The sequence below is a fragment of the Tinamus guttatus genome, unplaced genomic scaffold, assembly GCF_059628265.1.
Source record: "Tinamus guttatus ecotype Peru unplaced genomic scaffold, ASM5962826v1 Tinamus_guttatus_pri_ptg000060l, whole genome shotgun sequence".
Lineage (NCBI taxonomy): Eukaryota > Metazoa > Chordata > Aves > Tinamiformes > Tinamidae > Tinamus > Tinamus guttatus.
Window position 1 is genome coordinate 2,548,601 of NW_028288594.1, and position 72,089 is coordinate 2,620,689.

At 38.2% G+C, this 72,089-nt stretch overlaps 1 protein-coding gene across 1 annotated transcript; it reads left to right on the forward strand.

The window, feature by feature from the left end:
- Nucleotides 1-8,729: 8,729 nt before the first annotated feature.
- On the forward strand, nt 8,730-53,295 carry GRB14 (growth factor receptor bound protein 14). The gene is made up of 13 exons (XM_088519496.1): nt 8,730-8,807; nt 26,264-26,420; nt 31,408-31,529; nt 33,240-33,314; nt 39,053-39,190; nt 40,280-40,390; nt 40,584-40,679; nt 40,830-40,910; nt 46,290-46,406; nt 46,521-46,578; nt 46,670-46,757; nt 50,406-50,499; nt 53,115-53,295. Exons 1-13 carry the CDS (start codon nt 8,745-8,747, stop codon nt 53,259-53,261), a joined length of 1,347 nt encoding a protein of 448 aa, XP_088375622.1. The 5' UTR covers nt 8,730-8,744; the 3' UTR covers nt 53,262-53,295.
- Nucleotides 53,296-72,089: the final 18,794 nt, after the last annotated feature.

A 72,089-nucleotide genomic window follows, 5' to 3' on the forward strand; every position in this document is an offset into this window, starting at 1 on the left:
CCCTTTTTTTTTTGTGTTTTATCTTCTTTTTAGTTCGTTCTTTAGTGTCCTTACAGAGAAGACAAATTGCTTTCTGTCACACTCCACATCAGCCCTGAAAGTTATTACAAATTAACCTTGTACTTTGTTATTGTCCAAAACCAAGCCAAGCAAACAGTCCAAACACTCTAACTTTACAAAAATAGCATGTCATTATTTTTCTTTCTAATGTACAAACAAAAAAGGTGACTCAAACTTTTCTGGTTACTGAGGTATTGCCTCTATAAACTCTTATTACAGTTTACCTACATCAAGCTTATTTTTTTTCCTCTTGGTAGCTTTATAAAACTAAAAAATTACCAACAGTGTCAAAGACTCTAGTAATCCTTTTGCCCCTGTTGGTCAAATAAGAATGCTTTTGGTCATTCTTTTGGATTGAATTATTCCTTTGGGCTTCATCAGTCCTATGGTGAAAAGCATAATGTCCTATATTTTGGCTTTGTGTCAGGATTTTTTTTCCAGCATTGCCTTTTCTGTCACATTTGAGAACTTCCATCTGAAAGAAGGAACTGCTGATACGTTGCAATAGATGAGGTCTTCGTGTAGAAAGCCCACTCTGTAAGTTTGGAAATCTAGTCTTCCAAAGACTAGTGCCTTAGTAATTATCTCTTGAATTCCAAGTTGACTATCTGTTATTTTTTTCCCTGGGTATTTCTTTGGTACTGTTTAGTTACAAAGTAGCTAAAGCAGTGATTAAAAAAAGAAATTTATTGCTTTGGAATATGCAGGAGACTCGATAGTTAAAGCTGAGTGAAAGTGAAGGAAACTTCTGCTCTAAAATAGCTGAGACAGTTCTGATGACTTGGTTTTGTTGACTTTGGCTTAAAAGCATTAACCTCTGACCAGAGGAGCTTGAATCTTTATAATTTTCAGGAGGAAAGAAGATGTGATGAATGTTTGTTTTGTTCTTGCTTATAGTTGTTGTGTTTCTGTAAGTTAGTTTGAAAACTGCAATGTTTAGACCGTTTTGTAACAGCTCCATGACTGCATAGACAGATACCTGATTAGGTACATCCCTAAGATATATTTTTCCAGGTTTCTTCAAATAGTGTTCTGGAAGTGTTGCTGATAATCGATACCATTGGGTGGGATGCCAGATGTGCTGTAACAACAGAACACTAACGACATTTCCCTCTATGGAGCACTGTCTGAACACTGTCAACGTCCCCATCTGATTTTGAGGTGCACACAGACTCATCAGCAGTGTTTGGTAACATTGGTAATTTTGGGTAGTATCTTGGGTTATTTATTCTAGATTAACATTATTATGCCATTTAAAAGAAAAAAGAGGAGGTTGTTTAGAATAAAAACCTAATCAGCTCATATTTTGGCCCAATAGTATTCATGATATTTAATATTTAAGCCTCATGAGAGAAGTGTATGTCAGTTATCTTAGGATCTGCCTGTGTTTCTAATTATTGTATGGATGGATCATTCCTGCCTATTTCTGGCGTGTAAGCATGTGCTGTATGTCTATCTGTCTGCTTCTTAACTTGGCATAATATCCGGCTGCAATAGAAGATATAGTAGATTGCCTTATGATCAGAAACGAATTTTTCAGCAAGTGCATTCTTAGTCTATAAATAGCCTCTTAATATTAGTTCTGTTATGATAACTCCTATTGCTGATTGCATTAAGACCTTGAGTTTGTGAACAGCTGCAAGCACTTGATAATGACACAGAATGGTATCAAATGTTGAGGAAACAGGCTGGAGGTTTGCAAGATTTTCTCATAATCACTAATATTTACTGCTGTAGTGAGGGGGAAGCCCATAAAATAAGAGGGCTTTCTTATGACCCAATTGACAAAACTGTGTTATCAGTGTTCTTTCCAATCTGCCTTAACCCTATTTTGTGAAAATAGGCAGTTAACAAAGTTTTGCAAAAAGTGTTTGTTACACAAGATTCTGCAAGTTTGTGCAGAGAAATGGTAGGGATGGAAAGCTGCATTGTGCTATCAGATGCTGGCAAATTTAGAGTTGCACTGAAGAACAGTACTCAGCTTTTTTTCTTTGTCTAAGTTCAGATGTCACTGCAGTGCTAACACTTCCATAATCATTTGAGAGAAGATAAATAATCTGGTAAGAGGAGAAGAGAATATTTTTGCCACAGTGGTGTGATTTTTATTATTTGGCTTTTCTCTAACATAAGCAAACGCCTCTGTGATTAGTGAGCTCTAGGAATATGCAGCAGTATTCTCTGCCATTTTGAGAAGCAGGCAAGATCTGAAACACTTGCAGAGTCTGGCACCCAGTATGTACTAGACACAAAGTCTGTCTAGTACAGTAATTACTCATTAAGGCTAAAGCAAAAGTGTCCACAGCCTGATTTTCGTACTTCAGTGTTCTTCCCATAACTGTAAATTTTTACTGGTAGCACTTAGTAATACACCTGACTGTTCTCATTAAGCTATATTTTTGAAGTCATTTTTATCTGATATTTTCTAACAGGCTCTTTTTATGGGTATATGACCTGTTCAGGAGGTAACAGCTGTCCAGTTTTAGATTGTCTTGGCAAACTTTTGTGCTTCTGCTTTAGATTGTCTTTGTTGTCACAGAATTATGATAGGATGTTCATTTTCTGATTAAAACCTGATTTGCTCTGTTAAGATAGACGTAGGAGAGAAAAGTCTTTTGGACTTCTCAAACAGGGAAGGAGTTGAAGATTACTGCCCTGGCTTGTGATGTTGAAGATGAAGGATTGAATCCTTTCCTCCATTTGAAATGATCTGGATTGAAAATCCTTGTTTTAAGTTGAGCAAGGCTGGCTCTCTTCAGTGTTTCAGCAACACTGGAAGAAAAAGGAATGTTTCAGAACTGAAAGCATGATTTTGTAGTATACTGATAGCAGCATTGGCTATCAGGATTAATAATCTTCATAATGGTAAAATTCTTTGCGTTTACTGTTTTCAGGTAACTTAAGAGCATGCAGCTTTCCAAAGAAGTCTGTGTGTGCTCCCTTCTCTGGGCAATCTATTTTCACTCAGGTGTCCACAAAACTATTTATTAACATGATCCTAGGATAATATTCTTCTCATTAATGGAAATGAGGAAGAATGAAGAAAGGGATGTGCTGGTGTTTTTGGTTGTTTGTTTTCCTCCTTAAAATGTGCTCACAAGTGAGTTGTAAGGATCTTGGAAAAGTGCTTCTTTTCAGTTACTTAGAAAGTTTTGGACTTTATCCTTTGTACTTCTACTTATGAGACAGTGACCTTATTAAATAATGTTTAAGATTAAACATTAATATATTCTTCAAATAAGTCAAGTACCCAGTAGAAATTTTGTAACTTTGTTCTTTTTTTAAGTAGAAGGTGACCAAAAAGGTAAAAGATTTATAGGTATGAAAGGTAATGACAAATCCTCTAATGTTGTTGTTATACTTTGGCACTAGGTAGCAAAAGTAATGTAAGGAATGTAAACCTCAGGGAAAATGGGTTTACGTAGCTGCAGACCCTAAGGAATTGGGTCTAGTGAATAGTAAACCTGTATTAGTTGGGATTTCACTAATCTGTGATGGAGAAACCCCAAAACCTGAATGAGTTTATGAACAGAAACTACTCAGATTTTCAGGCCTATCCTATTTGTAGGATAACTTAAAATAAAGAAGATGTCGAACCATCATTGGGAAGGAAAAGAATGAGTAGCTCTATGCTTCTTTTAGAGAGATATTGTGGAAAAGGCACTTTCAACTGGGCTTTCAGCGGGGCTTTATGGCCCCAGAGCTTTTTGGCTCTTGGCTGTCCACTTCCAAAGTCTTTGAGCAGTGTTACTGTTTTGAAGTAGGTGTTGTGTTTGCCCAAGTACCAAAATCATGGCCTGGGAAATTATGCAGACTCCTCTGAATGAGATTAAAGAGGATATCTACTGTTGTGACTCCGAGACAAGGGAAAACACATTTCTAATTCAGTTCAAGCAAAAGTGTTTCCTGAATGAACAAACAGCAAGAAAAATAGCTTGTTCACAGAGCTCTCTTCCTTGTTTGATTCTCTGTCGTTGGTTGATTTCTGTGTACTAGTGACATGAGAGGACCCACAGTTTCTCAGATGAAACTTGCTCCTTTGGAAGAGTGACCTATGAGGTTATTAAAATTCAAGCCAGTGATTCAATCGTGGATCTAAGGAAGCTTTATGTACCCTTATCCACTCACTCTCTTCCTGCAACCTGTATTTCTCTTTGCTTTGGCTACATGTATGTTATTGAACATGTTTTCCTCTGGTAAATTAAGACATGGCAAAAAATTGTCTTCAAATACAACCAGGTTGCGAACTTCCTGTCAGAAACTGCAGATTCTGAGAACTGCTGTCTGAGAATCTTTTTTTTTATGCATGCATAAGGGTCAGTTTGACCTAGTCATATCAGAGCTATAAATGAGTGAGAGGTAGGAGGAAGCTGACACTTGAGCTAGTTCCTGTAGCACATGTTCCTTTGGTAGCAAGAGGATGGCAATCCACTGAGAACTAAGAAATCACAAATTTGGCGGTGTTTCCTCGGTGCAGGGTTTGGAATCCAAGGTTAGGTTGCTCTTAAACTGTTCTGACATGATCTGTTCTTTGTAATGTGTAGCTCATACATGAAACGGCTAGACGAGGAAGAACTGAAGTTGTGAAATGCGCTGTTTCTTTTTTGTGCCGTGGGTCTCTTACAATAGAAAAAAACATTGTAGATGGTTATTTAGAGATATAGGATAAAAAGATGACCATGGTTTAAACTTCACTATGAAGTTTCTGGATCCATATGTTACTTCACAAGTAATTCTGTTTTAATACAACTGTGTCTGCAAAGGAAATAGTTCTTATCAGCCCTGAAAGAGGTTGTATAGTAGATCTGTTGGAGGAATAGGTCATCTTTCTCAGTAGCAGGGCGTATTGGGGTAGAGAAACAAGGAGTACCTACCAAACTTTCATTTTTTTTTTCTTTTCTGTGGAAAAGTTCTGTTTCAGTTAAATAAATATTTGGCAGCTGCACATATGTGAAAAATAACTGTATAAATTGCAGTCATCTGGATAGCATAACTGATTCTTCTTCTAATAGAGACAGAGGTGCCTGGCAGAAAGTGCAGATGGGGGAGCAGATTCTGTGCAGAGAGTGGGGATAGCATAACTTACCTGTCTTTACGATGCTCTTGTGTAATAATGTCCTACCCTAGCTTAATACAAAAACAAGCATAGGTATCAAAAAGAACTCTACAGCCAAGAGCATCAAAGTGCTTAACAAAATTATCTTTTCTATTTTTTTTTTCTATCTACAGAGACAGAAGCAGTCTGATTTGCCCTTGTTGCCCATAATGCTCGCATTCCTGTTGTATCTGGCATAGCCAGGAATAAAAGCAGCTGTTGTGACTCCTTATCCAATGCCTTAAGTACAACACTGACCTTCCTCTAATAGTGAGATATCTCTATTTCCTACATTGTTATAAAATCCATAGTTGGAGCTACTAACTCTTAGTGAGAGCTTTTAAATTCTTGTGCACATAAGTTAGTCGCACTTTAGTGGCATGTAGTATGAAAGGTTTATATTTTAAACTATTTGGAAAGTATCTACACAGTGTTCCCAGAACCGTAGCCAGTGACCTAGTGATAAAAATAGGAGTGAAAAGCTGCATGAATATACTCATTTTACGGAGCTCTCAAGCAAGTGGCTGGATCTGTTTTTCTTCCTGTCCACAACCAAGAGAACTGTTTGCAAACCTACTGTGGACAAGCCAGTATGTGTAGAAAGTAAAGCTTGCAAAGCCTTTGGTTCTTACCTTTATTATTAGAACCCATGTTGACCTTCAGGTGGTGAAACAGCTCTTTTGCATTTGGAAGTTGAGAGCTGTCTTTTTATTTTAATTAGATCAGTATTTATGAAATTTAAGGTATGAAAGTGTTGCTTAGTGTCTGCTTGAGCATTCCTTAGTGCAGCTGATGGGTACTGTTATTAATATACCTAAATGACTGTCATCTTCTGTTTAGAATCAAATCTGAATAATGGCTGTTTTTTTTTACCAAATCAGATATATACATAGGTATTTGTTTATTTTTCAGATAGGTCTGGCTTGTGTCTATGCCTGGAGGAGATAAAATACAGATAGTTTCACTTTAGAAAATAATCCTTTGCTTCACCTTGCAGGCAAATAGGTCAATATTATTCATAGAACAAAAAGCTGCATGTGCTCTGCAGGAGACAAGGACCTTCAATACCCATAGGAAAGGTAAAATGGTTTGGGTTACACTTGCTTCTATCTGAATGTAGTCACTAAGATAAACGAAGATTCACAGTTCTTTTCTAAATACTTTTCTATAAGATCAAAAGAAAAAGATTGTTGAGAAAGCTTTTTGCTCTAGTGCTGCAGACACATGCATGTGTAACATTATTCCTAGGAGTAAAATGCCTACAGAATCAGGCTGTGGTGCCACGATTTTTCTGAGTCTTTCTGAGCAAAATTTCAAAGTCACATCATAGAATTTTGAGAACATGTTCCCATGGGAAATAAAAACTGTGTGCCTGAAAGGCAAAACCCTAATTGCAACCACTTGACATTTATCATAGCTATGTGTAGTAGAATAGGACGTTCACTCCAAGTGTTACAGAATTAACAGTTTAAACTTGATCTCCAGAATATTTTCTTCTGAGTTCTTGAAACAGTTAAAAGGATTTTGGGCTTGAGCTTTAGAGAAAAATAAAATAAAAAAAAAATCTAGTATGTAAAAGATGACAAAGTTACTAAGGATTTGTTGCTGCTGTAGGCTCAGTGTAAAATGAACCAAGGTTAAACTTGTTCATTTATTATAGATCCAGAAAAATGGCTCATATGCCATATTTTAGCTGTTTTATGACTTTATTGAAAGCTTCTTTTTTAAAGCTAGCTGAACAAGGAACAAATTCCTGTCACCAAACAAAATCGCTTTATGACTTAGCATCATCAGTGTCTCAGCTTTTTTTTTTTTTTTTTTCCACCTTATATGTCATGATCAAGGACAAAAGGTTTTGAAACTGCAGAAAAATATTTGTCTTTATTTCCTATTCCTGGAAGATATTTTGTTACTCTTTGACAGCTGCAGGTAAACTGCCAACCTGTCACAGGTGGTAGTGTTTGTAAGAGAATGTGTTTTTTGTTTTTGTTTTGTTTTTTCATTTACCTTGTTTGTTCATTTTGTTCAGCAACAGAATATATTTAAAAGTCCTCCTGAGTTTTGGGATTTCAGGAAGATAATTTAGGACAAGAATAGATACTTTGAATTCATGGACTCTGAAGCATCTTATTGGTACCAGTGACTTGTTTTGCCACTTAAAATCTTAAAACTGTAAATGGCATTAGATCACATTATTTTTTTTTTTCCCCTCAATTTTCTTGTATAATTCCTGGGGGTCTGGATTTGAGATCTCTGTTTTCTAGACATTCTGGGATTGCTGAAGTGTGTGCTCATCTTCCAGTTATTAATTGGAGGGAAAAACACTTTCAATAATGTGATAGGGTATATTTTGGCATGGATTATTACAGTGTTTTCCAAGTCAGTTGTGAATGCCTTCAGAGCATGTGCCTGAGATGCGTGCTGAATAATTTACTTGCAATAACTTTTTTTTTTTTTTTTTTTTTTTTTTGGTGAGACGGCTGTAGTCTGCATCTCTAATATGTTAGTGTTTGAGGTATTTGTATCTAGTATTCATAGTAAGTTTGGCAGACCATTTATCACCGTCATGAACAGTGAACAGTGTTTCTGATGCTAACTGCTTTATCAAGTGTTATAAAATATATGTTCTAACATTTGTTTAGTAATCTGGTTTACAAGAGTATTCTCAGTACTAATGCTCCTTAAAAACAGGAGAAGACTGTTTTGCCTGCTGTTAAGCATGTTAGGAGACGTACAGCAATGTTACAGCTTCCCTTATCATCTGCAAAAATACGCCTTTTTTGAGAAAGGAGAAAAAAGCATTTTTTTTTTCATAGCACCACATTAATGAAACTAGATTTTTAATGCAAATACTTGATGCATGAAGTAAATATGTGAGTGGGGGTCAGTGACAACTGTGTCTCATGAGGTGTTTTTCTGAAGTTCCATTTGACTGTAACATTTTACATGCCTGTTTTTCAGGCCTTCGTTGTGTTGCAAAGATAGAAATCACATTAAGTAAGTAGGAAAGGGATCTTTGCTTCTGCTTTCATAACAGCAGTAAAGAATTATATAAATTCCATGGATTAATTGCGTCTACCCGTATGTTCAGTTGTTGACCTGAAACATCAGAAACAAGGATATTCTGTTTGCTGGAAAATACTTAAGTTTTGCAAAGAGGAAACCAAAACAAACAAACAGCAACAAAAACCCAAAATGTAACCTGTAAAGGGATAAAGGTCTTTATCAGTTTGGGAGGGGTGTTGATATTGAAGATAGGATTCTGAGCAACTGATATAAATGAATGTTGTTTTGCTTATTATTATATACAGAAATAACAGTGTGTGCCTTTCCAAGGACAGAAGACAAGTTTTCAAGAGCTTTGGTTGGTTGATTTGTAGTTGGTCCCAAACGAATGTCTTCTGTAATTGGTTTTGTGTGGGACTGGATTCATATAAACAGCGACATCTACTTCATTCTTACCTTTTCTTTGCACGGACTCTTGGATACTTGCATTAGGAGAAGTTAGGCTTCAAGGAATACTGCCAAGTGTTTTGTTCCATTTCATGGTAGCACCTGGGAGAAGTTTGTTGAGCTCTGTGGAAAACCAGACATGAGTTTGAGCTCAAGAAGAGTAACATTACCTACAGTTACACCAATAGCTCTGCAGAAACGGGTAGGTCACTTGTATTAATTTTTTAACTCTCACTCTAGTACAGGGCAATAATGAACTTGTGCAGTGTAAACAAACTGTTTAAATAAAAGTGGTTATATTTGTATATTTTTATATATTTTCTTATGTCTGTCGTGCTATAGGAGTCTTTGTATTCTGATAAATGTACATTTGTTTCAATTAATTAACTGAAATATATATATACGTAATATAATAAATATATATACACAATTGAATAAGTTACTGCATTTTTTCCTCTCTGTTGTCATTATAATGTACCTTATGGAAAAAAAAATTCTTACAGATTAATGCAGTTTCTAAATTAAAAGTGCCATAATTGCATTTCAAAATATTGAAATATGCCTCCTTAGAAAGCTATGTGTCTGACCCTAATGAAACAGTATTGGGGTCCACTATCACGGGTTTTGGATTGGCCTCGTAATATGTTGCATACTTCTTTCTTCACCCTCTCTGGCTCACATCGTACCTGTGAACAGCTCATCAGACACTTAGGGGATGAAGCTAGCACTGACCCGCTGCTGCAGTTTGCCTTTTTTTTTTTTTTTTTTTTTTTTTGCTTATCTGGCAAAAACGTGTAATTTGGCAGAATCATTTTGCCTGTGTACACTAGGTTTGCCCAGTGTAACTCTGAACAGTGGCAGTATCCATAAACTTAGAAATATACATGGAAATGAGGTATGGAAATACTGCTTTCCGCTAAAACAGATATATTGATTTCTAAGAAGTTCAAATCGACTATGACTAATTCATTAGTTTGATTTATTTGGTAAGTGTGCAGATATTTTTCAAAAACTAATTGCTGTATAATGTGTCTGAATCACTGTTAACAGACTCCTTTGTTACTCAGAGGCTTTTAATATACCAGCCAGTGTGAAAAATGAAATTTCACTGAAATACTGCCATGATATTAAATGGTTCTCCTGAGCAATTTACACAGGACACAGCATATATGTCTTATGGCATCAATCCACTGGGTCTAAAGTAGTATATGAATGCATGATTTTACTGAATTAGAGATTTGTGGTATTCTTTCAGATTACTTCCTTATTTTAGTTGGAGAGAAAGCCTATCGACATATAATTGTAGTGTGATTTTTTTTTTTTTTTTTTTTTGCGGGGGTGGAAATCACCTTAAATTTTACTATTTTGATTACAACTTTCCTTTCCCACTTAGATATGAACAAGATGATATTTCACATGTTCTTACATAACTTGTCTCCTGATGATTTGGTATCTCTCTTGTTACACTCAACAAAAGATGGTGTTTTAATTATCTAGTTTGAAGTTTATTTTTCTCAGCCCTCATCATCTCATCCTGTGGTTTCTTTCCTCCCCTCAAATCTTCAGTTACCAAAGTTTTTGTTTTCAGCTGTTCTTTCATTATCTGTATATTAGGAGGTGAAGCTCTTTGTTAGAGTCTGTATTTGTACTGGACTCTTTCTGGTAAGCACAGAGTAATACATGGTGCTAAGTGGGAGGGGAGAAGTGTGTAACTGCTCAGTGTAGTATTAAAAAGGTTGGGGAACTTAGTTTTAACTGAAATATGTATTTTCATGGTGAAAAATAATTCCATTGCAATGGATTGCTTTTTTTTTCTCTCTTTTTTCTTCTCTCCTTTGAGAGATGAGCATCCTTCTCTGTGGAAACCAGGGTTTTTCTTTTCTTGAAAAACATATGCTGAGAAAGGTAGTTTTCTTATGAATTCTTTCCTATTTTAAAACATCGATGTTTTCATTCTATTACCGAATTGTCCATACTTACTGGATTTAGTTCACTTTATAATTATGCCTGAAGATAAAAATAGTGGGAGTGTGAGGAAGCAGCAGCAGAGATATGTTGCATTAGATAGGTATGGGATTGACACAGTTGCAGAAATACTCAGTTGCATGTATATTCAATGAGAGTTCACTGTATGCCAAATGCAAGCGTGCTGTTTTTGGTAGTGATGTTTTTATCTGTGCATGCAGAATTCCTCCTGAAACTCTCTCTCCTCTCCATTCAGAAGGTGCTTCTCTTGCTTCTGTAACACCTGAATTTTGTCCTGATACTGGAATGCTGCAGGGCAGAGAGGCAGCAAGCAAGAAACATGCCTGGTTGTAAGGAGTGAGGGGTGTGTGCACACACGTGTAAACTTTGGCCTTGCTTCTCATGGACATCAGAAACTGAGAGGCAATTCAGTTACAAACTCTTTATTTTGACAAAGCCTTCAAGTCAAGTGCTATTGATCTGGATACTCTTTATGAACAGTTTCTTTTAGACACTGAAGGCAAAAATTACCTTTTACTTTAGTACTGTAACTTCTGTGTTTTGTAATGAATAAGAACTTGGAAATTGCATAGTCAAGCGAACTTCACATTTGCACATGAAGTATTATTTCAGGCTGTCATTCCCAATCATTATGTAATTACTTCTGGCATCACTACTTGTGCTTAAATAGTTTTATTAATTATGGTACTGTAAAAACTGCAGGTCGTTTAGTTCTCTCACCCTCACAGAAGAGGGCATTATTGCATTATTGATGTGATAATCTGTCTGTTCTGCTAGTCTTTTTTGAATGGATTTTTTTTTCTCATTTTAATTCCAAATACCCAATATGCTTTGTCCAAAACTTTTTCATACTCTATTTTAAAATCTGATATGAAATACTTACCATAGTTGACATATTTTATTCCTAAGTAATATATTTGTAACTAAAGCTGCAGGGTCTGATTTAGATTCCAAGGGGTCTTTTAGCACAGGCAGAAGAACCAATTGCCTAATAGGTATGTGGCATTATGTATATTGAATACAATTAAAAACAGTGTTATATAGTATAGAGATAATAATTAGTCTACCACAGTTAGAAGAAATATCTTACCTTTTGTATGGGTTACTTCAGACTCTTAAAAATGTTTTTGGGAAAATTCATAATGCATTCAAAACACTGTCATACTCTTAGTTTGAAAAGTCCTTTATTTAAGATGAATACCCCCAAATCTACTAGACTAGTAATATGATAAACAGAAGAGTACTTATTATGTTTATATTGGAGACAAGGTGTAGAAAAAAACAGATTTATAGCTTTCTTAAGAGCAACTGAAAACTTTATATAAATAATAGATTATAAAATGAGGATGTGGTTTAGATTGTTCAAGTATAGGACTGATACAAGCATGCAATTTACAAGATTCCCTTGCATCTGCATCTTTAATTCACCTATTTTTCTGGCCTGAAATCACACACTGGTTTAATCATTCCCCTCACTACAGAAATGGTCACCTAGCACAGTTGTATTGAGAACTAGCAATGACCGTTCAGAAGGCTAAAAGCATGAAAGTAATTTTTCAGTTTTAAATTTGGGTTCCCTAAGATGAAGAGTCAGACAAAGCATTCCAGTCTGAAACATCTCTTCATGAGGACAGCTTGAAGAGTGGAGTCATTTAAGATGCATAAACATCACCTATGCCCTCTTTGCCTTTTTTACAATACCATGAAGAAAGTAATGACATGGAAAGATGTGAAGACAGGTGAAGGACTTGAGTGCGAAGTAGGTCTCAGTGTGTTTGAAAGACTTCAGGAACCATGTCTTATTTTTAATGGAATATTTTGTTCAGTGACTTGTCAGGGAGCCTTAGAGAAAATAATGGTAATAAGCATAAGCTTAAAGTGGGCCTGATTAGAATTTGAAGATGGAATTAGATCCTCAAGATAAGTTGCAAGTTAAAAAAAAAAAAAAAAAAAAAAAAAAAAAGGGCATCAGGATGTACTGATATTAGATATGTGCTGTTTGATAAAAATACTAAAGGTTTTGATTCTGAGTAAGAATTGAGGAAGGCTGAGGCACAAAGTATGTATGGGAATGGGCAAGGAAGTGAAGTGAGCAAGCTCACGAGCCTGACAGGGTATTCCTGGAAGAAGTTTATGTTTACAGTTGCCAGAGAGGGGACTAGCTCAGGTGTGGAAAGGCCTTCCACCTTTGTGTTTATACTAAGATATCTGCATTTTGTTTGGAGAGGCCTTTGATTAGTAGATAAAAACTTTGTGAAGCTATTTTTACAAGTATCCGTTCTGCCTTAATTACTTGTTTCTGCCTCAGTTACTTGGGGTATACAAGTTACATGTTAGCCGTGAAAGAATCTGAACTGCTGAGAATTCAGTTATTTTTCATACCTCACTGGTAGATAACTATGTTATCTACTCATGGCAGAGGCTGATGTGATGCTAGAGATTCAATTTGCAGATGGTAGGAAAGTGTCAGACTAGTATTTTCTGACTTTGTGAAGAGGTCTGTTTAGCTACTGGCTATCTCACTGATGAAGCTGTTGGCCAAATACATCTAGACCTAAAATCATGCTTTAGAAGGGTTCTGGGACCGGTTTTTACTTGGAAAGTGTACCCTTGATATTCAAGTAGGCTCCTAAAGAACGATTCTGATACAGTGATCATATATTATTTGACCAGTCGTAGTTACTGCTTTTAGAAATGTGAAATCCAGCTTCCTGATACCAGAACTAATAAATAAAACCAAAACCTTACTCACTTTATGAATGTGCTATTGTGTATGAGGGACTTCTGTTTCGTGACACTCCAGTTTCTACCATCAGTTGAACTTTACTGAATATTTTGTATATAAAACTGTAAATGAATTTGGCATATATGTTGCACAGAGTTATGTTACATAGCTGCTATGAGATATAGGTGGGTATATGTATGTGTGTGTGCGCGTGTGTGTGTGAGAGAGATAGGAAGGGAGAGAGTAATAAGTGCAAAGAGCTTTTTTAAAAGTCTTAAAATCTTGATGGTTTAATATACTTGGTCATTACCTGAGCCTTGTATGGTTTGAGAAGGTTTAATGGCACAATTAATGTTGTGCTCTCTTGTCTCTCTTCAGTTCTTGAACAAATCTTTGATATGTTTTTCAGTTTCTTTTTGCCTTCTTTGAACATCTAATATTCTTCATACAGTAACCAAGGAAATTGGCAGTACTTAGTGCTCTGCTCGTAATCCTTTTCTGTTGGCAGAAATCCTTTGGAAAAAACAGCTTTTTCATCAATTGAGGAGAGTGCTTGACCGTTTTCTAGATCTAGTACTTTAGTTTCCTCTTGAATGAATTAGGCCTCAAGAAGTCGGAACTTGACCTTCAGACTATGAAGTATAGCCTTGAAGCCTATGAAGCATTGAAGTATATCAGGAGCCTTTGCTGAATAATTATTTCTACTGCTAGTAAATCTTTTATTATGCTGTGTAGCTGTGTAGGAAGGGAGAGACTTAAACTGTACACAGGGTGTTGGGTGTTGTTGACAGTCCTGTGCTAAAAATCAAACGTATTTCCCATACTTGTATTATACTGCTTCTGTGTGTTACTTTCATCATGCTAGGATACATAAGTAGATGAAAAAAAATGAAGATTCTTTTTTCTTTTGTTAAATTGAAGATATACTGATGTGTACAAAGAAAATTCATCACTTTGCACCAAGGAAATATTCAGAGCTAAGCTTTCTTCCTTATTTTTATCCTGTAGATAGTGGCTCTTTATGCTCTCCCCTTGTTTTTCTGCCTTGTAGGTCAGAAGCACAGGCAGGACCTATCCCAACAAACCTCCTACTGCCATAAGGAAGAAAAAAAGGTCATGACTACGGGATCAAAACTTTTGAACCAATATAAATCTATTCTAACACTGGAAATTTTATCCCGGCCCTCATCCATCTTAGTCTCTTTCACTTAGTTGTGTCTTTTTAAGGTTTGTTTTTCAAAGGTGCCATTATTCAGTTGCTTTCAACTGTTTATCTCTGATTACTTATTTCAGGACAAGTTGGTTTGCATAAGTGGTTACATAAGAAGAGATTTAGTCTGGCATAGTACAGCACTTGGTGGCTGCATAGGGATCAGTATAAAGCAAGGTCAAACTTCCCAAGACTATGCATTCAGTTTACTAAGCCAGAGTTTGTGTGTTTTATTTTGTTAATTTAAGAAGCAGGTTTACTGCAGCTGGGGCTCTGAAGCCAACAGACAAGTTGTCTTTTACTGATTTGCATTCAGTCCAGTAACATAATTCATCTCTCCTCTCTGTCTAGCAGACCCTATTTGGTATCTTGAACTGCTGACTAATAACTCTTCCAATATGCATACCTGGACATCAATAATATTAACTTGACAGGTCATCTTTGATTCCTACTACTTTTGGTTTCTTCACTAATACCTTTCCATTTGGCCTTTCTTATGAAGGACTGAGCAGCGGGAGGAAGTTCTCACTGTGTTCAGCTAACAGCCTTAGTGCTTTCCCTTCGTTTTTTTTTTTTTTGCTAGACTCTTCTTTCTTTCTGGATTCTTCAGTGTACTGTGCTTTCTTTGAAGTCTTTATTTTTTTTTCATTTTTGCTGTTGTGTAATTTCCACCTCCTGTCTTTCCCTAACATAGCATCCTGTGCTTTCTCCTTAGATTGCTTAGACCGCTTTTCTGAACCAGATAATTCCCTCTTCAGGAGATGGGCAGTTAAATCTATCTAAACTGAATGGCAATTGGAGGCCTCTGCATGTGTTGTATTAGCTTAAGAACCAGAAATAACTAGCTCATCAAATTATCCGCTGGCTGCCCATGCAAGCCCTCATTTTTCGGTCCTACTGATTGTAGCTGTTATTGGACCAGTGTCTGTGCATCCGGTTTGACAAGACTTTTAGGATAATTGTAACAGAAATAAAAAATGTAAATTTACGGTGATGTGGTTATGAGCTATCTATGGTGAGACAGACAAGCCAGAGAAATTCTGAATGCAGGTTATCACAGCTTGTGAAGAGATGAGAAATTTATTAGCGACTTCTTTGTTTTACATATGACTAAAGACTGTTCAGTCTACATGTTCTTTTCTATGATTTTTCTCAAGAAATGACTAGAGGTAAATATTCAAATGTAGCAATTTTTTTTGGAATTATACATCTCTATTTCTACTCATTCACTTACAAGTTGAACAAGAAGGTAATCTTATTAAATGACTTGAACATTTTTGCTTGTAATTATGGAGCCTAATTCCATACCTAGCTGGTCTCTAATGACAAATCTACACCACTAGAGGAACACAAAATAGTTAAAGTTTGTCAAACAGTCTGCAGTAACACCACAGTGTCTAGCTGAAGGTATTTGGTGGTTTGAGAAGACTTACTAGTTTTATTGCTGGACTTACTCTTTATTGCGATTTTATGCCTTCGCTGTAGGGAGCTCTGCTATGTGAATAAAATGAAAGACAAGTTGAAAGATGCTGCAGGATAACGCTATTCTACAGCAGTTATGCTTTGTTGCCACAAACCACCAGTGACTAGGAGAAGGCACCTGGAGATGGTACAGGGCTGAGAGGATACTGTAGTCTGATCCAGTAAAATATTTTGGGGCAGTTTATACCAAATGGCTAAGTACTTCTGCATGCTAAAGCAACTATTTATTATGCTGGGTTAACCTACACAGCCTTTGTCGTATCTGTTCTGAATGTTTCTGCTTCCACTCTAGAAATTCTGTGAAAATTATTAAGCTGTATCTTTTTTCGCTTAAATCTAAAACTTGCTTAATCTTTACGAGTCTGTGCTCTTTTTCCTCCTTTGACCTCCTTGAGAATGCATAGACAATAAGGGCATTTTTGCTATATGTCTATAGGCATTTTGCTATAGTTCAAGCCAGAATTTCTGTATAACATAGTTGATGGGAAAGAATGTGTTAAGAAAACAAACTTTTTTTCTTCCTTTTTTTTTTTTTTTTTAATATGTATTTTAGGATTGCTGCAAAGGAAATGGGAAACTAATTGGTGTCTTAACGATGTTATTCAGATACTCGGTTTTAGCTTCAGCAAGAGATCTGTTCTACTGAGAAACCAGCAACATGGTGTGAAAAACCTGGTGGAAACAATAGGTACTTCTTTTTATAGCTGATATCTTTTCAGAAACATAGAGTGCAGCCAGAATGTGGCAGTAACAGATTTGCTTTCTCTTGTGCTGGAACACAGCATTCTATTTATCTCTGACAAGCGAAGGGTATGTTGGACAAACTGCACTATTAAATACAGAAAGCCTCATTTAAATGTTAACACTTGGACGCAAATTGGGACAAGCTATTCAAACATAAGACTGATAACATTCTGCCCTTAGCTTCTTTGTACACAGAAAACAAAAATTTGTAGTGTCTTTTAGTGGCTTTACATTGAAATTCCTTTCTAGTCAGGCTTCATACATGACTTCCTTGGGAAATGCACTAGTACATGGCTAACTTCTACTATATTGCTAGTTTAGGGGCTAAAGAATACACTAAGTGCACTAAGAACATTTGATATTCTCCTGTTCCTTTTTCTTTTCAAAACATTTTTTAATAATGAAATATTGAAGTTCCTCTTGCAAGTCAGATTTGTTGAACCCTATAATTAAAGATTTTTCATCTCCTCCCCTTTTTGAGGTCCTCTTTGTCTGACCAGGTATATTTCCACGATTATTATATATATAGTTAGTGGATTTTAAGTGTTGCTATCATATGCTGTAGAGCACAAAATTGTGTATTATTATGCAGTACATAAAATAGAAAAACTATATGAAATTAAGACTTGGTAGTGTGGAAGCAGAGGGTGAGTTTAATAGTCAGGCTAATAAGCTGCTCATCTCCACCTATCTAGCTGATTTCCTGAGCACTAAATGATTTTTGATGAAGTACTGTTGAAAGGACCCTCATATTCACCCTAACAAAAATCAAGTCAGGTCGGAGTATTTATCTCTTTAAATTGAAAGATCCAGCTGTTAAACTTCAAAAGCACTAGGGCTGGGAGAAAATACAGAATGCAGCCACCTTGCTAGTTATTTTAACAGATATCTGTAGATTTTTGTGAGGAATACTAAGTTAGCTCCCAGTGAGGATAATGGGTCATAGAGCATGTATATTTAGTCTAAATAGCTTTGCTATTCTGGATTGTGTTGGTTGGACACACTGAACTGTATGAAAGAGCAGGGGGATTTGGACACGAAGAGTTGGTGGTGCATAGCTAGAGGGGAGAGGAGTCTACAGAGAAATGTATTTGTTCTAAAGTTGGGTCATGTAACATTTTCAGCTGAGTTTTACAGATAGTTTTCCTTGTTTAAGGATTTTACCAAAGTTTCACTGGATTTCATTTGTGTAATTATTTTTAGTGGCTAGGAAGGTGAATCTCTTCCTAGCTGACATGTATATTTCTGTGTACTGTATTAGATTAATAGGGGAGCAATGTGCATTGTAGAGTGAGAAGTGCCCTCTGGTTGATTAGCTGGCCATAAGTAAGTGGTACTTAGGAGACAGGAATAGGGAGGCTTTTACCTTCTGTAGAGCCAAGAGGATTTTCAAATACGTTTGTGTTAGGTGTTAACCTGCACATTTAGCATTATTGAATAACATAGCAAAACAACCCTGAGACTCACTTTTACCATGGCCTGTGAGAAGTAAGTTCTCCACTCTAATTTAAAGGTTAGTGTGAGTGACAAGCTGAATTTATTCAGGTGTAGCCAGCTGTTCTAAAAATAAATTATTCATTCTAAGTTTATTTTTATTTTGGAGTCTTTCTGTCCATTATTATTTATTCTCTGTAATAGTTCTTCCCTTGAAGGACTTTGATTGTATCAACAGCTTTTCCAATGTGACTTGTATTACCCTGCTGTGATTTTTCGGAAGTATAATGTTTACTGTAAACCATCCCAGTGACTGCTTTGAACAAGATGAAGAAACTTTCACTTTTTATAAATACATTTTTTTTTGTTAGGATGAAAAAGATTAAAGTATGTAAGTTAGATTCTTACCCATCTGCCTGGGAGTGGTGACTCACAAATTGACAATGCACCACCCCAAAATGAATCTGCCACAATAGCCCTGGGAAGCAGATGGGCTTTTCCTCTTTCCCAGGCCTCAACAGAAGCCTATGCTTTATGCGCATAAGATCAGGGGATAGACTGAACCTCTTTCCTCCATCTCCATGAAAATATATATATATATATAGATATCGATATAGATATAGATATATGTTTTTTAACTGTTGGCTGGTTTTGCTCTTCATTCTCAATCTCTCCGCTTTTTAAGATAGCACTTCTATCTCACCTGTAAAAAATAGATCTCGGAACATATTCTTCCATATCCTGTATGAATAATTAATGCAAATAAATCATGTAGCTACTCTGCAGTGTGTTTATCTTGCATAAGTGATCCTTTGACTGCTTAATCATCTAGCAAACCTGCTAATTTTCTTTCATTTCTGCTATTCAATAGAATTCTATTATTTGAAATTTTTCTTAATGCTGTTTTGTCTATGTTCTTTAAATTTCCTCACAGCTTTCTTAGCTTCTCATACACATCCAAGCAGTTGTATGCTTGAAAGTTGAAGTTGAAATGCCTCTTTACTTGCTTTTGTTTTGAATTTCCATTGTCTGAAAAAATTGCTGTCAAGACAGAATAATTTGAGACTTTCGATTTAAATAAATTGTTCCTTTTCCTCCCTTTGCTTTCCTTACAAAATTCTTTTGAAAGGCCTGATTGTGATTTCTGCTTTTATAGATCCCTTTGTATTTCTTACACCTGGTTTGGTCCTTTGTTGTGCTGATGGCTGTTGATGATGATAAATCTTGCTTTTCCTAGGTTTAGTGCGCATTTCATTTATTACTGCAATTCTTACTTAAATTATGTTGAGCTTCACAATGTCACTGTTGTTATTCAATTGTACAATTACAGTACCTTTCTGAACAAAGTATTATTTATCATATAGTTAGGAATAACTTCACTTTTTGCTCAAAAAAAGCTATACTATAAGCTAATTGTCCAAGGTATAGAATTTGCTTTCTCTAGATCTTGCCTTTTGTTCAGGTTTATACAGAAAACTGAAAACATTTCTAACCATTTTACTAGTCTTTTTTAGCTTCTACTGACCAGTATTGAAAAAAAAAATCTATCAACTTTAGGATTAATACTGACATTTATATTTTAGCTCTCCTATTGCCTTTCAAGCCTCGTTTCTCTTCAGGCATTGTCTTTGAGGTGATTACATGTCAGCATTGTCCTCGTTCTGCCATTTTTAACATCATAATGTGATAACCTTCATAACCTTCATAACCTTCATTTGAAAGAACTTTGCTAGTATAGTTTTGTACGTAGCTTAGTATATATTTGGAGATCTGCATAATTTAATCACCCTTTTTATAATACAACATATTTACACATCTAAAGCAGTAGTCATATGAGGAAGTCCAAGTGCTTTACAAATGAGTTCAATCTATTATCCTGCTGTACGGAAACAAATTTCAATTCTCCTGCCCCATCCTTGGCTGGTCTTGATCAATTTTCTGTTTTGCACCATGAGAAGAAATCAAAGCATTCTGATCAGATCTTGTGTAGAAATCTAAGCTAGAGAATCTTGCTGGGAATAGGTTCTTAAAATCTCCCCACTCTGAGATGGATAGGGACGTACACAGTCCATGCATGATAGACAGAGTCACCGTTTGGTACTGGGTGCCTAAAATCTGGATAGGTCTTGGTGAATCCTGTTATTTTGTGTTATTTTGTGTCTGTGCTTTAGTTATCTGTTTTCATTCCTCACAGAGATGTACAAGACAAATTTCTGAAAGGTCCTATGTGTTTAGCGGTTGCAGTGATGGAGAGAATAGTTGCTTTCAAATGACTAGCTAGATTTTGTCATTGTGCACTACTTTTTTGACAAATAGTTTTCTGCAAACTGAGAGTCCTTTTCACCTGGCAACCTTTGAAGGGAATATTGGAAGCTGGCATTTTACCTGTAGACTGGGTTATCCAAAGGGAAACTTCGGCATTTGATAGTGAAAGCAGTGGACTTCTGCCCACCACTTTTTTCTTTTTTTCTTTTTTTTTTCCTTTCTTTTTTTAAACTCTTCTTAAGTAAATATGTCCTTAAATATTTTTGTGATTGTAGGATTTCACTCTTTCTCACAAAATGATCCTTAGAAACAATGCAGGTGACTGCTAGAAGTTACAAAACAGTTCAAAACACTAGACATTTCCGAGTGTTTCCACTGTAGTTCAAATACACTCCAAATTCCATTTCTGTCTGCCAGTATCAATAAGTAGAAAAACTTTGTCAGGCAGGGGACAAGGCTGGAAGTTGGAGAACAAATGCTCCAGGCAAAGAGCCTGTTAGTTAACACTAAAGACGGAGGTTAGCACTGTATCAAGCAGGATCTCAGGGGAAGCAAAGCACCCTGGAGTGTAAGACTTTTTAAGCCCCAGTTTTGCATACAATAACTGTGCACTTAACATAAATGTGACTGAAATTGTAATATAAGTATAAAATGTGCAATGTTTTATTCATGGGGGAAAATAATTATAGAAACAATAAGCTAAAGTTAGATACCTATATCCTTATAAATAAAAGTGGCCTCATTTTCAGAGGTGCAGATCATCACTGTCTTCATGGGTGTGCAGTTGCAGGAAGAGTCATCTAAACGTCAAGTCATTTTTGATGGATACAAGCACCTAAATATGGATTCAGTGTGTTGAGTTTAGGCAAAGCAATTTTTTTTTTCTTTTGGTTCTACCTGGCTTTTTCACACTTCAGGACTTAGTTTGAAATTTGGAACTCTTGAGGGCAGGGTATGGTCTTTCCATATGTTTATATAGTCTCTGCAGATTGGAGCTTCCAAAACAGATGGCTTGAAAATTGAAGAATCAGATTTGGACACTCTCTTTTAAAAGTCTACAAAACACATTATTGAATTATTGTAGTGGAGATGATGTTGAGTAAGGCAAGCTGGAAGTAGTGTCGTCCAACCTGCTCTTGCACTTCCCTTTTCCCACACGGATACCTTGTGCTTTCATCTAGTTTTCTTCTTTTACAGAATTTGATTTTTTTTTCCCCTAATCATTTTATAGTATCATAGCTAGTGTTTGCTTTTGTGTTTTGTCTTAAATTCTAGATTATATTTGTCCATATTGATTTCATGTTCTGAGTTAAGGTGGTCAGTGAAATACAAACAATATACAAACACATTTATTTTGAAGTAAGGGTAGCAAATTAATTTCTGCAAGGATAAGGATGAATTGCGCATACTGATTTTTAATATGTTGAAAAATGGAAAGAGGATGCATAGGAAATGTATGCCTCTATCCCTGGCCCCTTTGGCAGAGAAAATGCTTAGTGCCTGTCATGGCCAGCTGGGTGCTTTCCTCTTAGAAGAAGATCCCAGAGTTGCTGATTTCTTATTTCCATTGGCTTAAAATGAAAATTATTGAGGTGTTTTTTTTTTTTTTTTCTGGCCTTGAAAAGATCTAAAGTCTCCATATTTATAAACAAAGGCCAAAAATAAGAAGATTCAAGCGCTACTGAGGAAGCTTTTTTAGCAGTCTACCAGGTATAGTCAAGGCAAATTATGTAGTTAGCTTTAGGACAAAGCTTGAGAGGGTATGCTGATGGAAACAGTAATGACAGCTTGTTCTCAGCTAGCAGCTCTTTTCTTGTGTGCTATTTCTGAGACCGTTTTTCAAGGCGAAAAAAAATGAAAGTGGGTGGGAATGACCGGCCAGCATAAGGAATAGTGATGGCTGTTTAAAAAAAGTGAGAGCGAGCCCGGGGAAGAAAGTGGTCTGGTCACTCAGACATTCTCATCCTTTTAAAAGGCCAGTACAACTGCATCTTTAACATAATCCTGCCACCTTTTAATTCCTACAGCATCTTCTGCCTTGGGGATAAGGAGTACTTATTTGCACACATTTCCAGGGAAAAATGAGACTTTGCATTATTTTCTTGCATGCTGTCCACTCTCTTTGGAACAAATATGTTGCCAACAAATCCTGCCTGAGACTCTGCTTCAAACACAGACTGGAAAATGCAGACTGAACATCTTTTTCTAATTAAAAAAAAATCTCAAAGGTCACTCTAACCTGATGAGATTTACACTATCACACTTAATTCATTAAACTCAAACTCTAATAGAAGTTCAGAAAGGTCTATTAGGTGACTGCTTGCCTACTGTCTTTTGCTGTGTCTGAATCACTTGTAAGGAACAGAAAAATGGCACTGCCTTTCTGTGTTTTATAAGGTGGCACATGTCATAGGTGTGAGCTGGGGTAGTCAGTTGCCCTAGCTTGTGAAGGATTTATTTCTCTATCCTGAGAAAGCCACGTGGGGAAACTCACAGAGAATACAAACTCTGCTTTTTTTGTTGTTGTTGCTTTTATTTATTTATTTATTTATTTTTGTTTTAGCTGTAGTCCAAGGCCACCTCCAAGGTTTTCCTCTCCCCAAGTCAAATGGCCGCAGGCAGCTCATTATCATGACTTGTGTTGCTGTCTTCAGCATTTTTAAAAGTCTATTTCTGTTTCGTCGGCAATGAGAGCCTAGTCATCTGTGCTGCAGCTCCTAACCCTTTTAAAAAGAATTGCTGTAAAAGTCTCCGTCAGGGTCCTCAACACAGCTGTACGTGTTCGTGCTGTAAAACGAGCACAACACCTAACCTAGTGACTACCCGGAGAAAACTGTAGCTGCTAGAACATGCTGTTGAGGTCCTTAGCCAGGGCCCTGCTGTGGGAAAGCTGAACTGTCATCCTGGCTCTGTTGCAAGAATGTTGAGAAATATGAGGCAAATCACTGTACTTCTCTCTGCTTCTTTCCCCTTCTATAATTTCCTTCTTTCCCAGCACTTACTGGAGAGTCTGCTGAGGCTGTCTCTGCCCCGAGTAGGACATACTTTAATGTCGGTGGTGCCATTTTGTCTGTGCATCTGCGTAAGCCGTTCCCGAGGCTCCAGGACAGCCACCTCTTCTGATGTGATTTTTGAATCCTTGTAATGCTGTAGAAAAATTAATACCATTTATTCTAAACTTCAGAACATAAGTTTCGTGCGACTGGGGCAGGGCGTTGGTAAGAAAGGTGCGCATGGAAAAGACCATACAGCAAGCAGCCTGCTTTGCTACCAGTCTAACTTGTTTAACAGTGGGAATGCTGCCAAGGAGGCTGAATCTTATAAAATCAGATGTAGCAGTCATCTGTTGTTGTTTCACCAGTATTGATTGTTTAATTCACTATTGATGTGGTCTCCTTCCATGCGAGCACTTAGCTGTAGCACAGCATAGGCTTGTGGAGACTTAGGACCGCCTTTCTGCCACGCCTGCATGCCTTGCATAGAAGGCTCTACTTGGAAGGTGCTCGTTCGTGAACACAGGGAGGTTTTAAGCAGTCAGGAGTCTGGTGTGGCTGTTTGCTGGATCCCGGGGATTGGTGCTGCTGGGGCAAGGCTGGTTGAATGCTGATTTAGAATGCTTGGCTAAATATTGAAACAGAACTGCTGTCTGTGTTGTTCCCTAGAGAAATGCAAATCCTCGGAAAGGAGTGAGGGCGTCAGTGCTTTAATCTGTATGTGTTTACAAATGGAGTCCACTTGCCTGGTTCTGGTGTTAAGACAGCATAGGAGAGTGGGCCTGAGCTTTGGGGTTTTTTTGCCTTCTCATGGGAGGCAAGCAGGCTGCAGGAGATGCTGTCGCAAATCCTCGCTGACCTTTCCACTTGCTCCTGGCACAGAGCAGCTGCTCTGGCCCCTTGAGACAGAACCACAGTGTTGACCACTCACTGGATGCTCAAAACTAGCGTTAGTTTAGTACAACAGCGAGTGAGGGCAGACTTAAAATACCATGCCTGCTTGTCTTTAAAATAGGAACTTGTGTCTTGATGTTTAATGAAGGGTTTACAGTGGCATGGAGGCTTGGTAAGTGAATTTCAAGTGAGGTGTACACTGGTGGATGTGCTTTCCGGCATAACCTGAATAAACTGAGAGGAGAGTTTCTGGAATGAATTAAGAATATCCTATATGGAGGCCCTTTGTCATTAGTATGTTTGTGCTTTGCTGGCAGGATAATTTAACCTGTGCTGAGTTACCTGCTACTGTGGCTGGACTTACAGCAAGTGAACTGCTTAGCATTGCCCCTGGACACGGCACACTGCAGGCACAGCATTAAGGCTGTGAGGGTTCTGGCAGAGAAGCAATATGCTGAGCTGCTCAGTCTAGTGCTACTTCAAACTACTAGAAAATGTAAATATTGAAAAGTCTTGTTCTTATTAACTCATTAATGAATGCATTCACTTCCCTAACTCAAAGACTTTTAACTGGCTTTTAGGTGGAAATACTTGTTTGGAAATAGAAAATGAGAGTAAAAATGATGCTGTGTTTCTGAGTACATGGAAGATCTTTACGACATGTTAATGTTGCATCACATCCTCTGCACCTACTTCATATGTTTACCTGACTGTTTTTGATCACAACCAAGTTTCAAACATCTGTTTTCTTTTAGGAACTACTTCAATATTTCAACACACAGTACAACATAAAAGAGTTGGTCCTAGTTCCAGGAGCCCCTGTATTTTTCACTGTTTCTTTTTTGGCCATTTTTTAAAAAAAAGCATAACAGAGAACTGTTTCTTGACTATTGTGAGGAATACAAAGTTATTTTCTACTGTTATACCAAAAAGGCTTTTTTTTGACTTTAATGAGATTAATCACTGTGCTGAACCTAATGCAGATAGGGCAATAACAAATTTCATCAATAGTTTCCAAGTCACTGAGTGTCTTTGATCCTCCAAAAACAAAAACAAAGTAAGTGCACATGCCTTCTTTCCAACAGTCCATATACAATACAACTTCTTCAGCTATTGGATAAATCTAATCATAAACAGATTTAGCCCAAGGTTCACTTCAAGAACTTAATGCTCAGGACTGTGCAATATGTACCAATATTGAAAAATATGTTTTTTTTAGTGAAATCTGAAAGTTAAAATGTAAGTCATGAAAGTTTGTATTGCTTCCTTTCCCCTGACCACTCCCAACATCCTATATGGAAAAAAAGAAACTGAGGTAAAACATGACAAAAACTGTATATTTTGTACCAAGTGTTTGCATGTACATTTTCTGCAACATAGTATTTACTTTCCTGATCCTATGTATTATGGTAGCTGTTTTCCATGTATGCTATTATTTTTCTGTATATTTGTGTATGTGCATATGTATTATATATATACCTTTTACTCATACACCTTGTCAAAATATAAAGTAGCTTTGTAGAATTTGTTTATGAAATTATCAGTATGTTGAATTTGGTGTTTTCTGAACTATATCAATTTTTTTGCATTAATAAAGTTCTTCAATTTTGCTGTTTATGCTCTGTGGTTTTAATCTTTAACTTATATAAGAATATGAGTTTCACTATATTTACCTATCTCTCTTTTCTAACTTATTTTTGAAGTGGCTGCACTAAATGTCCTGTGACAAAAGATGCCTGGTAACCAAATTTAGACTGAGTCTGCTTTGCTCAGCTGTTTTGTTCTCAATTACGTCATTGCTCACAGGGGAAATAGCTGTCTTTAGCATTACATCTTATGCATGTAGATTTTTGTCTTGGTCATGAAACTGGGAGAGGAACTAAAAATTAACATTATGGATGTTTCAGCTTTTCTGTTTATTGCAGGTAATTAAAGTGTATAGTGAAGATGATACTAGCAGAGCTTTGGAAGTACCCAGTGATATAACAGCCAGGGATCTATGTCAGCTGTTAATATTGAAGAACCACTATATTGATGACCACAGCTGGACTCTGTTTGAACAACTTACTCACACAGGTTTAGGTAAGACTAAAGCCATAATATGTCATGGCAGTAAATAAGGGTGTTTTGTTTTTATGTAGAAGTAAAATTCTGATAGAAAGACTTGGAAGCAAAGCCTAATCAAATTTTGTCCACAGTAGAGAAAGTGGTGGGCGTTTGTGTGAAGGTTTTAATGTTTTGGGGGGATTGTTGGTTTTGGTGTGAAAGCTCAGCTGTACAGTATGTTGTGTCAGTGCTCACACACTGCTTGATCGGCATCTGCAAAAGTGATTTGGAAGACACTTGCCATATCACTAAAAATTCTTCCTGGCTCTTTCTTGCTCTTTCTTTGGTATTTCTTTCCTCTTTTGTCTGTGTCTTCTACTTATCTCTAGCGAGAGCTGGAATATTTTCACTGCAAATAAAATCTTTGTTATTCCCAACAAATCTGACATGAAGGACAGAAAGCGGTCACATAGCACTATGCTATCTGTACAACAGGGCTTTGTTTTCAGAAACAACACTGGAGTAGGTTGTCAGTATTCTCCTTCAGTCCCATCAGTTTGACTAGATTTATTGTGCAGTCTGGAACATGGACACTTAAAGCAAAACAAAACTTTTTTTTTTTTTTTTAATAATCTTCACCAATACAATGTGTTCTAGAGATTTAATGCTTAGTGTGTCAAATTGCTAAAAATGAAACTCTGAGCTCCTTCTGTAATATCAATGTTTTCATAATGTAGAAAAATTCTCAATTTCTATTATACAGTATAAAAGTTCTAATTTGTGGCTTCAGGTTACAACTATAATTTTGAATTTTGGTCTCTCTTTTTGTAATGTACATATATAAGTTTGCAGCACACTAAGGCAAACAACTCAAGTGTGTTAAACACAGGAGAAAAGGCGATATTTTTGCAGAGACATAAAAAATGCATAGTTAGGTGCCTACTTCAGAAAGTAGTAGTAGTAAACTATTACTCTAATGGGACAATCTTGCTTCCTTTTACAACACTGCTTTTCAGTATTCTATTTTATTTGTTTTTGATTGGAGATTGTATTAGAAAAGTCTTCCAGAAGACATAGAAAAGTATCTGTTTTTAATTTCTAATTTCCATATTATTCTTAAAATTTGGCACTGTGCTAGAGGAGTTACCAAAGCTGATGCTTCTCCTTCTGCAGCATTCTTAGCTGCCAATGCAAAGGTGTGTGGCTTGAGAAGGAGGAAGTTTTGCATTCTAAAGTAGATAGAAAGCCTTAGTTCTCAGAAGAGGCATGACTGCTACATGGTTACTGTAATAATTGTGGATTTGAAAACTATTTTCATTCTACCTCTGCGTGCATTTCATCTAGGGAATCTGGACTCACGTATTTATATAAAATAAACTTGACTGTGCAGCTCAGACTGCATTAGGTTTAACAGCAGTATTTTAAGGATGAACTACAAAAGCTAAAATGGTTTGCTGCCCTTTTCTACTCCTTTATCCTATGAAGGCAGCCACAAATATTTTTCAAAAAAAATTTCTTGCTTTGTAACATTTCAAAGATATTTATAACCTTTTGCACTGAATGTATCAGTTGTAAGATGCTTCCAGCTCAGAGTAAGGTCAGAGTTAAATCTGGGTCGAGACTGTAAATGACTGACTGCTACAGAAGAGAAGGTATAAAAATGGCTTCAGAAAACAGTACTCTGTAAAGAGTAGAAGTGTTTTCTGTATTTTGTAATATGGCTAATGCTTAAATAGTGAAGTAATTACTGAAGAAAACAGTTTTGTCAAACTGTGCCTGAACAATTGCAGTATCGTTTCTTTGGGTTTATTTATTTGCACAATATACATGCTGTCAAATAGTTTACATCCATCTAAAAGATTTCTTGGATGCTTTCATTATCAAACCATTAATGAAGATCCTTTTTCATAAAATTTTGGAATTCTTGAAATCGGTTGTGTATTCTTAGTGTCATACTATTTTTGAAGAGCTTCTTCAGTATATCTTATGAACTGTAATGTTAAATATATTTAAGAAGCACTCTTTAGTAACAAATTACAAATGATGTGTTACAGTAAACAAATTGTTTCCTGCAGGCCTACTGTTCGGCTTTGTCAATAGGGATGTCTGAATGTGCTATATATCCTAGCTGGATTTGAACTAGCACTCCCAAGACCTGAGCTCTCCACACAGTCTTCTAATCAGTCCAGCTCCCTTTTGGATGTAATTTTAGAGAAAGACAAAATGTTCATTTTAAAAACAAATGATGTCTTAGATGACAAAGATTGGAAATCAGCATTACTACCCAAGGAAAGAAGGAAGTTGAGATAGCTTCTATTTTCTTTTCATAATACTTCAAAATAATGGATTTATTGTTATGGTAGTCAGATTTGTGTGTGTGTGTGTGTGTGTGTGTAAGGTTTAACATACTGAGCTTGACTTCATTAAGTATACTCTTAAACACTGGGTGCATAGCCTGGAGAAAAAAAAAAAACACTTTTCAAATGATGATTTAGTTGTGTGGTTTATCCTTGGAAATTGGGATGCTTTTTCTGTCCCCTAGTAAAATTAATGAATAGTGAAGGAAGAAATACCCCGAGTGACTCAATTAATGAGCATTTTCTTTAATATCTAACAGCTGTTGGAATTCTCCTGGATGCAACAGGATTGCGCGAGCCTTAGTGCCCCGAGTGCAGAGTTCTGCTAGCCGGACGCTCATTACCTCACTGGTGTGCGCCCGTGTGGCTGCACAGGTTCCCGCCTGCGAAACCGGCAGCAGAGCTAGACGCGTGTAGTTGGTGCCAGGAGCTGCCCCGAGCCCAGCCGCCTCTCCAGGGCGAGCGGCCGGGGGCCGGTCAGAGCGCGGCCGGGGGCAGGCGGAGCGGGTGGCCGTTGCGCGGTCGTTGGGACCGTTGCTCGGGGTGGTGGAGCCCCGCGCAGGCGCCCTGCGGGCGGGCGGCTCCGCGCTGCGCCACCGGGGGCCGCTGTTGCTCCTCGCAGGCGGCGGTAGCGGCTGTTGCGGCGCGTTGACCAAGAGCGGCCGTTGTTAGTCGCGCTGCTCCGGGGCTGCGAAGCTGCAGCTTCTAGGGGTTATGGATGGATCCTTGGATGTTTCCCGGTGCTGGGTGCCTCCATTAGTGCGCGCTAACCGGAGGCAGCTGAGTGATGTGTCCGCTACCAGCCCTGCTCCCTGGGTCCCTGCCAGGGCTGTGCCTGAATGAGCATCCCCAGCGCTCTCCCTTTTCCTGGATGGGACTTTCTTTCTCTTCAAAATTGCCCTTTCCCATGGAGCAATTTTCAGATGTTGGTTGCACCTCCTTTTCCATACGTGGCTCCAGCTCATGAGCTGTTTTGCCATGCACTTTGCTGCTGAGTCTTTCATGGGCTGCAGGTTTCTTTCCACAGTTACAGAAATATTACTTTGGACTGTGGCAGTTGGTCGTCTGTGTAAAATGCTATTAATACTGAATGTATAGAGGAGGAGGTGAGGACTTGCAGGTCTAGCCAAAACTAAGGTGAAGCTTTCTCATGGCAGCACTTGGTAATTTGACTACAGGACCATGTTTTGGAGCATGCTAACTCAGTGTCGCAGTTCCCATGAGAAGCTGAATCAATTGTAAAATGTTATATAATGTGACACCTTAAAATATATATACCATCATCCTTCCCCATCCACTGGGGTGATGCAGCATGTCTTATTTTTGGACCAAGAATTCTTGAAGAAATGGTATTTCCTTAAATGTCACGATGCCAACCATTCAGGAGTTTTAAATGTCATCCCGGTGGAGAGCTTTCTGTCTGTAAAACTGGATGGGGAAAGAAAGAAAAAGAAAAAAAAAAAGAAAAGAAAAAAAAAACACTCCTTTTGAATAAGTGCTGCATTCTTCAGTGTCTCTTTTCCTTCAATATTGAAGAACATGTTTCAGAGTAGAACACCCTGCCCAAGCTTTACAAATGTTTTTGAAGGCTTTTTGAATTTTTAATAAATGCTTTAATTCTCAATTTACTTCAATTGTCCTACTTACAAAATGTAAGTTTATTGCAGAATTCCTAATGCCTGACTTTATGGACTCAAGAATGAATTAAATTCAATAAGAGTTTAACTTTTCCTTGATTGATTGTGGACATAGGAGAGCTTTGTCTTCTGTGAACTTGATATTTTTTATATTCATGTGCTGGATTTACTGTACAAGCCTGTTTTATTTAGGTTTCCTGGCAGGGAATTTCCTGAAGAAAAAGCTTATAGGTTTGCATTTAGAATAAGGCTTTTACTCCTCAGGCTGGACAGTATGGAAGCACTAAGTGGTGATGGATGAAAGAGGATGCAAACAAAGATCAATAAAAGCAGGTTGTAATTCTAAAAAGGCTTTGATTATTTCAAATTCAAGGTTTGATTTTTACTTCTTAGAAGGGTGGGCCTGCAAATCTTCTAGGGGTTGAAAGTTAGGCTCTCTGCTAACCCAGGGACATGTACAAAAATCCAGCCATTTGTGTTTATCTAGTGGTATGCCTAATATAAGTGGGAAAAATTATTTAAGGTACTAGTACAACTTTTAATGTGTTGTTATATTTTTAAAAGTCTCTAATATCAGGCAGTTACATGAGCACATTAGTGCTCATTTTAAGTATAGAACCGTTATGATAGTACAGTGGATCTAAAATTGCGATCAGAAAATTGCATGGGTTGCATGGTTTTATAATATGTCTCTTAATTGCCTTTTCCATTTAAAAACATGATGAGAATTGTATATTAAAACACCATGTTTGGCAGAGTACAAGCTAATTACTATTAACTTGTAATTTGTTTGTTAGTGTTTAATTTCAATATGGAGGTGCTGATGACCATTTAAATAAAGCCTGCAACTTTGTAAAACTCTCCATCTTGTTCTTGTTTGTTCAAGTCCATAACACCATACAAGTGGCCATCAAAATTGCATACTTATTTTGAAGCATGTTTTTCTTTATGATGATTTCACAAACTTCTGTGTTCTTTTTTTTTAATAAAAATAATAAAAAAAAAAAAGTTATGTGTCTCCTTTTACAGGAAGAGCTATAGAGGATCATGAATTAGTAATGGAAGTCCAGTCAAACTGGGGAATGGAAGAGGAAAGCAGACTGTATTTTAGGAAATATTATGCCAAATACGAATTTTTTAAGAATCCAGTGGTAAGTCATAACACCATCTCTGTGAAGTGATGCAATGCAATTGCTGCAATATAAGTATAAAATAGTTTTAATGCAGATAGGCAGAGTATAAAGCTTTAAGTGTAATATGGGTCAGAGTGAGTAATTGGGAGGGGGTATTAGAGGTATTGTAGTGTGTATAGATGTTGGTAGCTCTGATTTCTAAACACCCACATTCACACCCTTCTGGGAGGAGGCAGTGTGGGGAGTAGCAAAGATGACTTTATTGTAAAGTTGAAATTCAATGTTATTGCCAGGCTATGCCCAATAGCAGCTTCCCACAGCTGTTGCTAAATGACAGCTGACACACAAGGCCATGAGCAGCCATAACCTGCTAGGAACAAGTGAAAGCAAAGTCAAAGATAGTGCATGTAAGCAGTGGAAAGAGAGCCGAGACAACTAGTAACTCCTGGATGTTGCTGAAGGTTAACACTGCTGATTCAAATCTTTGCTCATGTCAAAGGCTGTGGAAGAAGCACTATCTCAGCAGGGGAAGCTCTGCATCTGGTTACTCAAATGCACTGTGCATTCGGATCACTCCAAACCCTTTCTTGCAGTGCCAGCTTGCCTTGGATGTCAGAGAGAGAAATAGCAGAAATGTGTGAGGGCTTGAAAGGTGAAAAGTGGAAGACATCTCCACTTATCTATCTGGGAAAAGCACAGAAAGGTAGATGTTAAGACATTAAAGGACTAGGAGATTGGAGTTTTTTCCTTGCTCCAATCCACCTGTGTTTCTCTGGATTAATCGTGGTCCAGAGAAACATATGTAATGGTTGACTAATGACAGACTTGCAGCTGTGAATAACATCAATTGTTGTGGCTCATCAGAGTCATTGTTCCCATTGAGTTGTTCTTTGGAGTGCTTAGAAAAGGTGTAATTAGAAAGATTTGTCAGAAAAGGGTGCATATTAATTAATCCTACTTTATTAATAGTTCAGCATTACTAAAAATGGAAGTCAGTGGGCATTCCCAATGGTCAAGGGAATATTTAGCTTTGAAATTGTCCAAGCCTTGAGAAAACTTTATTAGTAATGGTCAGATTCTTGGCTGATTCATGTCTGCACAGCTATACTGAGCTACACTGAGCTGCAGAACTAGCCTAGAAATTACCCTTCAGCTTTCTTTGACAATGAAATTGGTACTTTAAATGTGGAATTTTTAGGCACATCATGTTGACATAGCCACATTTTGGTGGTTAATTCATGCTCACGTTATATCAAATCAAGAAAACATTTTCCACTAATTGTTTTCTATCAGTGGAAAGTATTAAATATTTTACTGAGATTCTAGTGTAATAAAAACTATCAAAAGCATTGTATTTTTCAATGTGTTGGTATATATCCTCCCCACTTTGTAGCATATTGAAGCTCAATGCAAGTCTTGTCTCAATAGTTATAGAAGTTACTGCCAGAAAATCAACACTGAGGGCCAAGTGCTATGATTTGACTTTCATTGCAGCATGAGTTTCTCTTGCTTCCAGAGTCCATTGATGTTTTTTCAAAATTCTAAGTTTTTCGCAGATAATGTATAGGATATCATAAGTTTAGGAACAGAAACATAAACTAGAATTATTGGATCAGAGAAACAGCAATGTCTTACACAGCATTGAGGAGTTTGATTTTATGTCCAAAAGAGGTAAGAAGTTTTATATTTATTTTTACAGAACTTTGAAACAAATTATTGTCTTTACAGAGCTTTTTTCCAGATCATATGATGTCTTTTTCAAGTGAGACCAGTGCAGCTATAAACCACTCTGGGATACTACAGGTGTGTAATCTTGACATGAAGATGAGCCAGTATAGCTCAGAACTTCCAAATATCTGTAGCAAATTAATGTAGCTCTCTGTCAAATCTGTCCTTAGTTTCTGAATGACAAAAACATGGCTAGTAACACTGTTTTTCCCTGTGAAATTACATCTCCCTTCCAGAAAGTTCCTGTGTGACCACACTTACAAAGCTGCATACAGGCGTACAGAAAAGGACAGAATTCAGTAAATGTGGCTAATGCCTTTGCTGGGTATTTCACATGAAAGATTGTGTCGCCCTAGAATGTGGAGTGTGTATTGTCAGCACATACTTAACAGCAGGCCTTGGTAGAATCTTGAGGAACCTGTAAGTGATACAAATTGATATAAAAAAAGAGTTAAATAGTTGAACTTAATGAGTAGAAAATTTAGACTGACTAGTGTGATTTGTTAGCTTGAAGGCTACTGTACCCTTCCAAAAAAAATGGAAGGTCACTCAGTGTTAGTCATCTTTTAAGTAGACACAAGATTCTAATTTACAGTGGGAATAATTTTACAGAATGACCATATCAGGGATCATCATTTTACTTCTCAAAGAGGGGAAAGATGAGTAATAAAGGTGGAAATGTACACATCACTCTTGTTTGCTTGTCATTGGAAATATTAATTAATAGAAGAACTTTAACTGTCTTAAGACAACAAACTAATGTCCCAGTTCTGTGGATAAAGAATGATTAGAAAGGCAATATAGTAAGACTTTATGGTAGGACTAAAGTCAATATAGATTATATATCTTTTTCTCATCTATATAATTAATTATGCCTTAGCATGTACCAGAAGAAGAAACACATTAAAGAACTAACTCTGAAAGCAATTTTCTTTATCTAACAGTTTTATCCTCGTAGAAGGGGATGCTGAAGTCAGGAGGCTTGGATGCCCAAATATGTCAAAAATTTTCCAATTTAAATTTAATTGACACAAACTGGATACCATAAATCATTTTTACCTACATAAACCTAAATAAAAAGTTTTAGGTTTACAAGATGCTACACATTTACACATCTATTGAAAAATAGCTCACTTCTGCTACCTAAATATAGATTATACAGTTTAATTTTGAAAACATTGTCTCCTTTATCTCAAAATTAATCTAGTGATTTGAAAAAGATGATAAAGACTTCTGCAGTGGAACTGTTTGCCATGTACCCTTGCACAGAAGCTGTTCTCTGTGTACTGCTTGAAGTTCCTTCAACCCTTGAAATAGAACATATGTGATATAGAGAATATGTGCAGAGCTTGTGAGTAAGATTGGGAATCATTCTAAAAATATATAGTTACATCTAATTTTGATCGCTTGAAAAATTTGTTATGAACTGTCCTCTACTTTTGTTTTCTGTTTTATTTTCTATTTAACTGTATTTGATCTAGTAAGGCTCGCTAGACACAAAGATTTAATAAGCCTTCCTAGATTCTAGACCTGGTAGCTTGTGCAGCCATCACGCACATCTCAGCAGAAGCTGATCAGTTGATTGCTTACAGTGTGTCGCTGTTTTCTTGGAAACTTTCATTAAGACAAGTTAATGGGCTTGGGTTGTTATTTCTGATGTGCTTGGTCAAGTATCAAGAGAGACGTTAGTTTTAACAACTCAATGCTTACAAGTGATTAAAAATTGCTTCTGATACTTGTACAGCTCTATGTGGATTGAGCTGCAAGGAATAAACGTATTTTTTGAGTATTTTTCCTAACTTTCCTTGAAAGAGAAAGATTAAGCATTTTGATGGATGTCTTCAAATCAGATAACCGGAACTGCCTAACCTCCTCCAAATTTACATGTCCCCCATCCCTTTAGCAAGTGTTAGGTAAAATCACTGTCTGAATTATAACAAATCTCTGTTTATACTGAAGAGAGAGAAGATTTCATCTCTGCTATGAAGATCTCTGATGTAAGAAAGTAAAGTAGTATGTTACTATATGTATTGGGTTATGGCTGCTCTGAGAGGCAATATTGTGTGCATGCATACAGACGTCATCAGTATGGTCATTTGTCACTTTTTTTTTCTTTTCCAAATTGAATCGCTTAAGGTATATTAAAAATCAATGTAGTAAGTGGATTTTGATATGAGGTCTCTCCAGTAGTAAAGAAATATTCTATAATTTTCACTTTTATTGTTTTTCTTTTAGGATTAGTATCTCAGATGGCACACAACTAAATCACACAGTCTAATTAGATATGAAACTGATGTTGTCACCTGTAATTTAAGATGGGACTTGTTTCTTGTCTAAAATATTTGTCGATCTATTTTTTGAACTTTCAGTTTTATTTATTCCATTTTTTTCACTAAGCAGATTATAAGCCAATATTTTAGCAATCATACACCTTCAAAGTAAAGGTCAAATTTACTTGGCCAATTATGCCTTTTCTGGTTTTACTTGACAGTAGTCCTATTTCTTCCTCCTTCTCCCTCACCCTCACCTTTCAATAGATATGATTGATACGCAGGCTCCGTAGGTGGACTTGAAGTTCAGAGCATAAGTCTTATTTTGACCCATTTAGCCGCTTCTTTCTAATAGCTTTTTAAGTATAATGTGAATACATTTAAAAAAAAAAAATGTAGATAGCACATGTCCAAGCCATCTTCCAGAGCAATGAAAAACCTTTTACCTGATATAGAATGTATTAGAGAAAGGAGCATAATCTTTCCTAGATAAATATAAAATGTTATATATACAAAAATTAAATGAAGACAGAATAGGATTTAAAAGGACAAGCCCTATGGATTTTAGAAAAGAATTATTGATATAGTCTCTTCTGCTCCCTTCCCTTATTTCCTTCTCTACTGTCTTCCCCCAGTATTCTTAGTTGTTCCCATTCTCTACCTTCAGAGATTTAAGATTCCAACTTTCTCCCCCTTAACCTCCGTGCAAATCCCTTTTTCTCAGCCCACTTTGTCATTTGACTCCATTCCAGTTCCTGTTCCCTGTTCATTTGGGCTGGCACTGAATTTCAATCTCATACCAGACTACCAGACATGTCCTTTCTGATTCTCTGCCCTCCCCCATTGGGTATCTCAGGTTGGTTTAAAGTTGGTTGGTTTTTACAGCTCTTGAAATTATAATACATGCATTGGTACTATTAGTGTCTGAAGGACATGGTGACATTTAATGCCACTCTATATGCTATTTAGAGTGCATTTCAGGGCACTGCTTATTTCTGCACATTGTGTGACTGGTAACCCTTGTCTGCAGCACATGGTCCTCTTAACTCTCTCTTCTTCTACCTATATCAAAGGCTTTTCTTGTTTTGTCCTGTACAAATATGGAAGTAAACTTATAATAAACTTTAGTCTTGCATATACTTCCATTAATGACAAAAAAAGCTGTTAAGTTCTGTATTTCTACCATCTTTAAGGTAGGTTTTATTAGTTTGGTGACTTTTTTTTTTCAGAGTGATTCTCACTCCAAAATACCTTTCATTCCTGTTAGCTGTGACAGTCAATGGTTTTGACTTGTGCTTGTTCATGTTATATTTTCTCACAGTGATCTCAGTTGTGTTAGGGAAATTAGGTGAATCGACGATTGCCTTTTTCCTAGTGTTATTTCTACTTAATTTAATTGACAACTTGGGTGCGATGCTGGTAGTTGAAACTGAGCTTTGTACTGGTCATCCAGCTTGGCCTGCTGAGTGAGAAATATCTTTTACATAAGCATCCTTTCTGTTGGAAGGGCTCGTGGCAGGAATCTTGGGCAAGATATTTGGACAGGCCAGAGTTTCATTTAGCCTTTAGCAGAGGCACTAAAGCCCAAAGAGATGCTCCTTTTCTTTTGTGTATATTGACCCTTTGTAGATTATCCTAAAACTTCTATTTGACTTTGTTTATGGAGTTAACAGGCTGCATTGAAAAAAAAAAATTATATGCACTGACAGTGAACCTGTTTATACGTGGCAAATGGGAAGTTTAAGAGGCTGTAACATGTACCAGGACCTACTTGTCTCCTTTGGTATGGCTAAAATAGCTTAGAGTGCATTTGTACACAGATTGTGACAGCAGCATGTGTAGATGGATATACCTGGTCTTTCTGTAAGGTTTGAATAGCTGCAAAGGCTTCGTGATGCGTTCTTAGCTGTGGGCTAGACCTGCGAGGTGCTTCCCTCTCAGGCCACACCTACTAAATTTAATTAACTGGGCAGGGGCTGCGTGTGCTGCCGTCATGCATCTGGCATGCAGCAAGACTGAAAATATCTTGGTTGGGCTCCGTTACTTAGTGGCAAAAGAACATGGTGTTGAGGTCCCTTCCAACCTTAACCATTCTGTGATTCTGTGTGATTCTGTGTGTTCATTCAAGATCATGTTCACTTTATCATTTCCTGCAGCCAGGTGCCAGCTGGTCTGGCTCCTTGGCTTGGGATCTGCTGCTTCCAGTCCGTGGCTCTGCCAACTGACTTGTCCTGGAGATAGAGGTAGCCGGGACTGTCAGAAAGGAGCAGCAGGTGGGAGACAAATGCAGCAGCAGAGCTGCAGAAATCAGCAAGAAACCCCTTGTACCCTACTCACCTATGAGCCTAGATAGTATTTATGATACTGCAGGCCAGACTGGGTTCTGTGTTCTCAGAAAAAAGCCAAGTCATATATAAGGACAAACACTTGTGTGTGTGTTTATACATGCATGTGCTCACACACAAATGCACACACAGCTTTCACAACATTTACAGAAATTGAAAAACACTAGATTAGTATTAATAAATATGAGCTGTGGATCTGAGTGTTTTGTTTTTTTGTTTTTGTTTTGTTTTAAGAGGAATAGAAATTAATAGTGTGGAATTAAAATACCTAGTGATTGGCCAAATTTTGGTAGGTGCTTTTGCGTCTTGACAGAGTGAAATTATATGTGTATTTTGTCTTAGCAAGATACCAGCTATGCTGCACCCTGAACAATGTTTGCAAAGACTAAAAAGAAGCCATTGAATAACTTAATTGGAGTCACTCACACTAGTGTGTGCATTAGCTTTTCTGTCTGCCTTGTTCTGCTGATGGGCATTTCCATGGTTTGTGACAGTTCAATACTAGACTCTTGCAGTTCTGCAGGCAAAATAGCTCATACCTATTTGATTTTTAAGCCCTCTTACCTTCCTTCTGGTACAGCTTTTTCATCTAAATTCTCTCTACGACATGAACTCTTGGCGGCAAGTCCATCTTCTCTTGTACTTGAGTTAGCTAAACCTGCTATCTAGGCACCACTTCAGGCCTTAAAGCTTTTAAACCCTTCTCCTTTGGGTAAGATCTTGGTCAGGTTGAGGTAGAAGGCCTGGTCTGTGTGGTTTTGTGACTTGTTTGCCAAATTAATTTTAATTTGGGTCAGTTCCCTTCTCCGACAGGTAACACCAGGGAGAGAATGGCTTTTTTTCCCTCTTCATGGCACTGATTTGCACTTCACATAATGGGTCTGGGGCATGGGACTAGCCTTCTTAAAACTGGTTTCACTGCAGAAAAGATCGTATTGCATAATTAATGCTCTCATTTCAAACCATATGTTCTGTGTAAATACACAACACACTCTGCATACCTTGGAGTTATGTAACGTCCTGCATGTCTTAAATCAGAAGTGAACAATGGGATTAGATGCAATGGTAATGGAAATAACATGGTATGATAGTTGACTTAGGGGTATATTCCTCATAGGCTTGTGTGAGTACAGTAATAAAACAGAAAGGAGGTTTTGGATTAAAAGATAAACACAAAGCATATCTGTTTTTCTTTCAGACTTTTCTAAACTCCAGCACATATCCTGAAATTCATGGTTTCTTGCATGCAAAGGAGCAGGGGAAAAAGTCATGGAAAAAGCTGTACTTCCTTCTGAGAAGATCTGGTCTATATTTTTCCACTAAAGGTACATCAAAGGTAAGGCAAAAAAGAAAAAAAGTACAAAGTTAGAACAAATGTTTATGATTTGCTGTAATATCAACCTAAATTTAAATTTCAATTTTCAAACTATAGTGTTCAAAAGCCACAACTTTTCCATATATTATATATATAGTATATAGAGATACTGTGGTATAAAACTAGGAAGACATAGTCCCAGGAAAAGTAGTTTTTTTTTTTTTTTTTTTTCCTCATTAGTTTGCTTTGTTCTGGTTATGTATAGTTAATATTTTTCCAATCAGTTAGCACTGTATATTTTAAAAAATAAGTTTTCAAGTAGTTGTTAAAAATGTTGAAATTTTAGCAGGGACTCTGAAAAATATACTCAATAGTTCATTATCAAAAGAAAAGCAAAAGTAAACCAAATCAAAAGTAGAGTATAGAAAGATTTTATAGGAACATTTTTGGAATTCTTGTTTTTTATGTTATATTCCATTTTTTGATAGTAGTACTGTTAACCTGATTATGGCAAACAGCATGTAGTGCAGATGAGACATATTTTATGTAAACCACTTAAGAGCAAGTTTTTTGTGTGTTGTTCTGTATTTTCTGTGTTAACTGTCATGGACTTCCCTGAACTGTCTTTGTGTCCTGCAGCAAATATTTTTTGTTTGCTTCCTGGACTTAACTGACCCCAAAGGATAGATGTAATGCTTAGTAATAGTACTGGGCTATAATTATTATAGTATTTTTTTTCCAGATTCTGAAAGTTTATTTTATTTTACTGTTGGAAATGCATAGTGAACTCAAAACTTCCAGTCATACTTAATGTTATTGTGGTTTCTATCTATGGGATGTTTTCCTAGAAATCAAATCACTTTCACTGTGGTTTTTTTGCTTTGTGAAAGAAGGAATTCCTTGACTAGTTTCAGGGGTTCTTTCCTCTGCATTAGGAAGTAAATTTTGAATTGCCTATGTGTAGATTTCCCGAGACAGTGTTACAGTTAAAGCTGCTCTATGTAAGACCATACTTTGGAACAGGGCAGCTACTCTACTGTTCTGAGTTTCTTATCTAGAGAGGCTAGCTAAAAATAGTCTTAATTTTATTACATCATTCTTATTTTTTAGGAACCAAGACATCTGCAGTTTTTCTGTGAATTCAGCAATAGTGATATGTACATGTCTTTGACAGGCAAAAAGATATCTGGATCACCAACAAACTACGGATTCTGCTTTAAGGTACAAGCTTATTATTCTTATATATGTTAAAGCAGCCACAGATTTTAGGTAAGCACAAGTTTCTTTAAAATTTCTGAAAATAATCTTAAGGTGTCTATTATAAAATAGGAGAATTAGTGGCTTTTATTTCAACAGGTATTATCTTCAAGATATGCATTAATGATAAAAAAAAAAATGTGCTGTGGCCTTCTAGCCTAACAAATCAGGAGGAACCAGAGACGTGAAACAGCTTTGTGCAGATGATGAGCAAAGTAGGACCTGCTGGATGACAGCAGTTAGGTTGCTTAAGGTAATTTTTTTAAAGGCTTCTTCTCCTTTGTCTCGAAACAGAAAGACCAAATTCCTGGAATCACAGTAGGGGATGGAACAATGGAAAAAAGGGTTTACATGGCTTGGTATTGTAGTTTAAAATACTAACTATATTATTTTCTGGTTTTAGTATGGGATGCAGCTGTATCAGAATTACATGCAACCTTATCAGGGTAGAAGTGGCTGCAGCCCTTTGAATATGACACCTATGGTATGTCCTACAGTATGTTCATGAATGAATTACACTGTTTCTGCCATCATGCTACTTTTAAGTAACTTTTGTCAGTTACACTACTAGCCCGATCCTGCAAATTTCCATATGTGTGAATGGTTGCTGAAATCTTTAGGGATGTCAGGGTAGACTAGACAGCTAATTATTTAATTTACTTAATTAATACAAATCTGGTAGCTCAGACCAGTTAACAGGCTTTTTCCTGCTGTCAAATCTGCAATATTTTGAGATTTTGTTGACTTATTATCACTGCCTCAGAGAATGGAAAGAGGATTTTAAAAGCAGAGCAGCAAAACTATAAGTCCAGTGTTTAAGGTTGCAAATGCTGTAAATGATTAATAAGTGAACTTTAATAAATGCTTTTCAGTGTACAACAATGCTTGCCTTCTATTTCTTAAAAATGGTTAAGTAAGTAAGATGAATTTCAGCTGATATGATACTGCGAGGACCTCAGAGGGGCACCATAGTTTGGCCGAACTGGAATTTGGAGGAGCAGCAGCCTATAATAGAGAATGTTTGTCTCCAGAGTCAGATAGCTAGGATTGGACCCCTTTGTCCTTTCCTTTAATGCCTTGCCTTCCTCATCCCAGACCTTTGTGAGTCATTTAACTTCAGTTCTTTCTTAGACGTTTTCTTAGTGACTTAAATATCTGTATTTTTTTGGTTTGTTTGTTTGATTAAATTAGGTAAGAATCATTTATTGCCAGGTCTTCTTGTGACGATGATCTTACAGTGTTTGTTTTTGCTTTGTTTGTTTTTATTTTTTTTTTAACCTCCTGTTGTTAAAGCGCCTAAAACATGTAACTGCCTTTACGGGTATTCATGAGAAAAATTTATTTCACAATATTGCTGATAGGCATGGTTTCAATATTGTGCTCAATGCACTAGCTGTGTTCTTACTTGTTATTATGTGTAGCTGTAGCAATAGCCAACTGTTTCTTTTAGAGTTGACCTGGGAGCCATTAATGTTTGTTTGTTTTCCTCTGCTTTCACTGCAACATGAATTTTAGCTCATGCAGATTCTAACACAAGCTGCCTCTGTGACCAGGATTAAGCCTGGCACTGCCTTATACTTGTGTATGGCTGGCAAACTAACCAGCAGATTTGAAAAACTCAGGAATTAAGTATTGAAATTACTAAATGTTGTTCATAGGAGAATCAATTCAAAGTTTCACATTTCTGAATAATTCACAGGTATCTCAGCTGAAAAGTTCCCTACCCTATCCTAAAGAGACACAAAGTAAGAGGAGATGCTTCTCCTCTTATTTTGCCTTTTTTTTCTGCAGGTTATAGATATTCAGGCAGACCTTTAGCTGAGGCTACAATGTCAAGAGTTGCAGCAAACAACAGAATTCTTCGCTCCCATTTCTAGTTATCTTAGAAGAATCTATTTGTAGACGAATTGAAACTGAATCAGAAAAGCTGAATCAGAAAGCCTTCTTCCCTCTACTGAAATCTCTGAATCTTACCTTCTAGATATTTCTTTAACTTATAGAATTATAAAATGTTTTAGAATTATTTGATATCCCAGTGCCTGCCAGGGTTTAAGCCATTATAATTAGTATCAAACTTGATTGTATAAACCTTGATTTTTTTGTGTAATACATCGGTGAATTTTAACGTTCTTTTGTCAAATGTTAATACTTAATGTAATTCTGTTGTTATAAACATGATCTTCACTTGATGAAAACCACAAAAAAGGAGCCCTAATTCTTATTTAATAATATGCCCTGTAGTTGTTGGATCTGCCTCTGTTCCATGATAGCAGTTTGAAGGAAAATATTAAATAGATCTTAAAATCTATGGAAATTGTTTTTTTCTCTCCTTAAATGTGGTAATTTTGGAAGGTTTATTTAGAAAATGTATGAAGTTGTATTTATAGCAAAATATTTCAAATCTTTATTTTTTATCTTGTGATTCTATTAAAGTATTTTATTATTCTTGTATCTGTTACTTGAACAGCTTAATATCAGCCTCCTGACTTGTTTTGACATGCAAAGGGATAGATAGATATAAGCAGTGTTTATGGTAAAGCGATTTATTCATCATTCATCACAGTGATGCTAAAAGATGATCTGCCCTACCAACTTGTAAAGCCAACTTGTAAAAGAGACTTTTGCAGGAGCATACAGAAATTACATGTAGTTAAAACAGAGTAAAAACAAATTTGGCTTTGCTAGGAAGTGTTGCAGATATTTGAACCACAGTTTAAGAAAAACAATGTTTTCTTAGAAGCTGTTAATAAATGTGGAGGTTTGTTCAAAGACAATAGTACCTTGTTAGCAGATAGTTAACCACAAGGGTGTCAGTCTTTGCAGCAGATGGGGGACAGAGCCGAGAAAGACGAGGACTGAGGAACACCTCCCCCTGCCTCGTGTGCGACGTGTCTTGCCAGAAGAAAAGAAACAAAGCCAGACAACCGCGCAGGTGGCCAGATGCTGATTGGTTGTGCGCTTTGCAACACTTGTGTTAAGAAAGTATAAAAAGAAGTCGGTTTGGAAATAAAGTTGTCTCACTCTGCACCCCAGACTGAGTCCGTTTCTTCACAAGGTGCAACAAATGGCGCCCAACGTGGGGCACGAAGACTAGCTGTCTCTCCGGTTGCACCGCCCAGCTGAACTCCCGGGAATCACGCTGAAAGGAAGCGTAAGGATCAAGCTGAAAGGAAGCTTACTTTGTGTGCACACTAAAAGCCTCTTGAAAGGAAAGAGGTAAGCGGCTGGGAACTATGGGTTCATACCTAATGAAGGAACAAAAGGACGATTTAGAAGCTTCTCCTAAAAACTTGAAACCGCAAAGAAAAAAATTAGGTGAAGAAGAGCTGCAAAAGGTTCTTGCATGGGCTTCTAAAGACGATCCTTCGGTGAATAGTAAGAATGTTTTTAATCTGGAAAGATGGGACCAAATTGGGGTCCGACTGTGGGATAGTGCCACGCGCGGTGATAAGGCTGCTGCTAACCTGTTGCCACAATGGCGAGTTGTACTCGAAATATTGAAATCTCATAGTGGGTTGCAGTCGAACATAAATGACGGGATCGGGGCCCCTGCCATCCCCTCCGCGCCTCCTTTACCTCAATCGTGTCCTGATGAGAATCAGAAAAGAAAACGTGCTGCAAAAGCCTTTGCGGTACTGCCACCTGATGAACAGGACGATGATCCTTTTGGTCCGGGTCCTATTGACCCTGGAAAGGAGCCAGACCTATACCCCCCGGATCCTCACGATAAATGGGCCTCAGTAAAACGAGGAGCAAAACAGGCGGGGGATGTGGGCATGCTGAAAGCCTTTCCCGTTATCTGTGCACCAGACCAGAATCCGCGTTGGGAAGGTTTGTCGTATAATCTTATTAAGGACGTGCGACGTACGGTGACAGATCATGGCCTTGGCGCACCATATACCACCCACCTTATACAATCTCTTTGTGATTCTTCGGTTTTTACTCCCCATGATTTTAAAACTTTGTTTCGCCTCATTATGACTGATATGCAATACACGATGTGGGAATCGAAAATGAGAGAGCTTGCTCGAGCTCAGGGGGAGGAAAACCAGCGGCTGTCGAAAAAAGGTCCTTTACGGGCTGTTACTGTGGACGTGCTAATGGGGGAGGGCGATCACAGTGCTACAACAGCACAAGCAGAAATCCCCCCTGAGGGCTTGCAACAAGTTAAGGCACTTGCTCTCCGCGCCCTTAAGGCCGTTCCGGAGAGTGGTAAACAAAGACAACCTTTTGTTAGCATAAGACAAGATGCGAATGAGCCATATATGAAGTTTTTGGATCGGCTTAATGAGGCTCTGGAGAAACAAATTGATAATGAACAAGCACGAAGCTACACTTTTAAGCAACTAGCAGTTGAGAATGCTAACCCTGATTGCCAGAGAGTTTTGCGGCCACTAAAGGATCCTACTATTGATGACATGCTAAAAGCATGTATTAATGTCGGTACCAAACAGTATGAATATTCACTGATGGCCGAAACATTTGCAACAATGTCTATGAAAAGGCCATGTTTTGCTTGTGGCCAATTTGGGCATATTCGTAAATACTGTCCGAAAACACAAGCAAACAAAGGAGCGCCTGGACTATGTCCGCGCTGCCACAAAGGACAACACTATGCTAATCAGTGTCGATCAAAATTTGATAAGGAAGGTCGACCGCTAGCCCCTTCGGGAAACTTCAAGCGGAGCGCGGCGGGGGGTCGCGCCATGACAGCAAATCACCCCTCAGAGCGGCCTCACCGGGAAGCAGCCGCCGCCTGTGCGCCCGCACAGGGGGCAGCGCCGGGGTGGACCTGGCCACCACAATAGAAGTGCTAATTACTGATACATCAGTTGTGCTAATTCCAACTGGTGTCCACGGCCCCCTGGGGCGAGGAATGGCAGCACTATTGATTGGGCGATTTTCAACAACGAGACAAGGGCTGTTTGTGTTACCTGCAGTTATCAACGCAGATTTCATAGGAGAAATTAAGATAATGGTATGGACTCCGATACCACCCTGTACTGTGCCAATGGGAAGATATGGACGATATATTGATTGCTGCAGAGCAAAAGGAAACAGCAGAAGAGGCTCTGCATCAGATTACGCGAGCAGCATCAGCTGCAGGATTAAGAATTGCGGAAGATAAAGTACAGGAAAGTCCGCCTTGGCGATATTTAGGATGGAGAATTTCTGATCATCAAATTCGACCACAATCATTGACCTTAAAGACAGACATAAGGACTTTGAATGATCTTCAAAAACTTTTGGGAACTATTAATTGGATCCGTCCCTCCTTAGGGATTTCCACAGAAGATTATCTAGTCCAGTAAATCCGTTTGTAACCTGTCTAGTAGGACAGCCTGTTGATATTTGGTATATTTTGTTTATTGTTAGTGTGCCTGCTTTGTTTCTTGTTATGTGTTTAAGGATAGATCATTTAATTAAGTCATGGCTGTTCAAACAAAAACAAATAAAGAAGGGTGAGATGTGGAGGTTTGTTCAAAGACAATAGTACCTTGTTAGCAGATAGTTAACCACAAGGGTGTCAGTCTTTGCAGCAGATGGGGGACAGAGCCGAGAAAGACGAGGACTGAGGAACACCTCCCCCTGCCTCGTGTGCGACGTGTCTTGCCAGAAGAAAAGAAACAAAGCCAGACAACCGCGCAGGTGGCCAGATGCTGATTGGTTGTGCGCTTTGCAACACTTGTGTTAAGAAAGTATAAAAAGAAGTCGGTTTGGAAATAAAGTTGTCTCACTCTGCACCCCAGACTGAGTCCGTTTCTTCACAAGGTGCAACAAATAAAAACCCACAAATGATATATACATATCTATGTGTATGTGTGTGTATGTATGTGTATATATATATATTTTTTTCTTTCAGAGAAGCATTTCGGAAAATTCTTTAGTAGCAATGGATTTCTCAGGACACAGAAGCAGAATTATAGAAAATCCAACAGAAGCCCTTTCAGTTGCAGTTGAAGAAGGATTAGCATGGCGGGTATAAAACCTTTTTTTTTTTTTTTGTCAGAAACTATTTATGATGTTTATTCCTTACCAAAAAAAAAAAAAAAAAGGAGCTTTGAAATCATGTTTTTTCTCCCCTCCCACACAGAGGAGAGGGTGTCTACGACTCAATTCACATGGTAGTCCTACTGCCATGCCTAATATAGGTATGTGTGAGTTAATTCATTGTGAGAAGAATGCAATAGTTGATAGTTTCAATAAAAGCAACGTGATTTTTAAGGATCTTTATTTCTCCAGCTATACACAGATCTCAGTCATGGTTTCATCATAAAATCTCTAGAGATGAAGCTCAGAGACTTATTTTGCAGCATGGACTTGTAGATGGGTAAGTTAATTCTTTACATAACTCTTCTGAGGCACATTTCTAGTCAGAAACTGCTATTTTCATGTGCTTTTTATTTGGGGGGTGATGGAGGAAAGAAGATTTTCCGCTTGCCTAATAGAAATATTTTTTTATATATATAGGGCTATCTGGGGATCAGTTGGTTTCTATTTTATGTCTTCTCCAAGCAATAAAGTGGTGATCTAACACTTTGATAGTGTCACTGACAGATTACTTATGTCTGCTCAGAGCCAGGCATTTGAGCTCTGTATTTGCACAATATTCTCTGTGAACCATCAACTTTGGCACCATGGCCTTTTGTATCCCTTATTAGTAATGAAAGAATGAAAGCAAGAAAACGTTGCTTAACCTTATTCCAGGATGAACTGTGCAGAGACATCAGTTGGAGAAAAAAAAAAAAAAAAGTAAAAATCTCACCGTCCCTTTCTGGTAAACAGTAAGCACTACAGTAAGTAGTGCTATTTTTCTTGCCTTTAAATATTCATTCAGAAAACAAACAAATCCTCATATTTTTCACTTAAATATATTTATCCAAATGTAGACTTGGGCCTCCTTTATGTAAGGAGTTTTTCAGTGAAACCTAAACTTTCTCTCAATCTGATTCTAGTTAGATACCTGTACCATTAGACCACTGGTTACATTCCTTCAGTTTTAGATCAGTATATTGTAATATTATTTCCTGCATCTGCAGAGAGATCTCTGACCAGAAGAAAGGAAAAAAAGGAAAACAATGCATTTATTAATGTATTGATACATTAATATGTATAATTATTATGTTATATATGTATAGGATGTATAATGTATAATATGCATAATAATTTAATACATTTATTTCTGAGGAGTATGCAGTTCTAGATCTGATGTATTTTCTGGTGTATTTCAGTGGCCACACACAGATGTTGTTAAATGAGGCTCAGGAAGCTTGAGGAGTAAAGAGTAATACTGTTTGAAATGAGAAAATGAAAACCTTGCAAGCGTTGGCTTAGTACAATGTTGTTTATGTAGTACTCTTGGACCTATTCAGAGATACACATTGTGGTTTGGATGAAGATGATCCTCTTGAGAAGACTGTTGAGAATTGATTGCAACATGATAGTGTAGGAGATGATGTGCTGATAGATATGTATTCATGAGTTGCAATGAAGACATGAGTATATTAAAGCATTTGACAAATGCATTGCTTTCTGAAGGGCTGAAAGAGTATATTGTTACCAGAAACACGGGAGTTTTTCATGGGAATGAGATGATTTTATTTTTTGCTAGGGAAAAAAGCTCCACATATTCAGCCTTTGAGGTGTTTCAAAGAAAAAACTGATCCCAAGACGTAGATCTCCTGCATATATAACAGCAGGTGGTATGGCCCTCTGTAATAATATATGAATAACATATGTACCAACAAATACACTGTTCGTAATAGCAAAAGGCTGTGATATAAAGTGTCCGCTTGGTAGTCTTGGTATTTGAATAATCCAATAGCAGGTTAGAGGTTGATATGAGGGGATTCTGACTTGGAATCTACTGTTCTGTTGTAAAACATTCTTAAATAAGTTTATGGAGCAACACTGCAGGTTTGATACTTGACTCCCTCTCTCAGACATTTCAATGATCTCAGTGATTGGCAGGTTTGCAAAAAAGTCAGCTTCTGGTGAGTAAATGGGGTAATAGCATTACCAAAAGTCCCATGTCAAATTGCAATTGGTCACTCAGAGAATTCCTTAAACATTTATGAAGCAGTAATTCTTAGGAATCATCCAGCCTATCTGAAAAGCTCCCTTCTAACCAATATTTCCAAGATTCTATGAACTAGAGCCCTTTTTACGTAGTAAGTTCAGTTTTCTAAATGTTCTTTGTCAACTAAAGCAGGCCTGCTGTGATAAAGATAGGAAAGAGTGAAGAACTTTATGTGTGTAGGAGAACAAATCCTGCTTTTTTTTCCTGTTGGAGCAGGAAAAAAAAAAGTAAGAAAGTGGACTCTAAGGGAATTTAGGAATGGGAACAGAATGGAACATTCACTTTTATTTTCTTTCCTGTGTGGTTACTTTGTGTACTATTTAATGTGGATCCCAGTACCTGGTTGTAGAGATCTCATTTTGGATATCTGGAAAGTGCCATATTATTATAATGGCATTTTTTCTGAATTCAAACAAACGAAGAAACAAACTGTCTGACGCTAATGACACATATATATAAAAAAAAACAAGTTCATGCAAAGCATGTAATTGTGCTCTGAAAAATCTATTATATGGCTATGGGAGGGGTAAAAGACCGCTAGATGGTGAGAGAGAGCTTATTAGGAAAGCTGAGTGTATTGAGAACTTTGTACTTAAACTTGCCATGTGCTCTTGCTAGCTATATGCTGAGCTGGCAGTTATCCCTCAGGAAAGAGGGGTAAAAACTGAATAAAGAGATGAAAAATGGCATCAGAATTCTGCATGTAATGTTAATGATTAGGGACTCTGAATTAATTAATTCCAGGTATTTTCTTCCTTTTGCTGTAAGAACAGGACTCTGAAAGCTCTGAGGATAAAAGCAGTGTTTAACAGTTTAGATCCCTGCCTTAGTCAAAGGCCGCTGTAAATCTTTGTTGTCCTCGTTCTTCTCCTGAAATCCTTTTTCGTCATGCAGCAGCAGTGCCTGCACCTCTTCCTGATGTGCTGTTGGGGAAAAGTAGGGGGATGGTTCTTGCTTGGTTGCTAAGTGTAAATCCATCTTGTCCTTTATATATATATATATGTATATATATATATATCCTCAGAGAGGATAATGCCAATTACTGTCCTTATGTTTCCCTTCTTGGACGTCTGGTAGCTCTCTCTATTCCACGCGTGTACAGTCAAAGCAGCTCAGACTTCACTGTAAAGCTCTACACCAGGCACTTCCCTCTGTCCTGCACGCTGTTCCCCTCTGGCCATATTCCAAACTCTGACTCAGTTAAAGCCATTTCCTATTGGTATTTATCCATTGCCCATGCCAGATAACATTTCCAGGATTTTGGCAAAATCCTGTCTATCAGTAATCTGGCTGGAATGAATTATCAGTGGACTAGTTGCAGTGACACTGTGGGTGAGAGTGTTTGGTTTTGGATAATGCTACTAGAGAATGAGCAGCCAGTGGCTAAGCCTCTTGAGAATTTGGCTGACATGTAGATGAGAGTGTGCATTTATAAATATTGGCCAGATATGAAAACCTTTCTGGAATAATATAGCGTGTTCCCATTTTTGTAGACTTTCTGTTGAACTGCCTTGCAAATTGTCCCATGAAAATTGTTAGTTAGTTATCTGTCAGTGTCCAAGCAACACCTTTGGTCAAAACACAAACTTTGAGGGTGTTTTTCATTTATCTGAAGCAATGCATTGTAATTCTGTTCAGTGTAAAACCTAACACCCTTGGGGTCATTCATTCAGAGAATGCACATTTTTCACATAATGGACAAGAAGATGAAATAAAATATTCAAAAGTGTTTTAAGCGAAACATTTTCAAAGAAACAATAATTATGAGCCTGATTTTTGTAATTAACATTATTTTGTGTTTTCATTAATACTTACCGTAGTGAATTCATAACTGTTTTAACTGGAAAAAAAAAGTCTTTCCAGAGTGATTTTACCATGAAAATTTTCAATTTCTTTTAGGGTATTCTTGGTACGTGACAGTCAAAGTAACCCCAAAACATTTGTATTGTCATTGAGTCATGGATTAAAAATAAAGCACTTTCAAATTGTACCAGTAAGTAAAAGTTTCCATTTTTATATATATATACAGTTGTAAAAACATATAATCAAAGAATTATGGTAGAATATTAATGGATTGTTTGCGTTTTACTATTATATGAAGTATTGTAGACATAATATCTCTATTACTAAGAATTATAGGTACTTGCAAATAGAAGTGAACATTTCTGAGCTGTGTTTTGTGATGTTATGAAACTTGACTGGTGTTGCGAAACATATGTCTTGGTTTACCTAAAAAGTTTCTTGAAATAGGACAAATCTATCTTAACTGGAACACAGGCAACCCTGCTGGCATGAAAATCTTATTAAAATAAAGGTCATGCTGCCTTTTTTCATTTTTTTCAATATGTGCAAAATTTCTTTACCTTTTAGTTTAGGTGGAGTGCCCACAACCAGAGCGTGTGTTTGTCTCTCTTTGACTCACCTGTCAGGATAGTTTCTCTCAGCATTTGGGGTGAAACACTTTTTGCTGACCTTTCTTGATCTGTGGGGTTTTTCTTGTTTTTGCTATATCCATATGGAAATTTGTTCTAGGGGAGCAGCTTTGCTAAAGCTGATACGCTTATTTAGCCCAGTTATTTACAGATAATCTTAAATTTCCTAAGCTGAAGTTGCATTTCCTTTTTTTTTTTATTGATAATACCTGATTCTTCTGCCAAAACTGCCAGCTTTGTCCATCCTTTCCACTTCCTCCAAAGGTGGTTTATACCATTTTCTTTCCTGATTGTTTCTGTTGAAATGAGAAACACTTAAGCAGTATGTGTTTTAACCACAGCTGCTTTACATTGCTGAGAAAGACCTGTACCTCTTTATTCTTGTCATAAGAGAACCTTCATTCTGGGCCATATAGTACTATAGTCTCTGTGTTCTTGCTATGAAGTTTCTAGGACAACCTGCCAGACTGTTTCTTGGTAGAGATGAGCACTGTGGAATTTTCTCCTTCCTTCCTTTGGTGGCAGCCTGTGATTGTTCAGCTCTGTTCTGTGTGCTGTACCCACTGCTTCTAGCTGATACCCTAGAAAACTTTCCTAAAAATTTTCCTGTAGAATAAAACTGAAAGTTATTTGGAAAGAGGAAAGGAGTGAGACTGATGTCAGCAAAACAGAATTGCCCAGGATTTTCACTGTCATAAGTGCAAATGATGCAGGATCCTCTAATGCAAAGATAACAGCTATTCCCTGGATCATATGTCAACATCAGTGTATGCTGCGATGAGATCCTGAGTGTAAGATCCTCCATGTGTCTCTTGTCTCCAGTTACTTCTAGTATTTGCTTTGGAATAGAAGTTTTGTGGTTTAGAAAAGCTTTTGAACTCTGTACAAATACTGTATGATTCTACTTTTTTGGGATCTCAAAGTTGTTTAAGTCTCAGGTTTGAAAGAGCTTTTTATTTCCCTATCAGAAAATGGACCCTCTCTCCTCTTAGAGGAATTGGGCAGGAAGCTCCAATTATATTCAATTTCCTCTGACCTGGATGATTCTCCTCTTCCATTAAAAAAAAAAAAAAAAAAAAATCCAATGCACTCAAATGCTCTTCTGCAAACAGTTTCCACACAAATTGGGAAAATGCAAACAGCACCCTTTAGGAATTAATTGGATACATGCATGCTAAAACCTTTCTCTCTTCTGTAAGGTTCTTTGGTGGCAGAAGAGTCTTTGAGTGACTTTTGCAGGGGAAGTTATCTAAAGTAAAGCAATTTATCTCCTGCTAGTTACCATGGGAGTAGAGGTGGGCAGGAATCTATAATGAAAGTAACTTCATCCAAAGAGAGAGGATGTAAATGTGGAAATATCCCAAACACACGTATATTTTAACTCCCTGAAGTCCGTCTGTTTTCAGTCCCCGTCAGTCCCCCTCATGCAGTGCCTAAGCCCTGACTTGCTGTATGCTCTGTTTGTGCTAGAACAAGAGTTTTCAAGTTCAAAAAATATTTTTGGAGAAAGAGAGTGCTCCCAGTTCATTCTTATCAAATCTCTCAATGAAGTTAGCATTTTCTAAGAAAGAAGACATTTTCTGTTAGTGCAGTAAGTTGGAAGCTTATTAGTTGGAGATCAAAGTTACCTTCTTGAACTTCAATTCCTACAATTCTTCTAAACTCTCATCTTTTTTCAGCCATCAGGAAGAGAAGATAAACCATTCTACTCAAAGTAAATAAGTGGCATTCTAAAGGGCTCTTTTGCAGGTTAAAACAAATCATTGAATGGAACCATTGAATGGACATTGAATGGAACAAGGGTTGAGAAGTAAATCCATGAGTAGGCTGAAAATTGACAGTTCACTGTTACTCTGTAAAATCTCCAAGTTTGTGTAGCTCCAGCTTTGATTCTAGATCAAAGACATACAACAATATTATTAGCCCAGAAAGAATGCTAATATTTGAATAATTACATAGCTTTCTTCTAGGCATATACCTAACGTAGATGGAAAGTAAAAATGATGTATTGGTTATTTCTGATCTTGCTGCCAATGGTCACTGTATTTCTCCTTCTCTCCCTAGTGATTATGAATGTTTTGGTCTACCAGAAGATTTCTCGAACAAATCTTTCAATCAGGAAGAAATACCATAGCAAAAGATAATTTTACTCTATCTTGTTTTTCCATTTTTGCAGTTGGAAGATGATGGGAAGCTATTCTATACCCTTGATGATGGTCATACCAGATTTACTGATCTCATCCAGCTAGTGGAGTTTTACCAACTTAATAAAGGAGTCCTGCCTTGCAAGTTAAAACACTACTGTGCACGAATTGCTGTTTAACCAAAGCATCTATTGTTTTGGCAGAGGGAAGAGAAGATACTATAATGCTTTTTCCCCCTCAAGGCAATTTCTGTAGTAAAAAGGGAAAAAGCATTGCATTCAAAAGGTTTTAAATTTCATCTACAAAAAAAATGATATGCTCCATAGATGAAATACTGTGCTTTGTGATTGTCACTGCAAAAATAACTTTTTAAGAAACATTATTGATATGCAATTATTTACTGTTGTCTTGGACTCTTTTTTTTTTCAACTGAGATTTTTTTTTAATAATATTGTATAATTTCATCTACAAAAATAAAATCGAAGTTTTTTGTTCTTAGCTTTAAAATTAATTAGTTGCCTTTTCAAATGTTTCTCATAATTTCTATTCATTGGATGGAAGAACAACTTTTGCTTTGGTGAGAATTAGAAGCTAAACTGTGCATTTTATTTGTAAATAAAATGATAAAGTATTTTGCACTATATTTTTGAATGTTACTTCGAGGATTATCACATATAAAAATTAATTGAAACTGCTTATAGCTGATTAGCTGTATTGAGTTGTGCTATTATTACTATAATATTTTAAAACATTTCTCATCTAATGACTAGATCTATACCTTTATACAGACCTAGAGTGTTGTTGCTTGACTATGATATGTACAAGCATGCATAACATGGTTTAATGTACACCTAGATACACACCATTCTCTCCCTCAAACACACGCACACACAGGTCTGTTAAATACTGTGTATTGTTTCAGAGCTGGGGAGAAAGTCAACTTCTGTGTCCCTTAAAATAAACAAACAGAGGTGAATGCAGTGAACTTTACTGTTTGCTTAAAGCCTTTTTGAGTATATCTGCAGTCAGTGCTTGGCCTAATTTATCACAGAATAACAAACTAAAACATAGCTACCAGTCAACAAGTCTTCAAAGATTACTGAATAGCTAACATTCCAGCTAGAGAGACCTTTTATGGTAGAGCAAATTGGAATTTTGGACCATAGCAGTAGAAATAGTTTTGGTATCTGTGTTTTGAAAGAGCGGTGGTACTGCTGTGTCTTTGAACAGAGTCACGTGGAGCGGGGCTCCCGTGGAAAGAGGAGTCCCTGGGCTAATGCCTTGCTAGCCGGTAGGTTGCATCCTGCTACAAGGGCTCAGGACGTGTCCCTGGGCAGCCGCGCTCCGGGTGAAGGCTGCAGCACAAGGTCATGCTTGGAGCCAGCCCACCTTGCTCCTTGCAGAGGAGCCCTGCCAGGCACCTGCAGCCAGTCACTGCGGGACAACTGTGCAGTGATGCTAACTCCAGCCTTGCGGGGAAGGCAACCATAATAACAGAATACTGTGATACTTAATTTACTAACTTCCTCCACACATCACTGACCTTTTCCTCTGGTATGCAAATGCAGTTTTTAAAGCTCATTAAAAAAGCAGCTCTTCATAACATGTACCAAAGATGCAACATATGTGGTGCCTGAGCTCATTACATTGTAAAAAAAACTCTTCACAGTCTAATAAATTTAACTCTTAATCCTCGAAAATAATTTTGAATTGTAATCAGAAAAAAAATTAATCTAGGTTTTAGTTAAATCTACTTTAACTACTTGATTAATTGAGGCTCAGTATTATTTCAGAGATTGGTATAGAATAAAGAGAAACTTTCTTTGCATTCATGTTGTTTTAATTGTCAACTGACACATCAAATGAATTGTCCATTGCAGTACATTTGTGCTTGGGTATGTTAGAATTTTGCCCTCATTTTTATTTGCATGCTTGGGTTGGTTGGTTGGTTTGTTTGTTTATTTTACCAGCACATTTGATAGAAAAGTTAACTGCTCAATAAGTGAGCACCTTCTCAACTACTGGAAAAAGCATGAGAATACGTGGATTATGTCATATAGTGGAGAGACAGTCCACAGGTTTTTCCTGCTCTTTGGATTGTTTTTCACAAGTGAAATTGGAAAACAAGACAACCAAAGCCAGTGTCTTATAAGCATCTGTAACAGTGTTTAACTGACAAGCATTCAGGCATCCTTTCTTTGTAAAATGTTTCCTCTTGCATTTTATCAGGTGTCTAATTAAAAATGATATTTGAAATCTTGCTGAGACTACTTTTTCTTTCTTTTTTTACAACTCTACATAGCTTTGCGGGACTGTACAATTGTCCATGACCAAACAATAAAGAAGCAAAACAAAATAGTAAAATCTAGCTTGGTGTTTGAGTGACTTGCTGGCTACCCCTTTGTTTAAAAGCTACTGAAAGAAAAAGCACAAAGGATGTAGTCTTAACTTTTAGACATGCTAAATGGTATAGGTACCTGATAAATGATTTGTGACATCTTCGCTAGCCACAAGTATTTCCAGAAAGTATTTTCAGAAAAAAAAAAAAAAAGAAGAAGAAAAAGGAAAAATGATAAGATTCTTGGAGGATGTTGGCAGTGCTTTTGAAGCAGACTTTCAATATGCTGCTGTAGCTCTGAAATAGGTACACTGCACTTCCTTGGTGTACATTTTATGAGGAAAATTGAGTGATTAGGAGTTGTTAACAACAGCTCAATATAAAATCAGTCTTATTTTGGGCAAGCCTGTCTAAGTTTTCTTCTCTGCAAAATTATTTTATTTTTCTATCTACTTCATAAAGGATTTAAAAACTGATATTTTAAGGTGTGATTACTATGGGACTTTGCAGAGGCTTTTTTTTTTTTTTTTTTTGGACACAGGGTGGTATTTACTTTGGGGAGGTCAGAATCACTTCCTGGGGAGAAGTGCTGTCTACGCGCCTTTGGTGTGAAGCATCGTAAGTGACCAGCACTTGGAATTTTCTTCAGATTTATAATTTTAGCCTGTTGTGAGTGGCTGTGTACAGAGCACAGTGCAGTGCTGGGGGCTGCGCTGCCCGTGCAGAGGCACCAGACGCCGTCTAACTGCCCCCAGCCCATCTCTCTGTCGGGGGTAGTTATCCCAGCAGGGGCAGCCCGGGCGAGTCGTGAGCCACCTCCCAGATTGCTAGAAAGCTCCTCATTGTATTTGTTGGCATATGGCCTCTGTGCCTGAGTTTCCAATCTTAAAATCTTTTAGGCTGAAAGGAGATTAAAAGTTAATTCACTGGTGTTTCATAATGCATGCACATATAGGGCCAGAATTAAGGTTGCACGGGCTGAATTAAATGACATTTTTTAACTTCTGAGTGTTTTTACTTAACAATCTTATTAAGTCACTTAATGAATTTTTTGACATGTAGCAAGTCTTCAGTTCATCAAACTAAATGTTTTGAATGAGAGCTTTAACCCATTAAATAAAAGAGGATTACACATGTAACTAACTACAAGTGGGATCTTTCAAGGATAATTGAATTTCTGTCAAATGTTGTCTGTTACATCCTGGTTTAAGAATTGTAGCATTTTGTGCTTCCCTGGGGGTAGAGTTATTCTGTAGCGTGTGGGGAGGGAGCCTTAGGGTCTCTATTTTTAAGACACTATCCACCTTATTTAAAGCAAACAGCCCTTTTTTCGTTAAACCACTTAATCATCATCCCCAACTAACTCAAAGCCACTCTGGCATCAATTGATTTGTCTTCCAACTGTTATACACATTTGGTGCAACTGGAGCTCACGCACCTGCCTACCGTTAAGTCCTGCATCATTTTTATTACCTTTATTTTATTGGTTTAGAAAAGCGCAAGGTACCCAACTGCTTACATCGGTACCACAGTTGTGTTTGTTATTGCTGTAGTACTTGAAGCGACGCTTCTTCAGCACCGTAACTCTTCTGTTTTGTTAGCTGGGGTTTTGTTCTTCCTGATTTCGCCCGCGCAGCCGGAGGTCTCCGCGGCCGGCGGAGACCTGGACCCCCTGCGTGCGCAGCGCCCCCGCGCGGAGCGGGGCCGCGGGGCGCGCGGAGCGGGGCCGCGGGGCGCGCAGTGGTGCCGCGCGGCCTCTGGATGTCAGCAGCGCCCCGCGCACGGCCGCGCGCCCCCGGCCCCCGCCCCGCCCCGCGCTTTTTCCGCCCATAAATTATTCACCCGCTCGCTACCAATTAGCTCTACCAGTTGCCGGGTTTGTTATCGAGTTAAGCTTCGAGACAAGAACCTGAACTCAACGAGCGATTAAAAATTTATTAGCGGAGATGATTAAATATGCAGATAGTCTGTGAAGCTTGTTCTTGAAACCATTATATTACCTTTTTAATACTAATGATTTGTATAATTAATTAAAAAAAGCCTGAAAGTCTTTTTTTTTTTTTTTTTTTAAATCAGAGTGGGACATAAAAGGGAAGAGATTAAACACAAAGGAGGCAGCAAACCTGAGTATTAAAACGGCTCCCTCACATATAAAGGCAATAAACTGACTTCCTTACAAAACTAGTTTGTGGGATTTTTTTTCTTCTCTTCTAAATTGATTATTTTATTAGTGTCTTTAGCAGCCTGGGAAAACTCTCCCCATGGGTGAGCCATATTTCCAAAAGAGCACTTAGGGTGATTAGCCCCGGTAGAGCACACTATCCCCCCACACTTGGGGCTGGGAGGTGGGCTGTGGGTTCCATGTTGAGGCACCTTTTGGACAGCCTTTCTACGTACTCTAGGCTTCCAGGCACCCGTGTTATCCCGGAGTTTCCATGGGAACTGCTCCAGGTCCCTCAATGCTTCCTGAGCGGGGAAGCCACCATGCGGGACCACGCACATTGTCCTCATGACTGGCCCTGCCGGGGCTAGTTAAAGGCTGTTAACTCATCCCATGTTAACAGCCCATGGTGCCCATCCCTCTACCGAGGGCCCATGGAGATGGAGTGGGGGAGCTGCTCACGTGGGAAAAGTTGGAAGCAGCTGCCCTGCCTCTAGGAAGAGTGAGCACTGCCCAAAGCGGGCACAAGTGACCTGTGTGACAGCAAGGAGACCAGTGAGGGTGCAGGACAGGCACCTGCCAGCTGTGACTCCGCTTGGTGCTGTTCTGAGGGACGCGAGCCCTAGTGCAGCGTGTGAGGAGGCTGCACCCAGGTGCGGCGCTCAGGGAGCCCTCACCTGTGCTGCTGTGGGGCACGTCCTGTCTTGGGGCACAGCTGGTGCATTGGATGTGCCTGGTCCCTCAGTGCGGAGGCCAGGGGAGCCCAAAGACCCAACTGATGGCTGCAGTGGACTGGAGCAGCCTGGGGGTGGGCTGTGTCCCAGCCCTTCCCTGTAGGGGTCCAGGGGCTGAACGGAGGCAGCTCCTGGGGCTCAGTCCCATGTCCCAGGAAGGCTGGGCTGGCCCTTGGGGAGGGGGAGCAGCGCAGAGGGCACCCGCTGCTCCAGGGCCACGCTGGGCAGCCGGGAGGCCTCAAGCCACAGTAGGAGAGTGGCTCGTATTTCACTCCCTTCTCCTTCCCGCTCCCCAGGCAAGGGCCGCTGGCTGCAATGGGCGGCAGCAGGGAGCTGCCTGTGGTGCCAGAGAGGCTCCACACAAGGTGAGGGCTCCTCTCGCAGCGCACCCTGCTGCAAAGGGGGGTGACAGCCCTGGGCTGCTCCTGCCTCCTCCTCCTCCTGGAAAGGGCAGCAGCTGCCCCTAAGCAGGGGCTGCTCACCCCGGCTAACACACCTTCCCTACCTGAGACAGGGGAGTGGTGAGCACAGCCCTAATAAATGTGTGTGCTCTGGGCTAAGCTGGTAGGTAAGTGCATGGCCAGGCACATGATGCACCACACTGAGTGCAGCAAAAACAGTGAGAAAAGCAAAGTAAAATGATGTATGTTTCTAGATCTAGCCATGTGAACAGCAGAATTAGAGCATAGTCCTTCCTTTAGAGCGCAAATTGGAGAAAGTATTTGTATCACTGTCATTACTGAACTTGAACAACTAGGAGCTCATATTGGAGAATGTCTAAGTAAAAGTAATTGTTCTTTAATCAAAATATCCTGCGTGCCTCTTTGATGGTGTGAAACTAGACTGTGACCTAGGCAGTGGTTAAGTCCTTGAGGCATCACACCAATCCTCTGGGAGATGCTGTGACTCACATGTACCGCTTCCTTTCTTGCTGTCTCCTTGCTCTGAGCTAAGTTGAAACACCACTTTTCATAAGCTTATTTCAGCTTTTCCTTCCAGTATGATAGCTAGCTACTTGAGGAGAGAAAGTAGGCAAAGCAAAGAGCATTCCCTTGGGTAAGCGGGCTGGTGGGAAAAAAAAATGGGATGGCATCTCCTGGATAAGCTCTTCTTCCCCTCCTTCTTGTGCATTAATCTGAGCTTCTTGTGCATTAATCCAAGCAAGAGAATGAGCCCTTACTCTTCACACCTGCATATTGGGTCAATTTTCGTGTTCTCATCAGGAGTATTGGTTGGTATATAATGTGGGCAAATAATTTATAATGTAAAGAAAAATTCTTATATGAAAAACAAATGAATATTTTGTTTTGGTTTGTTTTACAATGCAATCGGGCAGAGGTGTGAGAAAATATGTATAAAGTTTTAACAGAATTTTCACCAAAATCTTATTCTGTTAAATTTTACAAGGCTTTGCAGTTGCCAAATCTGCAGTCTAATTGTTTAAGTTCTGAGAAATAAATTGTGGGAAAATCTTAACTGATGACGGATGTGAGGTTATTTATTCAAAGCTAAAATACTCTCTCTCCTGTTACATGGTATAGGGCTGTGGTGCTCAGACCATATGCATAGTTAGTTATTTTTAGGCATTTAAGAAGAATGTAAAGGAGGTGAGATGTGTAGGAGGCTGGGAGGGTAAGGAAAGAATTTTAAAAGAGATATTAACATTTGAAACAACAATAGACATGGCATTGGAGTGGTTTTCATAACACGCACGTATCATATTCAAAGGGGCTTGCTTCTGTGCCGAACAATTAATGAAGTCCTCACTTCTGAAACGATGCATGCATTTGTTTGTGTGCTGTACATAATGCTGTGGATTTCAGTATGCTTAAGATAATGCATGTAAGTGTTGGCAGGATCAGAGTCAAAGACGTCAAAAATAACTCAGAGGGCTTGTGGAAATTCACAAAGTGTAATAAGGTGATACTTCAGTTGCTGCTGAAGTGGAAATTGTAGCTGATATTATAGTTAATGATGGACTGTGGTCACTGGGTTCACTGTGACTGAACAATACCCATCTCTATTTTTGAGGTAAATTAAGAGAATTATATGAAGTTGAACTAAAAATTAGGGATGTTTTTTCTCTTTAGCACTTATGCATCGATAGTGTTATTTGCACTTACTATCCTGTATTGTGTGTTGCTTAAAAACATGCACACAAAAAAAACAAAGCCGCTTTGCATGATTTTTTTTTTTCCCATGAGAATCTATATTTGAAACAGTCTCGGTCTTGTGGAAATGCACAGTGCAAGATGCTTCTTTTAAAGAAAAAGCTCCTCGTTCCTCACCACTGCAGAGTTGGAAAACAAAATCACAGTAGGAATGTTCTGATTGTTTCTTGCATTTCTAACCAAATAAAACCAGCAGACCAATCCAGAGAGAGCAGTACAGGTGGCCCTTAAAAGCATATCCCTGTAGTATGTAATAAAGTAAAGCTGACTTGTGTTATGCTGTTGCTTAAGATATATAACATACAATAAATGAATTCAAGCTTGTAATCTGATGAAATGATACCACCTATTTGTCTGCAGAAATGTGTGTTCAGCTACTTGCATTTTGTGATAAAGCTAAATCACTCCATATGCACCTGGAAACCTAGGAAAGAATGATCACACTGTTGCCATTGTCTTGATATAAGAAGGCTCAAGAACTAACTGCTGACATTCTTCCAGGTTTTCAACTTGTTGCTCCCTATGTAATTCTTCCTAGATTATCATTTTACTCCACAAATTCATCTTTTCCTCTCTGATGTATCTCATTTGAGAATTATTTATCTTTCTACAATTTATGAAAAGAGGAAAATATTCTTCCTGTTTTTTGAAAGCATTGTTGGTTGTAGTTCTTTTAACAAGTTTTTGATGTAATCCTGGAAGCAGTGTGACTTCTATATCTACAGTTAAGGAATCTCCTGCTGAAGAACATAGTAATGAATAGCTTAATGCACAGGTACAGTTCAGTCATAGCGGTAAGAAAAATATATATATAAGAAAAATGAACCAAACTGAGCTCCTGAAGAAGAGTACTGTGATGATGAAGAGGTTGGAAGATTCCCATGCAAAAGCTGGAGAACTAGTACAGTTTAGCCAAAGTGACAGTTTCAGCCTTGAAAAGTTACATTAAAAAGGGAAAGAATAACTAGGGAGATGAAGATGAAATGGAAGGGAGGAAGAGAGAACAACAGCAGCTATTCAAAAAAAAGTTGTAATCTGTTTGACTGTGTGACCCAAGTTTCTGAGGCATTCTCGCAGGGACATGTATAAATTTGAAAACTATCACCAACTTCTCTCAGTGACCTGAGGAGTTTTATGGAGAAATTCCGAGCTAGTGAAATGCCAGTATTTTTACTAAATAACTGAACCCATAACTCAGCGGTCTGATGTTTCAGGGCTAGTTTTGTTCTCTGTGTTGATTCTAATCGTGAGTTTTGCCTAGTACCCTGTTGCTGGGAAAGGAACATCATCTGGAGACTAAGTATCCACCTGGTGAGGTGAGGTAGAGGGAATGAGGCCCTGAATGTACCAGAATTGGGAGGACTGACCAAAGACAGAGGGACTGCATAGTGAGACATCTTATTTCTGCTTTGTGGTGTGGCACCATTTGGGGATGGCATGTGCTTGTAACTAAAATGCAGCTCTGTGACTTCTTCTTACTGAACTTTCTTCTGCTAAAGAAGTGGCTCTACAGTTTTTAAGGGCTAGTTATAATGATCGTTGCTTGGAAATTTTATTAGAAGCTACAGGACTTAGAAGTGTGAAAGTAGTTTAATACACTGAAGTTTTAAACTACACTTTGCTCTGATCTCTCTGCTAAGGAGCAGTGTTCATGTAATATAAAAAAAAAAAACAGTGAAAAGGTGGAAACCAGATACGTAAGCACTGTGGACTTTTAATAAAAAGAAACCATTCCAAGAGACCTCATTAAGCCAGGATGATATTCTAAAAGTGAATGTACATGTTGACAGCTACACCCATAAATTTGAAAACTGCAAACATGTTCAGCATAAAAGCCATTTCAGAAAAAAGCTGTTGCTCTGCCCTTGTACTAATTTAAGAATTGTTCTTTCGTTCTGGTTTTTATAGTTTCTCTTCACATGTATAACTGGGACACTTTAAAAAATATTTTTTAAATCTTTCATATCACAAACTTTCTAATGCAGAGGATTATTTTTGAAGGTGCACACATTATGTAATGACTTGAATGGTCAGTTAAGCTTAATAATGCCTTCCTTTCCTTTTTTAAAGAAACAAAATCACCTGTTCTTAGGCTGTATTTCTGTACCATATTCTTGTAGAGAACCTTTCTTTCCAAGGAATAATGATCATTTAAACACTGTGGCTCCAGTGCTAGTCTTTGGGAAGAGGTTCTGTTCTTCTGTTCACACTGTGCCTTGATATGTAGCGAAGTCTTCACAGTCAACACAAGGAGATCTTAGAATTGCCCTTGTGCTGAGTACAACCAAGGCTTAATTCAGCTTTAATGAATTAGCCCAAACTGATGATTGGAGATCTGTAATTGGTAGAAAGAGAACTATTATGAACACTGACTCTGTTGAGGGAGCAACAACAGTCAATGGTGACTTTTCTTTTCTCTCCCCTCATCTGTGTGGGAAGAAGAAGGATGGACAGTTTGTCAGGATCCCTGCGTGGGGTGGAGGGAAGATGATACTCAGAAGTTAGAAGAATCTTAAGTTCTAAGAAATCCTGCAACATATCCAACTTGTTTGTATAGAGTCTAAATATTCCCATATTTATGCAGGTAGGTGCTACATTTTCTGTGGTTGTACTCACAATTTGCTTGGGAAGAGATTGTATTGCCTACTCAAATGTGTATATTACTTTTGGTCTTCTGACAAATAGCCAGTGCTGTGTGGCTTTTCTTTGCAAACAGGTCTGAAAATATTCTTGAATTTAAACATTTTTATAGGAAAATATATTCCTCTAACTTTCTGAGGGATGATGTGGTAAAGAATGGAAGAATTCCAATTCTCCCATTCTTTACCACATCATCCCTCAGAAAACACAACAAAGTGCTGTTGCTGAAAATCATTGGATGAGCTATTGGATGAGTTGACATAATTCAGTACCAATAGAGGCCGTGCTTATGATACAGGTTCTAATATGTTCACCCAACTGTTTTTCTACACAGTATAGAGGATGAAAATTTTTGGAAGGTGTATAATCATGATAAGTGGAGGGGTGAGATAGAACTATAATGTAAATTCTACATGATTTGCATTAATATTCCTATGTTCAAATAGTGGCAGGTTTCCCTACAGGACTTTGACTTAGCAGCAAAAAATACTTTTTTTTTTTTTTTTTTTTCCTACTGGAAGGTTGTCAGGTGTTCTATCAGAAGGTTGCACTGCAGAAAGGAAATCACTGCAGAGTCAAGCTGTAAAAGCTATAGAGTTTGGGACAAAACTGATATAGAGTCTTTCTAATTAAGTTTGTACAAAGTGCCTCTTTCTTTGAGACCCCTAAGCAGAAATAGATTTTCATTTCCCTGGTAATATATTATCTATGTTATTTGTGGGTAGTGGGAAAAGGAGTAAGAGCAAAATTTCTATCTAAATCAAGTGTGTAAGACAGCAATAGCCCTCGGTTTGTCCCAAGGCACTCCTATTTTCCTGTGCATTCAATTAGACTCCTGCTTTACTTATATGTTTTGTAACGCATTCTGCTCTGGCATCTTTGCCATAAGGAGGTGCAGGATACAACCCCCAATTTAAGTTCTTAAGTTCTTAAGGCTCTTTTTTTAGGTGAGAAATCATATTAAAAACATCTTACCCATCCAAGCCAAGGGATATATGCCTAGAAGGTGATTTATATAGTAGAAACTCAAGAAAAATGCAAGACTTCAGTGTCCTGGCAAATTCTCTAAAGCTGACACAGGAGTTGGTGAGAGAACATCCTACACCATGGACTTCCAATAGGAAATCTTGCCTGTGACTATTCAAGGTTTTTGAACTTGTTATAGAATTTGTAATAGAACTAGACAAAGACAACCAACAAGCGCAGCAAGGTCAGGACTAGTGTGAACCTATATGAGGATAAACAGCACCTGTATTGAGGAAGGGAAAAAACACAGACTACAGTCAGTTAACTCCATTACTCTGACATACACTTCTACACTGTCCAGTGTGTGTACTGAAAAACATCTTTAGGAGGAGGAAGAATGATGAAGGCTTGTGATATCATGTAGCTAGATGTGGTATGAATGTAATGACTGCCATATAGCTGTTGCAGAGGTTCAGTTCTCCTCTGCTGCCTGAACAACATTAGAGGTTACTGCAGAGGTAAGAGAGAGCAAGAGCCCATAAAATCACAAAAGAAAGGACTGAAGAATTAGGTGCCTTGTATTAAAGATGTTTTCCACTTCTGAAATGAGTTATCTGCCAGTCTACTCAATGCTGTGTCTGGTGACAGGAGAAAAGGAATTGTGCTTATGCAATACTTTGGGGTCAGAAAAGGAGGTATTCTTTTTCCTTGTTTCTTGTTATTGAAAATTAGCTAAACTGTTTTAAGGATGGCAAACTCAAAATAACTGCATAGAATATGGACATATAATTACAGCTAGTACATTGCTGGTGTTCAACAGTGAATATTCCTAAGTATAACCTCTGTATACTGTGCACATTGTTAGGGTGAAGAGCAGTGCACCAAATGTGTCCATGCACTATTAATATATTTAATGGCATTCAACTGTGACTGTTCTTGCATAAGGTCTTCTTTATGTCTTTGGGTAAATAGTTATGTTTTGTTTTTATGCTGGGTAGTGGTGTTGTCAATCAAACAGGTAAATTGTGATATTTATAGCTGGACAAACAGAATTTTAAATTACACATTACATCTAGAAGAATGCCTTTTTAGATAATGTTAAATTTTTGTGCAGTAAGAACTGCTTTTGTACTGGAGGAGAAAATAGACAAGGCTGGGCAACTGAGCAAATATGGCCATATGGCAGGAGCCAGCATATCATTCCAGGTTCTGCTGTTGCAGCACTAGCACTATGACTCCTGTGTTGTAAAAATAGCATCTGTATCCAGATCTCAGTTCCTGAGACCCAAACTCTCAGCACTAATTTCATTATACAGTCAAACCTGCCTACATGCGTATGATTCCTTGGTAAACCTGCTTCTCCAATCAGCATAACTGTTCAGTTCCTCCAGCCCTCAGCCTGTCACTGGGGGTAGGGGCCTGTGCAACTTGTTTGAAGGATGGTAGCTGTTGAGGATTTGAGGAATAATTTCAATGTATCCTCTTTTTGTGAAACTTTATATTCTAAGGTTCCTACACTTCCTTCTATTTGCCAGAGGTGGAAATGCAGGCTAACTTCTTCCCTGAATAACAGGGCATTAAAGAAATAACAAGAGATTTAGGGGAGGGGGACACAGTCTTTTCACTCTAGAACAACTTATTTAATATGACTGTATCCTCCTCCCTCTGGTCTGGGCAGGATGAGTACATAACACTGAAATGTTCATTGCTGACGTTGAGGTAAGTTTTGGGGCCAGCTGTGAGCACTGTAAGAGCAGAGGGAAGGGGACTGGCACCCAGAGCTCCTCTCTGGGCCAGCCACTCTGCTCTGTCACCTGGTCATTAAGGAACTTCCTCAGTGCAGGCTGCAGCTGCTCCCTTGTTTTCAATTCGTCATTAAGGGGCTATAAATTGATTTCACCTGGTTTCCCCCCTTTTTCAAGTTAAGACTTTCCCTCTTTCATTTCTTTTTATGTAGAAGAAGTTATTTTTGGGGAAGGAGTTTCAAATATGCTGCCTGGTGTGTATACTGGATGTGGCTTATCTTTTAAAATATGGTAAGTAGTGGTCACCTTTGTCATTTACTGCTTTACAAACACCGGTGTGACACTCCTCATTTTGGGAAGAATAGTTGAAAAGTCCTGGCAAATTTAATCTCTTTCTTTTGGAGGATTTTTCTGGAGGTTTTCTATAATAATTTTATAGAAATCTTGATGCTGATAATTGTTGTTGTGCTTTTCTGAATGGTCTGATTTCTTTTTGTGAAGCTGTTGAAAGATCTGTGGGTGCTTGGATTTAAAAAGATGCATAATGTTACAATTTTTGTTCTCATTTTATTTCTTAACAATTCCTTACGGTCTGTGTGATCTGCTGACCTTTGCTGAACACTGAACTGCCTTTTTGGAGTGCTAATATCCAACTTGCAGTTCATCATCGCATGCATGCATGTACTTTAGGCTATTCTTTCCAGTGCACATTGCTTTGAATTTAATGACACTGATTTTTATCTTTATTTTCATCTGCTGTGAGATCAGCATGTGGTTATATAAGAGAGAGAGTTGACATGGCCCTGCCTGGTGTGGACAGTAAGGTTAAAAGAGATGCTTAGCAGCACTTTGAGGCAGATGGAGTGCGTAGGTTATGTTTGCTCCTGTTCAGTGAGACTTGAAAAACATCTTATAGAAAGAAAAAAAAAAAGGGGAGGGGAGGGGGGGTGGATTTTGGTTTTCTGAAGAGGTTTAGTGAGCCAGCAAAGACAAGAACCACTGGGCAACGGCTGGCTAGGACTTGAGTGAAGGAGCATGAGTGGCCTGAATGAAGCTGTGAGGCTGGGTCAAAAGTGAAGCATGAGATGCTTAGGTTACTTAGAACTCTGCAAGTAGAAACTTTTTTTCTAATTTGTGTCATAGAATCACTTGTGTACACTTCTACAAAGGACCAGTAAATTAAATCTCTAAATTGCCATTTGTAACTATTCCAAACTGGTAGTTTGCATGGACTGCAAAGATATCTTTCCATCCACTTCACTTCCCCTGCCACTTTTGGTTAAGATTGGAGCCTGATGGATAGCATCATTTTGTCACATTGTGGCACTCTGTAAATAACATAATGCATTGATGTACTGTGCACTGACTATTGCAGTTTTAGTAGCTATTGGAAAGGCTAAAAATGAACATTTTCCATAATCTAGATCATTTACTTTGGCTGTTGGGCTTTCTGCACATCTCTAGTATGTATTCCCATAAGATATTAAAACGAATGTATATGTTTTTATTATATTGTGTATACACTTTGGTAGGTGCAAAATAAGTTTATATTTTAAATGCATTTATGCTGCTATCAGAGAAAAGCAAAACAAAATAAATTGATGCCAGGGGAAATGTCAGGCATGCAACACAGATTTGTTAAATAAACATTACTGTGTGGCATTAGCTAATGTTATTACTTTGTGTCCCTAGTGGCTCTTTTTTTGATTATCTGCATTTCTAAAGACTATGCACATTTTGTACACACTAGGAACAGAGCGCAAGATTCTCCTTACATGAAGGCCCTTCCAAAAAAAAAAAAAAAAAAAAAAAAAAAAGGCCATTGTGTTCTTTGCCACACTCCAGAACTGTACTATACACAGGAAAAAAAAAAGACCAAATAGAATGCCAAGGTTTTTGATAAGAGGCAAATGCCCCTGCTTTGCAATGCCATGCTTTTTCCGAATGCCTGCCAAATCAAAAAGCTCATTTAGAGCCTTTTGGTCAAATGATAGCAGAGATTCTTGTCATTGTGCAAGATTATTTCACATCATCTAATCAAACCTTTTAAAGGTAGGTGCTTCTTAAATGTCAGTTGAAGCCAATATGCAATGTAGATGAAAATACATAGTGTAAACTTGGGAAACCTTATGAAGGCGGAAAATGCATTTGCTGTGTGTGTGTGTCTCCTTTTTTTTCTTCTCTCGTCCTCCACCCTGTTCCCCCTTCATGGCCAATTCAAATTCAATACCCAAGAGCGCACGGTGCCTGCTGGGGTACCTGCCTCTAAGTGATTTATGATTTATTAACACAAGCTGACTTTATTAGCAAGGAGTTATAACATTGCCAGCTGAGTGCTGGTCTGGTTTTCGATGAGTGGCTGCAGCACTCGATTGGATAGTGTGTATATTTTTATTTGAAGGGTATAATACAGGTGCTTGTTTTCAGGGTTTGCATTTCAGCAAGTCTGACTGGGGTAAGTAAGAATATCAAATCTGAATTCTGTTACCATCTGTTGAATTTACATCATATAGCATGTTGCTGGTCTTAGACTAAGTCCAAATAGACTTGCACCCGCACTAGAGCTGCCTTCAGCTGGTCTGCCTCTTGGCTGTGCTAGAGGAAGGGAAAGGCCTAGGCAAGACGACTCGGCTGCGGGCTATTGAGCATGATGTTTAAGATATGTTGACTAGAGAGTTTTGAGGGGTTTGAGTGCGGATGTGGTGCGTGTTTTTTGTTTGTTTTGTTTTCTTTTTACAGATGTAGAGGGAGGAACTTTGCACTGCTGTTTCATTTTGGCGAAAGCAACTTGCTTTAAATATAACCAGAAGTCCTTTAGCTTTGCTAGTATGCATGGAAATTCTATGTGTCAGGGGAACTCCTTTACACAAATTTCATGTTTTCATTTTGTCCAAAACATTGGAAGCATTAGAACACTCTGGTGTCATCAGATTTTTGTCATGAGAAAATTCATGGATTTATTCTGATCTCTTTTATCCATCTGAATCATACGTTATTTCAAACTATAAATGATCATTCCGAAAAACGTAATTTTAGAAAATTGGGATCTGCTGAGAACAAGGCTTTATTATGGAGAATGAGACACGTTTAACCATTTTTCTATAATAAATTTGTCTAGATGTTGTATACATACTGGTGATGTGCTGAAGATAAAGTATCTTTTGTTTGGGAATGTGGATGGCTCTGTGCGGCATTTGCTGGCCGTCGTGCTGAAGCTCTGTTGCAGCATTTCAAAATGAAAACTTGAAAACACTTCTGAGCCTGATCCAGCAGCAGGTAATGGTTTGTACACCATGCATGGGTGCTGGATCAGCTCCTCAATTATTCCTCCTTTTTGCATAAAACTGAAAAGAAATTCAGAGTTTTGCTGTAGGTATAAAACTAATTGTCATGACTCTAATTGCTAGGCTAGTTTGCAACTTTCTTTTAAAATAAGAACTGTAAAAATAACCCTTCTATTTTGTTACTGTTAACCCTATTAATGGATTCTATCACCTAGTGGTAAGACTTTAATCCTGGCACACACCCTTTCCCATAATTTTCCTGAAATCTATCATTTGCAGCATGTGGCAACAGAGACTTTTAAATAGTGACATATTTATCCTTAAGAAGCAGGTTTAGCTGGGGTTCATGCTTGAGTCCGTTTTTCTTATCTTTCTCAAATGGCCAAAGCTAACTGATTTGAAAGGGCCTCATTTTAAATTACATTCATTCAGTGAAAACAGAAATTAACACTTAGAGACATCTATATGCTAATGATTGTAGCTCAGGGAATACCCTTCTAACCTTTTCAAAAGGAGTTGGTAAAAAGCCATTTCACTTGAAAGCAACTTAGTAAAAATGGTAGATTAATTAAATACAATAAAATTTCCCTAAAATCTTTATCCCATTTATCACTTATCATTTTTTTCCCCCATTTTACATATGGTACCTTAGGTCCCAACTGAATGTTCCAGGATGCATTTATTAAAACTGTTTTGCTGGTGACATCTATTAGATGCTGAAAAACAGAGGTTAATAATGTCATGAGTTTTAGGGATGGCATGCAAACAGAGGTGAAAAGGCAGCTCCATCCGTCACCATCTGTAAGATACTAAGTGTATGAATTTTAGCAAAAGAGTCAGGAATGGGGTAGGGGAAAGATTTCCTATAACCCAACCAAATGCCAAGCAATGAATTGAGCAAGATTTTGAGCATTCAGACCTTTTAAGTGCTGTATATCCCCATCCATTAGCAAGTTTACTGTAAAAGCAAAGCGTGTAGTGCTTGTATACAGGCATGTTCAGTATAGGCCTTTTCTTGACTCTGTGGGTCAGAACTCCTGAAGAGCAGAAATTGCAGTATTGCACATGGGAAGCTGTGTGTCCAGGTTGGTGTTAGACTCCATAGTATCTGTATTGTAGCATCTCAGGTAAAGCCACTGTAGTGGACAAAAGAAAAGTGGCCTGTTTTTGCAGGCTGTGTTCCTCCTTGGAATAAAAGGAAACGTCTCTGGAAACAGTTGGCCTGTTGTTCCTATCCTGACTACTCTTTGTTTTGCAGCTCTGAGAGGAATAATTTCTAAGGAAAAGGCCTAGAAAGCTAAAGCCTGAAGTCTCTTTGAAGCTACTGTCTGATTAGTCTTGTAGATGCTGATATGAACTTAAACCAGGGTCAACTATAGTACTAAGCCCTGGAGTAAGATGTCTGCCCTAGGCTAGAAGCAATTTGCAACTCATACTTGGTTTAAATTTAATAGCAGTAAAAATCCCATTGAAACAAAATGTGACAATTACTGCACTTCAAGTTCCAGCAGAGGAGAGACTGGATGAAGGTCACACATCTGTACTTGGTTTACCGATAAAGATCTGTGCAAGTGATGTGAAGATCCAGAAGGTTCTTAAGCTGTTGCAACACTGAGCAGGTGCGGTGGGGCAAATGGCCTTGCACTGAGCAGGAAAGGCCTAGAAAGCCTCCAAGTTGGCCAAGCCCTGTGTCTGCAAGCCCTGAGGAGGCAGGGGGGGAATTCTGCGCTACCTGTAGGTGGAGAGAGGAAGCAAATCTGCTGGGCGGCAAGTCAGAGAAGATGGACAGTGACAGTCCCTGAGCAGAGAGGGACAGTTGTGACTGGGGAACTGGGAGGTGAGATTCCTCTGCAGGAACTGGGGGAGAAAGCTAAAAGCCTGGGTGATAGCAGCTCTTCGTTGAAAGCTTCTCAGCCTCTTCCTTGGCTGCGGAGGAGGCAGCTAACAGGCAATGTATGATTAAAGAGGAATAACTGTCTTGAAGATGCCCCAGAAGAGTATGTGGGGTGTGAGAAAATGGCCTTTGCAGGATTTATTAGCAGCAAAACTGTCTCCTAGGGTTTTTTAGTGTTGTCAAAAAAGTAATTATCTGTACTGCTGTGTGTTTTGTCCATTGGACTGCAGTTTTTTTTTGTCCCCTGGAAAGACAGTTTTTAAGCAGCTGTTGCCTAATGCCACAAAAAGCCAATGTGACCTGGGATTAGAGCAGTTAGGAACAACAGAATCTTTGTTTTCCACTCTTTTAAGCAGGCTCTGTTCCCTCTGCTCTTATGATTTCAACTTTCCCTTGGGTTTAAATCAAAATGGTGTCTCTGTCAAAATGCTTCCAAAAGGGGCAAGCATCCTGTTTGGGCTGGCAGCTGTTGCATGGTGGGTGTTTGTGTGATGAGGAGATGCATTTACATGGCCCATGGGTCTCAGATACCCACCCTCAGCCCACCCACGAGATAAGGCTCCTGTTAAACCTGCCATACTCCACCCTGCTGCTCTTGCAAGTGTTGCTTGTGTCTTTTCCTCTGCTAAAACAGCTGACCACCAAACTAAAATTGGACATTTTCTATCTGAATTCTTTTATTTATTTGTTTATTTTGTGCTTTTCCATGCTGCTCCCCCCTCCTCGCCCCATCCAAAACCCAGGTGTTTGCAGCCTTAAACTTCTCGGCTTCAAGTTAGTTTGGCTAATTGAGAGCTGGCTGTTGAAAGATGGGTAAGGACCACTGCTGTTCCCCTCTTGTCCTGGGAACAGAGGGATTGCAAGGAAGGGAACACAGCCATAGAGAGTCCATCTCTGCCTCTTTGAGGACTGAGTGACCCCTTTTGGCAGCTAAGTACTGATTCGGAGAGTGATCCCAAGTCCTAAGGCCCATCCCTGGGAGAGTGGAGCAGAGTTCCTTGTGCACAGGAGGTGTAGGAAGCTGGTCAGGAGGGCAGCAGCTTCCAGAGCAGCTTGTAGGACTTTTCAGTTTTT

What these genes read in the sequence shown, in the direction of transcription:
- GRB14 (XM_088519496.1), top strand. Translation starts at nt 8,745, where the DNA reads ATGAGTTTGAGCTCAAGAAGAGTAACATTACCTACAGTTACACCAATA. An exon ending in CTTTGAATATGACACCTATG is followed by an intron (nt 40,911 to 46,289) that starts GTATGTCCTACA and finishes TTTTTCTTTCAG; the next exon opens with AGAAGCATTTCGGAAAATTC. An exon ending in CAGCATGGACTTGTAGATGG is followed by an intron (nt 46,758 to 50,405) that starts GTAAGTTAATTC and finishes AATTTCTTTTAG; the next exon opens with GGTATTCTTGGTACGTGACA.